General features: G+C 45.3%; 4 protein-coding genes across 4 annotated transcripts; 3 read left to right on the top strand and 1 right to left on the bottom strand.

Moving 5' to 3' along the window:
• Positions 1–26987: 26987 nt before the first annotated feature.
• Positions 26988–28247, bottom strand: LOC138356554 (extracellular matrix organizing protein FRAS1-like). Its single transcript, XM_069312750.1, has one exon. It carries the CDS (start codon positions 28245–28247, stop codon positions 26988–26990), a length of 1260 nt encoding a protein of 419 aa, XP_069168851.1.
• Positions 28248–30019: 1772 nt separating this feature from the next.
• LOC138356553 (zinc finger protein 853-like) lies at positions 30020–31159 on the top strand. Its single transcript, XM_069312749.1, has 3 exons — positions 30020–30187; positions 30232–30666; positions 30932–31159. The coding sequence occupies exons 1-3, from the start codon at positions 30020–30022 to the stop codon at positions 31157–31159; spliced, it is 831 nt and encodes a 276-aa protein (XP_069168850.1).
• A 1506-nt stretch (positions 31160–32665) lies between these two features.
• LOC123774200 (uro-adherence factor A-like) lies at positions 32666–35564 on the top strand. The gene is made up of 6 exons (XM_069312748.1): positions 32666–32764; positions 33142–33285; positions 33395–33712; positions 34006–34401; positions 34703–34924; positions 35052–35564. Exons 1-6 carry the CDS (start codon positions 32666–32668, stop codon positions 35562–35564), a joined length of 1692 nt encoding a protein of 563 aa, XP_069168849.1.
• A 411-nt stretch (positions 35565–35975) lies between these two features.
• Positions 35976–36996, top strand: LOC138356552 (protein FAM83H-like). Its single transcript, XM_069312747.1, has 2 exons — positions 35976–36539; positions 36748–36996. Exons 1-2 carry the CDS (start codon positions 35976–35978, stop codon positions 36994–36996), a joined length of 813 nt encoding a protein of 270 aa, XP_069168848.1.
• The last annotated feature ends 34910 nt before the right edge of the window (positions 36997–71906 follow it).

The following is a 71906-nucleotide window of genomic DNA, read 5'->3' as shown; positions in this document are numbered from 1 at the left end:
GCTGGTGTTGTTGTCGTTGTTGGACATTTCTTCCATAGTAGTTTTATATAGTTGTAACGACGTAATTGTGGAGGGAAGAGCAGGCTCAATCTCTTGAAGGAGATTATTGTCACAACTCTCCCCCGAAGCCTGCGGTTCTGGAAGAAGTACGTTGTTATGTGGTGGAGTAATGGATGGAGTCGCTTCTACTTCATAAACTCTGGAGAGGGCATCGGCTATGGTGTTGTCAGAACCCTTGATATAGCGGATCTCCAGGTTGAAATCTTGTAAATACAGAGCCCATCGTAGAAGACGCTGGTTGGTGAATTGGGCTTGATGTAGGAAGCGGAGAGGGTTGTGGTCTGAGAAGATGGTGGTAGACCTGGCGCCTTGTAGGTACGGAGCGAAGTGTTGGAGGTTCAGGACGATGGATAGTAGCTCCTTTTCAATAGTGCTGTAGTTCCTCTGGTGTGGTTTCAGTTTGTAGCTGTAGTAGCTGACAGGTAGAACCTCCTCGCCTCGTTGTTGCATCAGGACACCACCAATGCCGGTACCACTGGCGTCGACATGAAGGACGAAAGGCTTGGTGATATCTGGAGAGGCGAGAATGGGGTTAGAACAGAGGAGGAATTTGAGTTGTTCGAAAGCAACGGTTTGCTGCATGGTCCAATTATACCGTTGCTTGGGACTGGTTAATAGAATTAGAGGTGTGGCGACTGTACTGAAATTCCTCACAAACCTACGGTAGTAGGAGGCAAGACCAAGGAAGCGCAGGAGCTGCTTCCTGGTGGTAGGCTGTGGATACTGTTGGATGGCTTGAGTGTGTGAGTCTAACGGAGCTATGCTGCCACTCCCAATAACATGACCCAGATAACGCACTTTACCTTTCGCGAAAGTGGACTTGCCCAGGTTGATGGTGAGGCCGGCTGTCAGGAGCTTGGAGAACAGACGTCGCAGCTGGAGCAGATGTTCACTCCAGGTGTTGGAGGCTACGACGATATCGTCCAGGTAGGCGTATGTGTTATCCAAGCCCTGGATGACACGGTTGACAGCTCTCTGAAAGGTGGCCGGGGCATTACATAGTCCGAAAGGAAGGCGTTCATATCTGAAAAGTCCAAAAGGAGTGATGAAGGCAGATATCTCTTTAGCTCGCTCCGTTAGACACACTTGATAGTACCCCTTAAGCAAGTCCACTTGGGACAAGTACTGGGCACTACCAATGGCATCAAGGATGTCATCTATCCTTGGCAAGGGGTAAGCATCCTTGACAGTTACATTGTTCAGTTTACGATAGTCGGTACATAACCGCACCTTACCTTGGGGTTTGGGCACCAAGATACAAGGTGAGGCCCAGGGGGACTCACAAGGTGTAGCCAGTCCATGATCCAAGAGGTACTGCACCTCAGCACGCATGACTTCCTTCTTGCTCGGGCTGATTCGGTAGAAGGGTTGACGAATCGGCCGGGTGTCGGGGAGCAGTTGGATGTCGTGCTGGGTAACATTACACTCTTGGGGGTCATCTCGGAACAACTCTTGATGTTCTCTGAAGATCTTGACGAGAGGTGCACTATGATTATCCTGAAAGTATTTGGGAAGATCATTAAGGATTTCGGAATTAGAAAGCGCTGACTCCTTGTCAGTGCTTTCGGGAGGAGAAGCTGGGAAGGTCTCACTGTGGATGTAGGGTTCTGTGAAGGTGGAATAGTTAATTAGGACAGTGGGAGGAGTACCATTATATTGCTTCAGGAGGTTGACGTGGCACAGCTGGGTCTTCCGCCGCCTATCTGGAGTCTCTATTACGTAGTTGTTATTATTCCTGCACTCTTTGACGCAGTAGGGTCCTGAAAACCTGTTTTGTAAAGGTGAACCTGGGATAGGGAAGTATGCAAGGACGAAGTCTCCCGGCTTGAATTTTCTTACTTTGCTGGTCTGGTCGTAATGAGTCTTCATTCTCTCCTGGGCTTTCAATAGATTATCATGGGCAAAACGGTGGACTCTCTCTAGAATGTGTTGAAGGTTTTGAAGAAACTGGGGCACATTCATGCCCCAGTGAGATGCTCACTGAAGGTGGCATCTCGGAGAGAGTCTTTGAAAGCCTTAAGGGGAGTACGGCACTTACGGCCGTAGAGCATCTCATAAGGAGATACTCCTAGGGACTCATTGGGGAGACTTCTGTAAATACACATTATAAGGTCAATCTGCTTATCCCAATCCTTAGAGGTTTCACTACAAAACTTTTTCAAGAGTGCTTTGATTGTCTGATGACTACGTTCAAGAGAACCCTGTGAAGCAGGATGATAGGGGCTGGACAATACCTGTTTGATGTTGAACTCCTCCAGTGTCCTTTTGAAGAGATCACTGGTGAAGTTGGTACCACAGTCGCTCTGAATCTCCCTGGGAAATCCATATTGAGTGAAGATCTTCAATAGATGTTTTATAACCGTAGCAGCCGTGATGTTCTTCACTGGAACTGCTATGGGAAATCTGGTGGTAGGACACAGGATGGTTAGGATGTAGGCGTTACCCGAACTGGTCCGAGGTAAAGGACCAACACAGTCTATTATGAGTCTGTGGAAAGGTTCCGCAGGCACCTGTATGGGAATCAGTGGCGCTCTGGGAATGGAGATGTTCGGTTTGCCTGCCATCTGACATGTATGACACTGTTTTACGTACTGTTTGACGTTATTTACCATACCTGGCCAGTAGTAGTCTTGACGAATTCCATGGTAAGTCTTGTTGAAGCCGTAGTGGGAGAGCGCTCCGTGGGCCAGGTGTAGAATAGTGGGCCGCAGGCTGGTGGGAATCACAAGTTGTTCGATGTTGGCCCAATCGTCCTCCTCCTTCAGTTTACTGGGTCTATATCTGCGGTAGAGCAAGTCGTTCTCTAGGAAGAACCCAGGAATACTGTCGGGTTGAGTCTCAGCCTGGAAAAACAATGGTGTTAAAGTAAGATCTTCCCTCTGTAACTTACGGAACTCCAACTTGGTCAGATGCGGGGGGAGTTTCTGAGGGTCTTGAGGGACAGCGGTAGCAGTAGAGTCAGCTGGCTGTGGACGTGCGGCTTGTGCACGGGTGGTCACGAGAACCGGAGGAGAAACTTCATCACTCTCTTGAACCTCTGCTGGAACATACTCTAGAATAGGGTTACTTGGCACAGAGTTACACACCTGGGGTTTGTCCATGACGATCAGGTTGGTCGGTTGCAGGTCTTCTGCCAAGTCGTTGCCTAGGAGAAGTTGCACTCCAGGCATGGGAAAAGGCTTTTCCCTGACGGCGACTTGGACTTCCCCGTTCACGTAGGGACAATCCAGGTGGACTCTGGCGAGAGGGTATGGAGTGGTAGCAGTGAGGTCAGTGATGAAGACAGTTTCTCCAGTGTAGGTGATGTTGGGCACAGCCGACTTCAAGATGATCGATTGAAGAGTCGCTGTGTCCCTCAAGATCTTCAATTTGAAACGTCCCTCCGTATTTGAACCGTTGACAGAGACAGTTCCAGTATACAGGTGGTTACTGAAAAGAGAAAGATCATTAACATTAACACCAACATTCATCACAGGCTTACCGGACTTAGGAGGAGTTGGTTTGGGTTTTTGTTGGTCAGTGGTTCCCTTGTACTGAGACTTACCACACTTGTCTATGGTATGTCCATAGAGTCTACAATACTTGCAGTACAGTTGTGAACCAGCTTGATCGGGGCTCACTTTCTCGTAACTGTACCACGACTTCTTACTGGAGGATGGTTCGGGTGTCAGCCGGTGGATGAGGCTGTAAGTGTCAGCCGACTTAGCACACTTCAGGTAGTCGGTTTCTTCTTTATCTGCTAAGTAGAGGCGGACAGGAGGCGGCACACGTCTCAAGAATTCTTCAACAAGCATCAGGTTGACGAGTTCTGCAAAAGTAGAGACATGTGCTGCTTCCAGCCATTTCATGAAATATCTCCGTTTTGTGTTAGCAAACTCGAGGAAGGTAGTGGTACTTGCCTTCAGGTGGTCACGGAATTTCCTTCTATAACTTTCTGTGGAAAGTAGGTAGGCGTCCAACACTGCTTGTTTCAGAGTCTGGTAGTCATTCTCAGACGCTAGAGTACTGAGTGTGACTGCCGCTCTACCTGTAAGATGGACTCTGAGAAGTGTGGCCCATTGGTCGACAGGCCAACTGAGTTGATTAGCAAGGGTTTCAAAGGTGGTGAAGAACACATCAACTTCTGCTTCTACAAAGGATGGCATTAACTTACTTGCATGTGATATATTAAAACTGACGGGAAGATTGGCAGTAGCTTGTTGGCGTTGAGCGAGGTGTGAAGTTTCCAACGTGTATTCTCGTTGACGACACTCTAGAGCCAGAGTCGCTTGTTGCTTGTCATGTTCACGTTGCATCTCCAACTCGCGTTGTTTGGTTTCAAGCTGTACTCGTTCCCGCTCACGGAGTAGTGCAACCTCACGTTCTTGTTCTTCCCTCCTCAAGGCAGCTTCACGTTCTTTGAGGGCGATTTCTCGTTCTTGTTCTTCTCTCCTCAAAGTAGTTTCACGTTCTCTGAGGGTGATTTCTCGTTCTTGTTCTTCCCTTCGTATGGCAGCTGCTCGTTCTTGTTGTTCGAGGGCTTTCCTTTGTTGTTCGCGGGCTTCCCTTTGCTGCTCACGTTCAATCTTGGCCAGCTCTAGTTTAAGTTTCATCGTTGCCAAGTCAGTTTTATCTGCAATATAGTAAGTTTCATGAGTTTCAGAGTCTATCTTACCTTGCTCTAAATAGTAATCCAGCAACAGGTTGTGTAGGTCATTTTTGTTGGCTTGGTAGGGAACTTCTAGTTGATACTCATGTGCAAGAGTTTGTAATTCAGTCTTCTTGGCACGACTTAAAGTCCCTATTTCACCTGCTGGATTTGCACGGAAAGCTTGGAGACGAAACATGGTGAAATTAGCAAATAAAGGTACAACGAATATTCAATAGTGAATGTCAGAAACAGGACAACGTGGCAACTGGTACCTATCCTGTGGGATCTTTAACAATTAAAGTTAAGTAAAAGATGTTAAATGATTAAATTAAATCAAGGGCGCAGGAAATCTTGTACCCGGTACTCATGTAAGAGGATAAGGGCAAGAAAATCCTACTAACAAATGAAACAGAGTTTCGAAAACAAATGAAACAGTTAATTGCCTCAAAAGTAAAATTGGTAGTCCAAGGATGTAGGCATACCTTGCCGAGTCTCTATAGGACATAAAGCAAGTTTTTCCTACTGAATTTAATATGATACTTACAGAATTAGCGAACTTTTGTGCTCTGAAAAGTAAGCTAATTCCCTACCGTTGTATGTATCATCATCTCTGACTGACGTGTAGGGGTGCGAGGTGTCAACTGGTGACGAGAACTGCTGCTGAGGTCCCAATTCAGCAACTAAAGTTCGAGCTAGAGGAACTATGGCCCTCTTTGTCCTCCTACAGTCAGATTGCAGAAGATTGGGTACTCTTGACCCGGGGCAGACCACAGTACCAGGGTACCAATATGATGATCTGTCAAAAATGAGAAATATCCAAGGGACAAAGATGGTAAACACGAGTAATAACACGGAGGGAGAGATGACCAATTAAGAGTATGACTGAGGCCTACAGTCACCACGTAATCCAAAGTTGTCTCACCTTCACCATATGTTACTCTCGTAATGCACAATACACCGCACCTTATAAAAAATGAAATTGAATATGAAAAATAGTAAAAACTACGTTAACAAAGTTAAATACGCTTACCATAAATTACCACTTGGCACCAGTACCTGAGTGAAGCTCCTAGGACAGGCCCCCATATAATATGTGACGGTAACGCGTTGGTGTTCGGCTGTTCAAAGCTAGGGGTATGGCCTCGTCACATAGTATTAAAAAAAAATAGAAAATCTGGAACTTCGTCTGTGGTAAGGTAAGGAGAAGACACACAAAACACAAGTAAATTTTAACAATGAAATTTTAATTACGTTAAATAAACAAAACATGAATAAAATGGACAAACAAATTCGTATAATAAAATCAATCAATCAAAATAATAAGAATAATTAAATGACACAATGAAAAGTTACGTTAAGACAAGTGAGCAAAATAACAAGAAGTGCAATAGACAAGTAAATGAAAGGTGCTGGAATATTGGCTTTAAGCTATCACCTCGCTCAGTACACGTACGCCAAAGCTTACGTCTAGCAGGGAGAAGTGTTAACTGTGAGAAAGCACGGAATATTCTGAGGACTGAGGTCGTGGCGGCCCCAGACATCAAGTAGTATGGGGGGGTGGAGTGCAGTTGCAGCCCGACCGGCGACCAATCAGAGGAGCCGGCAGCAAGACAGGTAGTTTGGCGGTTTGAGTCTGAGCAGGTGTTCTTGGCTGCATACGTTTTGCTTTCTGGCAAACCTTGCTGGTGTTGTTGTCGTTGTTGGACATTTCTTCCATAGTAGTTTTATATAGTTGTAACGACGTAATTGTGGAGGGAAGAGCAGGCTCAATCTCTTGAAGGAGATTATTGTCACAATATATATATATATATATATATATATATATATATATATATATATACTGGGTATATAGTATATACTGGGCCCAGTATATATATATATATATATATATATATATATATATATATATATATATATATATATATACTGGGCTTACCTAGCCTAATCATCAAGGGGCAAAGGTGATCTACCTCAAACACTCCTGTCCTGGGCATTGCTATACCAAAGAAAGCCGAGTTAATATAAATGGGGTTAAGTCAGAATGGGAAAATGTTGTAAGTGGAGTGCCTCAAGGCTCTGTTCTGGGCCCTCAGTTGTTTAAAGTAATATAAATTATTTAGATTCAGGTTTGAGTAGCAACATTTACAAATTTGCCGATGATAAAAAATCGGTAGGGAAATAAACAAGGAAGAAGACTCACTATCACTTCTAATCGATCTAACTAGTGGTTTGAAATGGTCAAAAGATTGGCAGATGCAATTTAATGCTGATAACTGTAAAGTTTTGAGGCTAGGTAATGATGATAGAGTTATAAGATACGAGCTAGATGATGATGAGATCTCTTGAGGTTATCTTGAGATGATTTCGGGGCTTAAGTGTCCCCGCGGCCCGGTCCTCGACCAGGCCTCCACCCCCAGGAAGCAGCCTGTGACAGCTGACTAACACCCAATTACCTATTTTACTGTTAGTAACAGGGGAATAGGCTGAAAGAAACTCTGCCCATTGTTTCTCGCCGGCGTCCGGGATCAAACCCGGGACCACAGGATCACAAGTCCAGTGTGCTGTCCGCTCAGCCGACGAGATTGCGAAAAGGATCTGGGAGTTATGATTTGTAAGAATTATTTATTTAAAAAATCAATAGAGTCAGGCAGAGTGCCAGAGTCATGGAAGGTTGCAAATGTGGTACCAATTTTAAATAAAAAAGATAGATCACTTGCGTAAAACTATCGGCCAATTAGCCTAACATCTATTGTGGGAAACCTACTTGAATCGATAATTGCAAATACAATTCGTCTTCATCTTGGAAAAACATAAATTAATAAATGAGTCGCAACATGGTTTTACAAATGACCGTTTATGTTTAACAATTTTGCTATTTTTTATTTCCAGCATAGATGAGGCAGTTGATAGTGGTAAGGATTGTGATGTTGTGTACCTTGACTTTAGCAAAGCTTTTGATTCAGTGCCACATGAAAGACTGATTAAGAGGATAGAGGCTCATGGCATTGGAGGTGCTATGTTAAATAGGATTAGGGCAAGGCTGTACCAAAGGAAACAGATTTAGTATAAATGGGGTTAAGTCAAATTGGGAAAATGTTGTAAGTGGAGTGCTTTAAGGCTCTGTACTGGGACCTTTGTTGTTTATAATATATACAAATGATTTAGATGCAGGTTTGAGTAGCAACATTTGCAGAATTGCTGATGATACAAAAATCGGTATGGAAATAAACACAGAAGAAGACTCGCTATCACTTCAAGTTGATCTAAATAGGGTTTTGAAATTATCAAAAGATTGGCAGATGCAGTTTAATGCTGATAAATGGTAAGTTTTGAGGCTAGGTAATGATGGTAGAGTTACAAGATACGAGCTAGATGGTGTTGAGATTGCCAAGTCGGAATGCGAAAGGGATCTGGGAGTTATGATTTGCAAGAAATTAAAACCAAAAGAATTTAAAGATAAAACTAATAATATTAGTTACTAACTAATACTAATACATTCGTTACTAACGCTTCGATTAATAAATCCTAGTGACCTACTTGCCTTGTTACGAACATTCATGCATTGATCCTTTGATTTTAAGAACATAAGAACAAAGGTAACTGCAGGAGGCCTTTTGGCCCATACGAGGCAGCTCCTATTTATACCCACCCAATCCCACTCATATACATGCCCCACCCACGTTTAAAACAATCAAGAGGCCCCACCTCCACCACGTTACGCGGTAATTGGTTCCACAAATCAACAACAATATTACCGAACCAGTATTTACCCAAGTCTTTCCTAAATCTAAACTTAAAGAATTTATACCTATTGTTTCGTGTTCTGTCTTGTGTTGATACTTTTAATAGCCTATTAATATCCCCCTTTTTTATGTACATTCATCCACCTGCAAACCTCTATCATATCACCACTAACTCTTCGCCTTTCCAGTGAATGCAGTTTCAGCTTTGTTAATCTTTCTTCATATGAATGATTTCTAATTTGGGGAATTAACTTTGTCATCCTACGCTGGACACGTTCAAGTGAATTTATATCCATTCTATAGTAGAGCGACAAAAACAGAACTTCATAATCTAAATGGGGCCTAACCAGAACAAGATATAGCTAAAGAACAACACCTGGTGTCATATTACTAACACTTCGATTAGTAAATCCCAGTGTCCTGTTTGCCTTATTACGAACATTCATGCTTTGATTCTTTGGTTTTAAGTTCTTTCTAATCATAACTCCCAGATCCCTTTCGCATTCCGACTTGGCAATCTCAACACCATCTAGCTCGTATCTTATAGCTCAATCATTACCTAGCCTCAAAACTTTAAATTTATCAGCATTAAACTGCATCTGCCAATCTTTTCACCATTTCAAAACCCCATTTAAATCAACCTTGAAGTGATGGTGAGTCTTCTTCCGTGTTAATTTCCCGCCGATTTTTGTATCATCGGCAAATTTGCAAAGTTGCTACTCAAACCTGAATCTAAATAATTTTTATATATTATAAATAACAGAGGTCGCAGGACAGAGCCTTCAGGCACTCTACTTACAACATTTTCCCACCCTGACTTAACCCTATTTATACTAACTCTCTATTTCCTTTGGTATAGCTATGCCCTAATCCAACTTAATATAGCACCCCCAGTACCATGAGCCTCAATCTTTTTAATCAGTCTTTCATGTGGTACTGTATCAAAAGCTTTGTTAAAGTCAACATACACAACATCACAATCCTTACCACTATCAACTGCCTCAACAATGCTAGAATAAAAAGATAGCAAATTTGTTAAACATGAACGGCCATTTATAAAACCATATTGAGACACATTCATTAATCCATATTTTTCAAGATGAAGACGAATTGTATTTGCAATTATCGATTCAAGTAACTTTCCTACAGTAGACGTTTGGGTAGTTGGCCGATAGAGTGACGCAAGTGATCTATCACCTTTCTTAAAAATTGTTACCACATTAGCAACCTTCCATGACTCTGGCACTCTGCCTGACTATATTGATTTATTAAATATGGTAGACAGTGGCTCGGAAAGCTCCTCTTTGCATTCTTTAAGCACCCTGGCAAACACTTCATTCGACCCTGGGGATTTCTTTGGTTTGAGTTTTACCATTTGTTTAGTTACATCCTCCCTGTTAACTGCTAAACTAGTCAACTTATTCTCATCCCCACCCACATAGACTTGTTTGGCTGAAGGCATATTGTTAAGTTCCTCTTTAGTCAATACAGATATGTAACATTTATTAAAAATTCTACTCATCTCTTAGTCATTATCCGTTATTTGACCTGTCTCAGTTTTTAATGGACCTCTCCATTCCCTAATCGTTTTTCGATATAACTGAAAAACCCTTTAGGTTTTATCTTTGCTTGCCCTGATATGCGAACTTCATAGTTTCTTTTAGCTTTCCTTATCTCTTTTTTAACATTTTTAACCAGTTGTACGAATTCCTGTTCAAAACTGACTTCCCCATTCTTAATCCTTTCATAGCAAGCTCTCTTTTTACCTATAAGGTTCTTCAGATCCTTTGTTATCTACTTTGGGTCATTAGTATTCGATCTATTCAATTTGTATGGTATACAACGTTCCTGTGCTTTGTTTAGAATATTTGTAAATAAGTTATATTTTGAATCCATATCGAAATCCCTTTTAACGTCACCTATCGCTGGGTTAACGTCTCACTCCAAGACCGGCCTACCCCCCATGCCCAAGACTTTCCAATCTATTTGACCCAAAAAATTTCTTAGGCTATTGAAATCATCTTATCGAAAATCTGGCACTTTAACAGAATTTTCTCCTTCGGATCTATTCCATCCTATGCTAAACCTGATTTCTTTGTGATCACTGTTCCCCAGCTCACTCCTTATTTCGATGTCAAAATATTTTAGATTTAGTTTCCCTGTTAGTTAACACTAAATCTATAATATTTTTTTTTCAGCGTTGGTTCCTTAATGTGTTGCGTAAGAAGGCAATCGTCATTTAATTCTAGAAAATCTTCTGCTTCATTATTCCGTGTTCTTTCCTTTTACAGTTTAGACGTCGTAAAAAATGAAACAGATTAAATGAGGAAGTTGTCGCAATTATTTGATACTCGGTTATAAATGTAAATATGATTAGAAATTCGAATGAAGAGAGTCTCTGCGTTTAACTAATGATGGTCGGAAAAAGAGCTTAAGAGAAGATGCTCGGCCCTGCAAGCTCAACTAGGTGAGTACAACTAAGTGAGTAGACATATACACGCACAGCACTTGCGTGTGTTGTATGTTGTGACTAGTGAGTGTAGAGCGGAAGTGGTAGAGGAGGGGTGGGGGTAGTGTTGAACAAATGTGGTATACCTTCCATTGCACACCGTGGGAAAGTAATTGCATGTCCGAGGTAATTTATCCATATAGCATTTTCAAATACTAACACGCACACTCACATACATGTATACAGAACTACTACGCAGTGATGTGGTAGAAGCAGACTCCATACTCAGTTTCAAATGCAGATATAATTCAGTTCAATAGACTAAGGAATGTTTACACCAGTTGATTGGCGGTTGAGAGCAGGGAACAAAGAGCCGAAGCTCAGCTCCTGTAAGCACAATTAGGTGAACACACACACACACATACAGATACAACACTTGGACACACATATACACACACACATGGACACATATAGATACAACACTTGGACACACATATATTCACACACACACACACACATTGTGTGTAGGATATGATGGATTATGTCACCCAGAAGTGTCAGGAGGCTGCAGACAGGTTTATCCCAGTCCAAAAAGTGAAAAATGAAAAGCAACAGAAGAATCCGTGGTTCAACCAGGAATGTGCAGCAGCGAAGCAATTGAGTAAAAGAACATGGCGAAACTACAGGAACAACAGAAAACCAGAGAGCAGAGAGAGATACCACAGGGTCAGAAATGAGTATCTCAGAGTGAGGAGAAAAGCAGAGAGACAGTATGAAAATGACATCGCGAATAAAGCTAAGATCCAACCAAAACTGCTCCACAGCCACATAAGGAGGAAAACCGCAGTGAAGGAACAAGTGATGAAACTGAGGAAATGGGAGAACATATACACATGAACGTCAAAGAGGTATGTGAAGAACTCAACAAGAGATTCCAGGAGGTCTTCACAATAGAACAAGGAGAGGTCCCTGCACTAAATGAGGAGGCAAACCAAGTAACCTTGGAGGAATTTTACCTCACCAGTGATGAGATCAAAAGGAATCTGTTGAAGCTGAATGTTTCAAAGGCTGTTGCGCCTGACAGACTCTCACCATGGATTCTAAAAGAGGGTGCAGAAGCACTAAGTGTGCCACTCTCTATGGTGTATAACAGGTGACTGGAAACAGGAGACCTTCTGGAAAGCTGGAAGACAGCTAATATAGTCCCAATTTACAAAAAAGGGTGACAGGCAAGAGGCATTGAACTACAGGCCAGTTTCCCTGACTTGTATACCATGCAAGGTGATGGAGAAGATCGTGAGGTAATGGCTCGTAGAGCATCTGGAGGGAAACAGCTTTGTCATACATCACCAGCATAGGTTCAGAGATGGTAAATTGTGCCTCACAGGCCTAATAGAATTCTATGACCAAGCAACACAAATTAGGATGGATAGAGAAGGGTGGGCAGACTGCATTTTCTTGGACTCCAAGAAAGCCTTTGACACAGTACCTCACAAAAGGCTGTTACAAAAGCTGAAGCAACAGGCAGGAGTAAAAGGTAAGGTGCTCCAGTGGATAAGGGAGTATCTAAGCAATAGGAAACAGCGAGTAACGGTGAAGAGGGAGGCATCAGGGTGGGAAGATGTCACCAGCGAGGTTCCACAAAGCTCTGTATTAGGACCCATCCTGTTTCTAGTATATGTAAACGACCTTCCAGAAGGTATAGACTCATTAATCTCAATGTTTGCTGATGATGCAAAAATTATGAGAAGAATCAAAACAGATGAAGATTGACAGAGAGTACAGGTCGACCTGTACAAACGGGAGGAATGGTCTAAAAAATGGCTGCTAAAGTTCAACTCAGGAAAGTGTAAAGTAATTAAATTAGGCGAAGGGAGCAGAAGGCTGAACACAAGGTACCATCTGAGAGGTGAAATCCTGCAAGAGTCAAATAGAGAGAGAGATCTGTGGTCGATATCACACCGAACCTTTCCCCTGAGGCCCATCAAAAGGATATCATCAGCGGCATATGCTAGATGGGGGAGCCGGTCGGCCGAGCGAACAGCACACTGGACTTGTGATCCTGTGGTCCCGGGTTCGATCCCGGGGGCCGACGAGAAACAATGGGCAGAGTTTCTTTCACCCTATGCCCCTGTTACCTAGCAGTAAAATAGGTGCCTGGGTGTTAGTCAGTTGTCACGGGCTGCTTCCTGGGGGTGGAGGCCTGGTCGAGGACCGGGCCGCGGGGACACTAAAGCCCCGAAATCATCTCAAGATAACCTCAAGATAGACTGGCCAATATAAGAACTGCCTTTAGAAACTTGTGTAAGGAATCGTTGAGGACCCTGTATACCACTTATGTAAGACCAATCCTGGAGTATGCAACTCCAGCCTGGAGTCCATACCTAGTTAAACATAAGACAAAGTTAGAGAAGATACAGAGGTATGCAACCCTGGAAAACAGAAGAGTAAGGGGGAAACATGATAACCACCTACAAAATTCTCAGGGGATTTGACAGGGTGGACAAAGACAAACTCTTAAGCACAGGTGGAACACGAGCAAGGGGACACAGGTGGAAACTTAGTACCCACATGAGCCACAGAGACGTTAGAAAGAATTTTTTCAGTGTCAGGGTAGTTATCAAATGGAATGCATTAAGTAGTGTTGTGGTGGAGGCTGACTCCATACACAGTTTCAAATGTAGATATGATTGAGCCCAATAGGCTCAGGAATCTGTACACCAGTTGATTGACGGTTGATAGGCGGGACCAAAGAGCCAGAGCTCAACCCCTGCAAACACAACGAGGTGAGTACAACTAGGTGAGTATACACACACACACACACACACACACACACACACACACACACACACACACACACACACACACACACACACACACACACACACACACACACACGATTCCTGTAGCTGGACAAGCTGCAGGAATGATCGAACAAATGGTTGTTAGAGTTTAACCCAAGCAAATGTAATGTAATGAAAATAGGTGTAGGAAGCAGGAGACCAGGTACAAGGTATCGTTTGGAAGATAAAATACTTCAAGAGTCAGAGAGAGAGAAAGACCTGGGGGTTGATATCACACCAGACCTGTCCCCTGAAGCTCATATCAAGAGGATAACATCAGCGGCAAATGCCAGGTTGGCTAACATAAGAACGGCCTTTAGAAACTTGAGTGAGAAAACTTTCAGAATATTATATGCCACATATGTCAAACCAATCCTGGAGTATGCGGCTCCAGCATAGAGTCCATATCTTGTCAAGCATAAGACTAAACTGGAAAAGGTACAAAGGTTTGCCCCCAGACTAGTACCCGAACTGAGGGGTATGAGCTACGACGAGAGACTACGGGAATTAAACCTCACGTCACTGGGAGACAGAAGAGTTAGAGGGGACATAATCACTACAAACAAGATTCTCAGAGGAATTGATAGGGTAGATAAAGACAGACTTTTTAACACAAGGGGCACACGCTCTCGGGGACACAGGTGAAAATTGAGTGCCCAAATGAGCCATAGAGACATTAGAAAGATTTTTTTCAGTGTCAGAGCAGTAGACAAATGGAATGCATTAGGAAGTGATGTAGTGGAGGCTTACTCCATACACAGCTTCAGGTGTAGATATGATAGAGCCCAGTAGGCTCAGGAACCTGTACATTTGTTGATTGACCGTTGAGAGGCGGGATCAAAGAACCAGAGCTCAACCCCCGCAAGCACAACTAGGTAAGAACTGCAGGGTGGAGCAGGTGTGGAGAAGGGCGGAGAAGGCAAGGAAGAGAAGGGTGGGCAGACTGCAATTTCTTGGACTGTCAGACAGCCTTTGACAAAGTACCTCACAAAAGGCTGTTACAAAAGTTGGAGCTACAGGCAGGAGTAAAAGGTAAGGTGCTCCAGTGGATAAGGGAATATCTAAGCAATAGGAAACAGCGAGTAACTGTGAGGGGAAGACATCAGAGTGGCGAGATGTCACCAGCGGGGTTCCACAGGGCTCTGTACATGGACCATCCTGTTTCTGATATATGTAAACGACCTTCTAGAGGATATAGACTCATTCCTCTCAATGTTTGCTGATGATGCAAAAATTATGAGTAGAATCAAAACAGATGAAGAAAGACAGAGGCTATAGGACGACCTGGACAAACTGGTGGAATGGTCTAGAAAATGGCTACTAAAGTTCAACTCAAGCAAGTGTAAAGCAATGAAATTAGGCGAAGGGAATAGAAGGAGGCCGACTACAATGTACCACCTGGGAGGTGATATCCTGCTAGAGTCAAAAAGAGAGAAAGATCTGGGGATTGATATCACACCGAACCTGTTCCCAGAGGCCCACATCAAAAGGATTTCATCACCGGCATATGCTAGACTGGCCAATATAAGAACTGCCTTTAGAAACTTGTGTAAGGAATCGTTCAGAACCCTGTATACCACTTATGTAAGACCAATCCTTGAGTATGCAACTCCAGCCTGGAGTTCATGCCTAGTTAAACACAAAACAAAATTAGAGAAGATTCAGAGGTAGGCCACCAGACTGGTCCCGGAACTGAGAGGTATGAGCTACGAGGAAAGGCTAAGGGAGCTGAACCCTCACATCCCTGAAAAACAAAGGATTTAGGGGAGACATGATAACCACCTACAAAATTCTCAGGGAGACTTGACAGGGTGGACAGCGACAAACTCTTTAGCATGGGTAGAACAGTAAACAAGGGTACACAGGTGGACACATAGTACCCAGATGAGCCACAGAGACGTTAGAAAGAACTTTTTCAGTGTCTCAGTAGTTAATAAATGGAATGCGTAGTGATGTGGTGGAGGCTGACTCCATACAAGGTTTCAAATGTAGATATGATAGAGCCAAATAGGCTCACTAATCTGTACACTAGTTGATTGACAGTTGAGAGGCGGGACCAATGACCCAGAGTTCAACCCCCGCAAACACAACTAGGTGAGCACACGCACACACACATGTGTGTGTGCGTGACACACGCACGCACACGCACACACAAGTACACGCACACGCATACACAAGTACACGTTTGTCAGGGTAGGAGGGTCTTAACACCTTGTGGCAAAAGCGATAAGGTCACAAACCCTCTTACTCCACCCCCTCCTCTTACCCCCCATCTCACTCTCCCCAGACACTCCCCCCCCCCTCATTCCCACACTCCTCTACCACTAACCCCCACCCCACACACACACCTTTTCTCCCCCCACAAGCCCCCCCCCATCTCCCCTACCCCCCCCCCAGGCCTCTCCTCCCCCCCATGCTCCACCAACCCCCCTCTCTCACCCCCCCCCACTCACTTTCCCCCCCAAACCCTCCCCCTCTCACGCTCCCCCCTACCCTCCCCCTCTTACCCACCCCCCCTCTCCCCCACCACCCCACTCTTCCCCACCACCCCACTCTCCCACACCCCCCCAAGCCCTCCTCCACCAGTCTCCCCGTGCCAGATCCCCCCAGACCCCACAGGACCCCCCAGAGGAGATACAGAAGAGAGTCAGTTTCAGGGTGATGTACTCGAACATAGATTGGATCACAAGCAAGACAAGTGAACTAAGGGAAAGAGCGCAAGAAGTGAACCCAGATGTAATTGGACTCACTGAAACAAAACTCTCTGGAATCATAATGAATGCCGTGTTTCCCCAGGAGTACACTGTAATAAGGAAAGAGAAGGAAGGTAGGGGAGGAGGCGGAGTGGCCCTACTTATGAGGAAGGAATGGAGTTTTAAGGAGATGGCCATCCCGGGCTGTGAGGGTTTCAGAGACTACATAGCAGGCACCATGACAATGGGAGGATCAAGAATAGTAGTAGCAGTAATATACAACCCTCCACCAAATGACAGAAGACCCAGTCAAGAGTATGAAAACAACAACATTACAGTTAACACTAAAATTGAGAGGGCAGCCTCTGCTGCCTGTAGAAATAGATCCCACCTGCTCATCATGGGGGACTTCAACCACGGAAGGATTGACTGGAAGAACAAGGAACCACATGGAGGCGAGGATACGTGGAGAGCCAAACTATTGGAGGTGGTGACAAGAAACTTTTTAACCCAGCATGTCAGAGAACCCACAAGGATGATAGGCAATGGCGAACCAGCGAGACTCGACCTAGTCTTCACTCTGAACGACTCCAACATAAGAGAAATAGGTTTTGATGACCCAGTAGGAATGAGCGACCACAGTGTATTGGTGTTTGAGTACCTGATTGAAGAAGGGTTATTGAACTCGAGGAGGGATACCGAAACCAAAAGGTTAGCATACCGAAAGGGAAACTATGAGGGGATAAGAAAATTCCTAACAGATATAGCATGGGAAACAGAGCTCAGGGGAAAGACGGCCCAAGATATGATGGATTACATCACGCAGAAGTGCAAGGACGCAGCAAACAAGTTTGTCCCAGTCCAAAAGGAAAACAGAGAAATGAAGATGAGAAACCCATGGTTTGATCAGAGATGTAGGCTAGCTAAGCAGCAAAGTAAAAGGGTATGGAGAAACTGTAGGAATACCAGGACACTGGAGAGCAGAGAAAGATACCAGAATGCCAGGAATGAATATGTCAGGATGAGAAGAGAGGCAGAAAGACAATACGAAAATGACATCGCAAGCAAGGCAAAGATTCAGCCTAAATTGTTGCATAGCCACATCAGGAGAAAAACAACAGTGTAGAAACAGGTTATGAAACTAAGGATAGGGGCGGAAGGATTCACTGCAAATGACAAGGAAGTGTGTGAGGAACTGAATAAGAAATTCCAGGTCTTCACCTTAGAGCAAGGAGAAATTCCAGAGATAAGTGAGGGAATAGCTAACCAGGAACCACTGGAAGAGTTTGAGATTACCAGCGGGGAAGTAAGGAAGTGTTTACTAGTTGGATGTGACAAAGGCTATATAGGCACCGGATGGAATCTCCCCTTGGATACTAAAGGAAGGAGCACAAGAACTGTGCCTCCCACTCTCCATAGTGTATAACAAATCACTGGCAACAGGGGAACTGCCAGATATTTGGAAAGCAGCTAACGTAGTCCCGATATACAAGAAAGGGGATAGACAGGAGGCACTGAACTACAGGCCAGTGTCCCTAACCTGCATACTATGCAAGCTGATGGAGAAGATTGTGCGATAAAAACCAATGGAGCATCTGGAGCGAAGGAACTTTGTAACAGAGCATCAACATGGGTTCAGGGATGGCAGGTCCTGCCTCACAGGGTTACTTGAATTCTACGACCAGTCAACAAAAATAAGCAAGAAAGAGAAGGGTGGGCAGACTGCATATTTTTGGATCGTCAGAAAGCCTTTGATACAATGCCACACAAGAGGCTAGTGCGAAAGTTGGAGATGCAGGCTGGAGTGAAAGGTAAGGTACTCCGGTGGATAAAGGAGTACCTAAGCAACAGGAGATAACGAGTCTGTGTGAGGGGTGAGGTCTCAGATTGGCGAGACGTTACAAGTGGAGTCCCGCAGGGGTCAATCCTTGTACCTATACTGTTTCTGGTATATGTAAATGATCTCCCAGAGGGTATAGATTCGTTCCTCTCAATGTTTGCCGACGATGCAAAAATTATGAGGAGGATTGAAACAGAGGATGATAGTAGGAGGCTACAAGATGACCTAGATAGACTGAGTGAATGGTCCAACAAATGGCTGTTGAAATTCAACCCGAGTAAATGCAATGTAATGAAACTAGGCAGTGGAAACAGGAGGCCAGACACAGGATACAGAATAGGAGATGAAGTACTTAATGAAACAGACAGAGAGAAAGATCTAGGAGTTGATGTCACACCAAACCTGTTTCCTGAAGCCCACATAAAAAGAATAACGTCTGCGGCATATGCGAGGCTGGCTAACATCAGAATGGCGTTCAGGAACCTGTGTAAGGAATCATTAAGAATCTTGTACACCACATATGTAAGACCAATCCTGGAGTATGCGGCCACAGCATGGAGCCCGTACCTTGTCAAGCACAAGACGAAGCGGGAAAAAGTCCAAAGTCCAAAGGTATGCTAATAGAATAGTCCCAGAACTAAGAGGCATGAGTTATGAGGAAAGGCTGCGGGAAATGCACCTTACGACACTGGAAGACAGTAAGGGGAAACATGATCATAACCTACTAAATCCTCAGAGAAATCGACCGGGTAAACAAGGATAAACTATTCAACACTGGTGGGACGCGAACAAGGGGACACAGGTGGAAACTGAGTACCCACATGAGCCACAGAGACCTTTGAAGGAACTTTTTCAGTGTCAGAGTAGTTAACGGATGGAATGCATTAGGCAGTGAGGTGGTGGAGGCTGACTCCATACACAGTTTCAAATGTAGATATGATAGAGCCCAGTAGGCTCAGGAATCTGTACACCAGTTGATTGACAGTTGAGAGGCGGGACCAAAGAGCCAAAGCTCAACCCCCGCAAGCACAATTAGGTGAGTACACACACACACACACACACACACACACACACACACACACACACACACACACACACACACACACACACACACACACACACACACACACACACACACACACACACACACACACACACACACACACAAACTTAGGGCCCTTTACAATTTAGGGCCCTTTACACTGCCTACGAAAGGCCAGTCTTAGAGTATGCCGCCTCATCATGGAGTCTCCATCTGAAGAAGCATATAATGAAACTGGAAAAGGTTCAGAGGTTTGCAACGAGACTCGTCCCAGAGCTACGAGGGATGGGGTATGAGGAGCGCCTGAGGGAACTGTGCCTTACGACACTAGAAAGAAGAAGGGAGAGGGGGGACATGATAGGAACGTATAAGATACTCAGAGGAATTGACAGAGTGGACATAGACGAAATGTTCACACGGAATAGTAACAGAACGAGAGGACATGGATGGAAGCTTGAAACTCAGATGAGTCACAGAGATGTAAGGAAGTTTTCTTTTAGCGTGAGAGTAGTGGGGAAATGGAATGCACTTCAGGAACAGGTTGTGGAAGCAAATACTATTCATAATTTTAAAACCAGGTATGATAGGGAAATGGGACAGGAGTCATTGCTGTAAACAACCGATGCTCGAAAGGCGGGATCCAAGAGTCAATGCTCGATCCTGCAAGCACATATAGGTGAGTACATATAGGTGAGTACACACGCAGAAGATGGAGAAGATTGTGCGAAGAAAGCTAGTGGAGCACCTGGAGCGAAAGAACTTTGTAACACAGCACCAACATGGAATCAGGGATGGCAGGTCCTGCCTCACAGGGTTACTTGAATTCTACGACCAGGCAACAAAAATAAGGCAAGAAAGAGAAGGGTGGGCAGACTGCATATTTTTGGATTCTCAGAAAGCCTTTGATACAGTTCCACACAAGAGGCTAGTGAAAAAGCTGGAGATGCAGGCTGGAGTGAAAGGGAAGGTACTCCGTTGGATACAGGAGTACCTAAGCAACAGGAGACTACGAGTCAGTGTGAGGGGTGAGGTCTCAGATTGGCGAGACGTTACGAGTGGAGTCCCACAGGGGTCAGTCCTTGGACCTATACTGTTTCTGATATATGTAAATGATCTCCCAGAGGGTATAGAATCGTTTCTCTCAATGTTTGCCGATGATGCAAAAATTATGAGGAGGATTGAAACTGAGGACGATAGTAGGAGGCTACAAGATGACCTAGACAGACTGAATGAATGGTCCAACAAATAGCTGTTGAAGTTCAACCCGAGTAAATGGAAAGTAATGAAACTAGGCAGTGGAAACAGAAGGCCAGACACAGGATACATAATAGGAGATGAAGTACTTAATGAAACGGACAGAGAGAAAGATCTAGGAGTTGATATCACACCAAACCTGTCTCCTGAAGCCCACATAAAGAGAATAACGTCTGCGGCATATGCGAGGCTGGCTAACATCAGAACAGCGTTCAGGAACCTGTTTAAGGAATCATTCAGAATCTTGTACACCACATATGTAAGACCAATCCTGGAGTATGCAGCCCTAGCATGGAGCCCGTACCTTGTCAAGCATAAGACGAAGCTGGAAAAAGTCCAAAGGTATGCCACTAGACTAGTCCCAGAACTAAGAGGCATGAGTTATGAGTAAAGGCTGAGGGAAATGCACCTTACGACACTGGAAGACAGAAGAGTAAGGGGAGACATGATCACAACCTACAAAATCCTCAGAGGAATCGACCGGGTAAACAGGGATAAACTATTCAGCACTGGTGGGACGCGAACAAGGGGACACAGGTGGAAACTGAGTACCCACATGAGCCACAGAGACGTTAGAAGGAACTTTTTCAGTTTCAGAATAATTAACGGATGGAATGCATTAGGCAGTGGAGGAGGCTGACTCCATACACAGTTTCAAATGTAGATATGATAGAGCCCAGTAGGCTCAGGAATCTGTACACCAGTTGATTGACAGTTGAGAGGCGGGACCAAAGAGCCAAAGCTCAACCCCCGCAAGCACAATTAGGTGAGTACAATTAGGTGAGTACACACACACACACACACACACACACATATGCACACACACACGCGCACGCACGCGCGCACACACACACACACACACACACACACACACACACACACACACACACACACACACACACACACACACACACACACACACACACACACCGATTACAGGCGCGGGCCTTTACACTGCCTACGTAAGGCCAGTCTTAGAGTATGCCTCCTCATCATGGAGTCCCCATCTGAAGTAGCATATAATGAAACTGGAAAAGGTTCAGAGGTTTGCAACGAGACTCGTCCCAGAGCTACGAGGGATGGGGTATGAGGAGCGCCTGAGGGAACTGTGCCTTACGACACTAGAAAGAAGAAGGGAGAGGGGGGACATGATAGGAACGTATACGATACTCAGAGGGATTGACAGAGTGGACATAGACGAAATGTTCACACGGAATAGTAACAGAACGAGGGGACATGGATGGAAGCTTGAAACTCAGATGAGTCACAGAGATGTTAGGAAGTTTTCTTTTAGCGTGAGAGTAGTGGGAAAATGGAATGCACTTCAGGAACAGGTTGTGGAAGCAAATACTATTCATAATTTTAAAACCAGGTATGATAGGGAAATGGGACAGGAGTCATTGCTGTAAACAACCGATGCTCGATAGGCGGGATCCAAGAGTCAATGCTCGATCCTGCAGGCACAACTAGGTGAGTACACACACACACACACACACACACACACACACACACACACATTATCCCCACCCCCCATTCTCACTTCCTATGTAGCATACCAGATGTTCCCCCCCCCCCCTACCACCAAACCCCTTCTTCACAGTGGGCCCCCCCCCTTCATCTCTCCTCACCCTCTTCCACCACCTGACTACCTTACCTGAAGTGACCATCTCCGCTCCCTCCCACCCCCAGTTTCCCACGCATCCCCCCCCCCACCAACAAACACATACATACACAGATGCATACACATACACACACACACATTACGATTACACCAGTTGATTGACAGTTAGGAGGCGGGACCAAAGAGCCAGAGCTCAACCCCTGCAAGAACAAATAGGTGAGTACACACACACCTTGTATGTGTGTTGGGGGGGGGCCTGATAGCCTGGTGGATAGCGCGCAGGGTTCGTAATTCTGTGGTGCGGGTTCGATTCCCGCACCAGGCAGAAACAAATAGGCAAAGTTTCTTTCACCCTGAATGCCTCTGTTACTTAGCAGTAAATAGGTTCCTTGGAGTTAGTTAGCTGTCACAGGATGCTTCCTGGGGTGTGTGTGTGTGGTGTTGAGAAAATAAAAGTAGTTGGTAAACAGTTGATTGACAGTTGAGAGGCGGGCCGAAAGAGCAAACTTGAAACTAGGTGGAATACACACACACACCTACATGTCAAATGTTCACCATAGATAGAGTGACATAAAATCTCCCTCTTCTCTCTCTCTCTTTCTCTCTCATTCTCTCTCTCTCATATGGAAAACATGGCAGAGAGACAAACGCAGGAGGACTACCACGCTAGGAACCAGCTCAGAGGAAGGGGAGGGAAAGGAAGCTTGGTTTAGGGATACAATTGAACACATGTGGAGTGAATTGAGGGAAGTACTGAAGGTTATGAAGGAGACAGTATCCAACCTGCAGGATGAGCTGAAGGCAGGAAAGGATGAAATAAAAAGCCTCAAAGAAAATTCAACCCAGCACCAGATGCAAACCATCTCGCAGGGAGATGGTAATGTTCCTGTTAAGGGGAATCTTACAATACAACCCGCATTTGCAAAATTGTTTAAAAAGAACCTTGAAGCTAGGTCGGTTCCTTAATATATTGATGGCGATTTGATAAAATGCCATGCACAATATTACCAACCGAGTGCCGGCGGGGGAGGGGGGTCAAATAGTTTCGGCTATCACCTCCTTTGGTCCGGTCGTGTGGTTAAGGCATCCTGTATGCCAGCAGAGTGACCCTGGCAGTATGGGTTCAAGTCACTTCTGGGGTGTGAGTTTTCAGTTGCATATATGCCTGGAGACCGTTCAGGCTTGTTCGCATTTGTGGTCCTCACGTGTGCCCCAAAGAATGAGGTGATTTGATAAAATACCATGCCCAAGATTACCAACAGAGTGCTGGCGGGGGGATGGGAATTAGCCTCGGCTACCATCCTCATTTGTCCGGTCGCGTTGGTCAAGAGGTTAAGGGATCCTGTACGCCAGCAGAGTGCCCAGAAGTGACTCGAACCCATGTATATCCGGTCGTGATGGTCAAGCGGATTAAGGCGTCCTGTAGTTACCAGTTGCGTTGCTCCTGGGAGTATGGGTTCGAGTCACTTCTGGGGTGTGAGTTTTTAGTCGCATATAGTCCTGGGGACCATTCAGGCTTATTCCCATATATATTATATATACTATATTTATTATAATATATATATATATATATATATATATATATATATATATATATATATATTATGTATATATATATATATATATTATATATATATATATATTATATATATATTATATATATATATATATTATATATATATTATATATATATGTGTGTGTGTGTATAAACTATTTTCGAATAAGTCTCCTCCTATGTAGTTCTTAGGTATAAGCAACTTTTCCGCAGGTATAGACCATTTCCTTTTAGTAGTGGAAAAAGGCCTCAGGGCCATATTAGCTGCCATATTGGAACAGTCTGAGAGCACCAGAATCGCCTACTCAAGGTAGTATATCATCCCAAGGAGTGAGAGACAAGTCATGCCACGAGAATACCTGTGCAGTGATCGCCTCCTCTGTAGCTACCATTGTTTACTAATAGTTACCACATTCAATGCCCAAATTCATTAAAAATAATGAGTTTTCTGTATTAACAGGAATTAAACAAAAAACGTGGTCGCGAAGGTTGCAATTCTGCGTCTAACCAATGGCATGGTATATCTGTGGCAGCTGGCCAGTATCAACATAGTCAATATTCTCCTACCAATAAGGAGGTTTTACTGCGACACGTATTCAATAATGATGTGGTCAAAACACTGAAACGTGTCTGAACAGTGGAGCAGTGAGACACACAGTTGGTGTCTGAGCAGCGAGGAAGTGAGATAGTTGGAGAGTGAGCAGCGAGACAGTTGGAGAGTGAGCAGCGATACAGTAAGACACAGTAGGTGGGTGAGCAGCGAGGTAGTGAGACACAGTTGGTGAGTGAGCAGCGAGACAGTGAGACACAGTTGGTGAGTGAGCAGTGAGACATAGTTGTTGAGTGAGCAGCGAGACAGTGAGACACAGTTGGTGTCTAAGAAGTGAGGCAGACACAGATGGTGTCTGAGAAGCGAGGCAGTGAGACACAGTTGGTGAGTGAGCAGCGAGGCATTGAGACACAGATGGTGTCTGAGAAGCGAGGCAGTGAGACACAGTTGGTGAGTGAACAGCGAGGTAGTGAGACACAGTTGGTGAGTGAGCAGCGAGACAGTGAGACCCATTTGGTGAGAGAGCAGCGAGGCAGTGAGACACAGTTGGTGTCTGAGCAGCGAGGTAGTGAAACGCAGTTGGTGAGTGAGCAGCGAGGCAGTGAGACACAGTTGGTGTCTGAGCAGCGATGCAGTGAGACACAGTTGGTGAGTGAGCAGAGCGGCAGTGAGACACAGTTGGTGAGTGAGCAGTGAGGCAGTGAGAAACAGTTGGTGAGTGAGCAGCGAGGCAGTGAGACACAATTGGTAATTGTGCAGCGAGTATTATCGCGGTTGGGTGTTTTCGTCTTTGATCCTTCTTTATGGACAACCCAACCCAAAACTCGGTAGAGTGCTTATACTTTACCAGGAGATCACCCTGGGCGCTTCTGGCTCTTGGAGAGGGGCTCAACGTCACACGTTTTGGGGATGTAACTCCAATACTTAGCCTCGTTGTCAAGTGCACACACCCACTCGAGCCGCTGTGACTCCCCACACTCTCTCCTTATGTGATATGATCTTCTCAATCCCTTTTGACTTATTAGTTTTCCGTTCTACCCTGTCCACAGCGGTGATTCTTGGTTCTTTCTCTCTCTCTCCTTCCTACTTCCTGGGAAGCCTCACTAGGACAAGGGCAAACACCAGGAAATTTGAATATATTTTTTACTAGACAAAGCACATACACAATACATACACACATAATAATAATGAATCCTACACTCTATACTATTTCAGTCAGGTTGCACTCCAACACCATCAGAACTCTATCATCTGCTTGTGAAGTGGTATCCTCTCTTCTGATTCATCAACTAATACTACCAACCTCTTCAAGTAGGTCAAGTCTTATAACACAATGTTGCACTATCAGCAAGAAAATATATATATATATATCTATGAACACATACAAGGAAAACTAGCATATGGCTGCAATAACATAAATATTAGTATAAATGTTCCTTGATATACAACAATGATCAATCGATCACCCTATTAGTCCTAGAACACATATGTATATCTCTGCAGGTAATCCAGCCAACAACTGTAACTCTATACTTCAGTATAAGTACTCCTTAGCACAAAAATGGCAAACAATCACTCACCTTTCACTGTGTCTTGCACGCTAATGACAACCAAACACTGTACCAACTCCCTACAAGTAATCAACTAGAACTTCCCGTCCACATCTGGAAGTTCACTACCCTGATATCTTCAGGTTCTTCCGGGTTTAATTAACTACCAGGATCCTCCGCAGCTCTTCCAGGCTGCTACACCATGAAGTTTTCCTTGAGCAACAATGGTGCTTCACCACTGACATTAAAGAAGCACGTGACAATCCTCTTCACTGCTTCTCCTCACAGCTTGAGGTTCTACTCTTCATTGTGGGGCTACTCTTTCTCAGAGTACACTACTCCTTCAACAGCCTTAGAGTCTCTTCAACTACTCCTTCTCTGCTGGCTTCGAAGTTCTCAGCAACTTCTTCCCCTGACAAACCACAGATTGTCTAGTCGAGGGCGCTCTCCCTCTGGCGGAGTCAGATCAAGGCGCTCCTACGGCCCACGATAATGTCTCTGGGTGGCTTAACAAACTCTTCTTGCCGTCCAGGACTTGAGACCTAACGTTCCCAGCTCGATTCCACATCTGAAATGTCTGCACACTTCCTTTCTCTTGAAGGTATATCCAACAGGGGATCCTCTCCAAAAGGAGCTGAAATGGAGTGCAGCTTCCCCTCACGATGACTGATACTCAAGTGAGGTCAGAACCCTCCCAAAGCGAGCCACACGTCTCCATGAAATTATCCACATCTCATAACCAGTCACTAATCTATTTTCTTATTCACTGCCAATATTCTTAAACTCTCTGTAAAATTTTCACAATTATTTTTACATATGAATCTTCATGTCTGTGTATCTGCGACCTCCTTGTCAGGTCAGGCTTGATAGAATAATTCTCAAAGGGGAGACTCGTTTTTCGGCTACCAGGGATCATAACACGAGGCAGTGGGACACAGTTGGTGTCTGAGAAGCGAGGCAGTGAGACACAGTTGGTGAGTGAGCAGCGAGGCAGTGAGATACAGCTGGTGGGTGAGCAGCGAGTCAGTGAGACACAGTTGGTGTCTGAACAGCGAAGCAGTGGGACACAGTTGGTGTCTAAGCTGCGAGGTAGCTACACAGTTGATGAGTGAGCAGCGAGGCAGTGAGACAAAGTTTGTGAATAAGCAGCGAGGCAGTTAGACACTGTGTGGTTGAGCAGCGAGGCAGCAAGACACAGCTGATGATTGAGCAGCGAGGCAGTGAGACACAGTTGGTGTCTGAGCAGAGAAGTAGTGCGACACAATTGGTGACTGAGCAGCGAGGCAGTGAGACGCAGTTGGTGTCTGAACACCGAAGCAGTGACACATAGTTGGTGGGTGAGCAGCGAGGCAGTGAGACGCAGTTGGAGGGAGAGCAGCGAGACAGTGAGACACAGTGTTTGAGAGAGCAGCGAGACAGTGAGACACAGTTGGTGTCTTAGCAGCGAGACCGTGAGACACAGTTGGTGTCTGAGCAGAGCGGCAGTGAGACACAGTTGGTGAGTGAGCAGTGAGGCAGTGAGACACAGTTGGTGTCTGAGTTGCGAGGCAGTGAGACACAGTTGGTTTCTGAGCTGAGAGGCAGTGAGACACAGTTGGTGTCTTTGCAGCGAGGCAGTGAGACACAGTTGGTGGGTGAGCAGCAAGGCAGTGAGACACTGTTGGAGGGTGAGCAGCGAGACAGTGAGACACAGTTGGTGTCTGGGCAGTGAGACAGTGAGACACTGTTGGTGTCTGAGAAGCGAGACTGTGAGACACAGTTGGTGAGTGAGCAACAAGACAGTGAGACACAGTTGTTGAGTGAGCAGCGAGACAGTGAGACACAGTTGGTGGATAAGCAGCGAAGTAGTGAGACACAGTTGTTGTCTGAGCAGCGAGACAGTGAGACACAGTTGGTGGGTGAGCAGCAAGACAGTTAGACACAGATGTTGAGTGAGCAGCGAGACAGTGAGACACAGTTGGTGGGTGAGCAGCGAAGCAGTGAGACACAGTTGGTATCTGAACAGCAAGAAAGTGAGACACAGTTGGTGAGTGAGCAGCGAGAAAGTGAGACACAATTGATGAGTGAGCACCGAGACAGTGAGGCACAGATGGTGGGTGAGCAGCGAGACAATGAGACACATTTCGTGTCTGAGCAGCGAAGGAGTGAGACACAGTTGGTGAGTGAGCAGCGAGGCAGTGAGACACAGCTGGTGGGTGAGCAGCGAGGCAGTAAGATACAGTTGGTGTCTGAGCTGCGAGGCAGTGAGACACAGTAGGTGGGTGAGCAGCGAGGCAGTGAGACACAGTTGGTGAGTGAGCAGCGAAGCAGTGAGACACAGTTGGTGGGTGAGCAGCGAGGCAGTGAGACACAGTTGGTGGGAGAGAAGCGAGACAGTGACACAGTTTTTGAGTGAGCAGCGAGACAGTGAGACACATTTGGTGTCTGAGCAGCGAGACAGTGAGACACAGTTGGTGAGTGAAAAGAAAAGTAGTGAGACACAGTTGGTGGCTGAGCAGCGAGGCAGTGAGACACAGTTGGTGAGTGAGCAGCGAGACAGTGAGGCACAGATGGTGGGTGAGCAGCGAGACAATGAGACACATTTGGTGTCTGAGCAGAGAAGGAGTGAGACACAGTTGGCGAGTGAGCAGAGCGGCAGTGAAACACAGTTAGTGAGTGAGAAGCGAGGCAGTGAGACACAGTTGGTGAGTGAGTAGCGAGGCAGTGAGACACAGCTGGTGGTGAGCAGCGAGGCAATGAAATACAGCTGGTGGGTGAGCAGCTAGGCAGTGAGAAACAGTTGGTGTCTGAGCTGCGAGGTAATGAGACACAGTTGGTGTCTGAGCTGCGAGGCAGTGAGACACAGTTGGTGTCTAAGCAGCGAAGCAGTTTTCTCATTCTCATTCACCTCAAGCGTTCAAGTTCCCTGGCACACTATCTTTGAGCGACGCATGTCGCTTCCGACCCGGTCCTCTAGCCATCCCTTGTGTTGTGCCATCCAGTCCACTGAGGGGTGGAAAATGGCGGCCTGCTTGCTTGCTGCATGTCTGTGGGACAATCGGATCCGCAGCAGACGTTGGGTGATTGAAAGGGCGACAGGCCTCTGTTGCAGAAATAGGACGAAAAGCGTCTTTCCTTCAAAACATGATGAGGTGTGCTAAGGGCTCGTTTGTCACACAGTTGACACAGTTGGTGTCTGAGCAGCGAGATAGTGAGACACAGTTGGTGTCTGAGCTTCGAGGCAGTGAGACACAGTTGGTGTCTGAGCTGCGAGGCAGTGAGACACAGTTGGTGTCTGAGCTGCGAGGCAGTGAGACACAGTTGGTGTCTGAGAAGAGCGGCAGTGAGACACAGTTGGTGAGTGAGCATCGAGGCAGTGAGACACAGTTGGTGAGTGAGTAGGAAGGTAGTGAGACACAGTTTGTGAGTGAGAAGCAAGGCAGTGAGACACAGTTGGTGGCTGAGCAGCGAGGCAGTGAGACACAGCTGGTAGGTGAGCAGTGAGGCAGTGAGACACAGTTGGTGAGTGAGCAGCGAGGTAGTGAGACACAGTTGGTGTCTGAGCAGCGAGGTAGTGAGACACAGATGGTGTCTGTGCAGCGAGGTAGTGAGACACAGTTGGTGTCTAAGCAGTGAGGCAGTGAGACACAGATGGTGTCTGAGGTGCGAGGTAGTGAGACACAGTTGGTGAGTGAGCAGTGAAGCAGTGAGACACAGTTGGTGAGTGAGCAGCAAGGCAATGAGACAAAGTTGGTAGGTGAGCAGCAAGGCAGTGAGACACAGCTGGTGGGTGAGCAGCGAGGCAGTGAGACACAGATGGTGTCTGAGCTGCGAGGCAGTGAGACACAGTTTGTGTCTGAGCTGCGAGGCAGTGAGACACAGTTGGTGTCTGAGCAGAGAAGCAGTGAGACACAGATGGTGGGTGAGCAGCGAGGCAGTGAGACACAGTTGGAGGGTGAGCAGCGAGACAGCGAGACACAGTTGGTGGGTGAGCAGCGAATCAGTGAGACACAGTTGGTGGGTGAGCAGCGAGGCAGTGAGACACAGCTGGTGGGTAAGCAGCGAGGCAGTGAGACACAGTTGGTGTCTGAGCAGTGAAGCAGTGAGACACAGTTGGTGTCTGAGCTGCGAGGTAGTTTCACTGTGGGTGAGTGAGCAGCGAGGCAGTGAGACACAGTTGAGGAATGAACAGCGAGGTAGTGAGACACAGATGGTGTCTGAGCTGCGAGGTAGTGAGACACAACTGGTGTCTGAGCAGCAAGGCAGTGAGACACAGATGGTGTCTGTGCAGCGAGGCAGTGAGACACAGTTTGTGGTTGAGCAGCGAGGCAGTAAGACACAGTTTGTGGTTGAGCAGCGAGGCAGTAAGACACAGCTGGTGATGAACAGCGAGGCAGTGAGACACAGTTGGTGTCTTTGCAGCGAGGCAGTGAGACACAGTTGGTGGGTGAGCAGCAAGGCAGTGAGACACAGTTGGAGGGTGAGCAGCGAGACAGTGAGACACAGTTGGTGTCTGGGCAGCGAGACAGTGAGACACTGTTGGTGTCTGAGAAGCGAGACTGTGAGACACAGTTGGTGAGTGAGCAGCGAAGCAGTGAGACACCGTTGGTGGATGAGCAGCGAAGTAGTGAGACACAGTTGTTGTCTGAGCAGCGAGACAGTGAGACACAGTTGGTGGGTGAGCAGCGAAGCAGTGAGACACAGTTGGTGAGTGAGCAGCGAGAAAGTGAGACACAATTGATGAGTGAGCAGCGAGACAGTGAGGCACAGATGGTGGATGAGCAGCGAGACAATGAGACACATTTCGTGTCAGAGCAGCGAAGGAGTGAGACACAGTTGATGAGTGAGAGCGAGGCAGTGAGACACAGTTGGTGAGTGAGCAGCGAGACAGTGAGACACAGCTGGTGGGTGAGCAGCGAGGCAGTAAGACACAGTTGGTGTCTGAGCTGCGAGGCAGTGAGACACAGTAGGTGTCTGAGCTGCGAGGAAGTGAGACATTGTTGGTGAGTGAGCAGCGAAGTTGGTGGGTGAGAAGCACCACAGTTGGTGGGTGAGAAGCGAGACAGTGACACAGTTTTTGAGTGAGCAGCGAGACAGTGAGACACATTTGATGTCTGAGCAGCGAGACAGTGAGACACAGTTGGTATCTGAGAAGAGCGGCAGTGAGAACCAGTTGGTGAGTGAGCATCGAGGCAGTGAGACACAGTTGGTGAGTGAGAAGAAAAGTAGTGAGACACAGTTTGTGAGTGAGCAGCAAGACAGTAAGACACAGTTGGTGTCTAAGCAGCGAAGCAGTTTTCTCATTCTCATTCACCTCAAGCGTTCAAGTTCCCTGGCACACTATCTTTGAGCGACGCATGTCGCTTCCGACCCGGTCCTCTAGCCATCCCTTGTGTTGTGCCATCCAGTCCACGGAGGGGTGGAAAATGGCGGCCACCTTGCTTGCTGCATGTCTGTAGGACAATCGGATCCGCAGCAGACGTTGGGTGATTCAAAGGGCGGCAGGCCTCTGTTGCAGAAATAGGACGAAAAGCGTCTTTCCTTCAAAACATGATGAGGTGTGCTAAGGGCTCGTTTGTCACACAGTTGACACAGTTGGTGTCTGAGCAGCGAGATAGTGAGACACAGTTGGTGTCTGAGCTTCGAGGCAGTGAGACACAGTTGGTGTCTGACCTGCGAGGCAGTGAGACGCAGTTGGTGTCTGAGCAGCGAAGTAGTGAGACACAGTTGGTGGGTGAGCAGCGAGGCAGTGAGACACAGTTGGTGGGAGAGAAGCGAGACAGTGACACAGTTTTTGAGTGAGCAGCGAGACAGTGAGACACATTTGGTGTCTGAGCAGCGAGACAGTGAGACACAGTTGGTGTCTGAGAAGAGCGGCAGTGAGACACAGTTGGTGAGTGAGCATCGAGGCAGTGAGACACAGTTGGTGAGTGAGAAGAAAGGTAGTGAGACACAGTTTTTGAGTGAGCAGCAAGGCAGTGAGACACAGTTGGTGGCTGAGCAGCGAGGCAGTGAGACACAGTTGGTGTCTTTGCAGCGAGGCAGTGAGACACAGTTGGTGATGAGCAGCGAGGCAGTGAGACACAGTTGGTGTCTTTGCAGCGAGGCAGTGAGACACAGTTGGTGGGTGAGCAGCAAGGCAGTGAGACACAGATGGAGGGTGAGCAGCGAGACAGTGAGACACAGTTGGTGTCTGGGCAGCGAGACAGTGAGACACTGTTGGTGTCTGAGAAGCGAGACTGTGAGACACAGTTGGTGAGTGAGCAGCGAAGCAGTGAGACACCGTTGGTGGATGAGCAGCGAAGTAGTGAGACACAGTTGTTGTCTGAGCAGCGAGACAGTGAGACACAGTTGGTGGGTGAGCGGGAAGACAGTTAGACACAGTTGTTGAGTGAGCAGCGAGACAGTGAGACACAGTTGGTGGGTGAGCAGCGAAGCAGTGAGACACAGTTGGTGAGTGAGCAGCGAGAAAGTGAGACACAATTGATGAGTGAGCAGCGAGACAGTGAGGCACAGATGGTGGATGAGCAGCGAGACAATGAGACACATTTCGTGTCAGAGCAGCGAAGGAGTGAGACACAGTTGATGAGTGAGAGCGAGGCAGTGAGACACAGTTGGTGAGTGAGCAGCGAGGCAGTGAGACACAGCTGGTGGGTGAGCAGCGAGGCAGTAAGACACAGTTGGTGTCTGAGCTGCGAGGCAGTGAGACACAGTAGGTGTCTGAGCTGCGAGGAAGTGAGACATTGTTGGTGAGTGAGCAGCGAAGTTGGTGGGTGAGAAGCACCACAGTTGGTGGGTGAGAAGCGAGACAGTGACACAGTTTTTGAGTGAGCAGCGAGACAGTGAGAAACATTTGATGTCTGAGCAGCGAGACAGTGAGACACAGTTGGTATCTGAGAAGAGCGGCAGTGAGAACCAGTTGGTGAGTGAGCATCGAGGCAGTGAGACACAGTTGGTGAGTGAGAAGAAAAGTAGTGAGACACAGTTTGTGAGTGAGCAGCAAGACAGTGAGACACAGTTGGTGTCTAAGCAGCGAAGCAGTTTTCTCATTCTCATTCACCTCAAGCGTTCAAGTTCCCTGGCACACTATCTTTGAGCGACGCATGTCGCTTCCGACCCGGTCCTCTAGCCATCCCTTGTGTTGTGCCATCCAGTCCACGGAGGGGTGGAAAATGGCGGCCACCTTGCTTGCTGCATGTCTGTGGGACAATCGGATCCGCAGCAGACGTTGGGTGATTCAAAGGGCGGCAGGCCTCTGTTGCAGAAATAGGACGAAAAGCGTCTTTCCTTCAAAACATGATGAGGTGTGCTAAGTGCTCGTTTGTCACACAGTTGACACAGTTGGTGTCTGAGCAGCGAGATAGTGAGACACAGTTGGTGTCTGAGCTTCGAGGCAGTGAGACACAGTTGGTGTCTGACCTGCGAGGCAGTGAGACGCAGTTGGTGTCTGAGCAGCGAAGTAGTGAGACACAGTTGGTGGGTGAGCAGCGAGGCAGTGAGACACAGTTGGTGGGAGAGAAGCGAGACAGTGACACAGTTTTTGAGTGAGCAGCGAGACAGTGAGACACATTTGTTGTCTGAGCAGCGAGACAGTGAGACACAGTTGGTGTCTGAGAAGAGCGGCAGTGAGACACAGTTGGTGAGTGAGCATCGAGGCAGTGAGACACAGTTGGTGAGTGAGAAGAAAGGTAGTGAGACACAGTTTGTGAGTGAGCAGCAAGGCAGTGAGACACAGTTGGTGGCTGAGCAGCGAGGCAGTGAGACACAGCTGGTAGGTGAGAAGGGAGGCAGTGAGACACAGTTGGTGAGTGAGCAGCGAGACAGTGAGGCACAGATGGTGGGTGAGCAGCGAGACAATGAGACACATTTGGTGTCTGAGCTGCGAAGGAGTGAGACACAGTTGGTGAGTGAGCAGAGCGGCAGTGAAACATAGTTAGTGAGAAGCGAGGCAGTGAGACACAGTTGGTGAGTGAGCAGCGTGGCAGTGAGACACAGCTGGTGGGTGAGCAGCGAGGCAGTGAAACACAGCTGGTGGGTGAGCAGCTAGGTAGTGAGAAACAGTTGGTGTCTGAGCTGCGAGGCAGTGAGACACAGTTGGTGTTTAAGCAGCGAAGCAGTGAGACACAGTTGGTGTCTGAGGTGCGAGGTAGTGAGACACAGTTGGGGAGTGAGCAGCGAGGCAATGAGACACAGTAGGCGAGTGAGCAGCAAGGCAGTGAGACACAGTTGGTAGGTGAGCAGCGAGGCAGTGAGACACAGCTGGTGGGTGAGCAGCGAGGCAGTGAGACACAGTTGGTGTCTGAGCAGCGAGATAGTGAGACACATTTGGTGTCTGAGCTTCGAGGCAGTGAGACACAGTTGGTGTCTGAGCTGCGAGGTAGTGAGACACAGTTGGTGTCTGAGCTGCGAGGCAGTGAGACACAGTTGGTGTCTGAGGAGAGCGGCAGTGAGACACAGTTAGTGAGTGAGCATCGAGGCAGTGAGGCACAGTTGTTGAGTGAGAAGAAAGGCAGTGAGACACAGTTTGTGAGTGAGCAGAAAGGCAGTGAGACACAGTTGGTGGCTGAGCTGCGAGGCAGTAAGAAACAGTTGGTGAGTGAGTAGAAAGTTGTGAGACACAGTTTGTGAGTGAGCAGCAAGGCAGTGAGACACAGTTGGTGGCTGAGCAGCAAGGCAGTGAGACACAGCTGGTGGGTGAGCAGGGAGGCAGTGAGACACAGTTGGTGAGTGAGCATCGAGACAGTGAGGCACAGATGGTTGGTGAGCATCGAGACAATGAGACACATTTGGTGTCTGAGCTGCGAAGGAGTGAGAAACAGTTGGTGAGTGAGCAGAGCGGCAGTGAAACACAGTTAGTGAGAAGCGAGGCAGTGAGACACAGTTGGTGTCTGAGGTGCGAGGTAGTGAGACACAGTTGGTGAGTGAGCAGCGAGGCAATGAGACACAGATGGTGAATGAGCAGCAAGGCAGTGAGACACAGTTGGTAGGTGAGCAGCGAGGAAGTGAGACACAGCTAGTGGGTGAGCAGCGAGGCAGTGAGACACAGTTGGTGTCTGAGCAGCGAGATAGTGAGACACATTTGGTGTCTGAGCTTCGAGGCAGTGAGACACAGTTGGTGAGTGAGTAGGAAGGTAGTGAGACAGTTTGTGAGTGAGAAGCAAGGCAGTGAGACACAGTTGGTGGCTGAGCAGCGAGGCAGTGAGACACAGCTGGTAGGTGAGCAGTGAGGCAGTGAGACACAGTTGGTGAGTGAGCAGCGAGGTAGTGAGACACAGTTGGTGTCTGAGCTGCGAGGCAGTGAGACACAGTTGGTGTCTGAGCAGCGAGGTAGTGAGACACAGTTGGTGTCTGTGCAGCGAGGCAGTGAGACACAGTTGGTGTCTGGGCAGCGAGACAGTGAGACACAGTTGGTGTCTGAGAAGCGAGACTGTGAGACACAGTTAGTGAGTGAGCAACAAGACAGTGAGACACAGTTGTTGAGTGAGCAGCGAGACAGTGAGACACAGTTGGTGGATGAGCAGCGAAGTAGTGTTACACAGTTGTTGTCTGAGCAGCGAGACAGTGAGACACAGTTGGTGGGTGAGCAGCAAGACAGTGAGACACAATTGGTGGATGAGCAGCGAGGCAGTAAGACACAGTTTGTGGTTGAGCAGCAAGGCAGTGAGACACAGCTGGTGAGTGAGCAGCGAGGTAGTGAGACACAGTTGGTGTTTGAGCTGCGAGGCAGTGAGACACAGTTGGTGTCTGAGCAGTGAGGCAGTGAGACACAGTTGGTGTCTGAACAGAGAGGCAGTGAGACACAGATGGTGTCTGAGCAGCGAGACAGTGAGACACAGTTGGTGGGTGAGCAGCAAGACAGTGAGACACAATTGGTGGATGAGCAGCGAGGCAGTGAGACACATCTGGTGGGTGAGCAGCGAGGCAGTGAGACACAGATGGTGTCTAAGGTGCGAGGTAGTGAGACACAGTTGGTGTCTGAACAGAGAGGCAGTGAGACACAGATGGTGTCTGAGGTGCGAGGTAGTGAGACACAGTTGGTGAGTGAGCAGTGAAGCAGTGAGACACAGTTGGTGAGTGAGCAGCAAGGCAGTGAGACAAAGTTGGTAGGTGAGCAGCAAGGCAGTGAGACACATCTGGTGGGTGAGCAGCGAGGCAGTGAGACACAGATGGTGTCTGAGCTGCGAGGCAGTGAGACACAGTTTGTGTCTGAGCTGCGAGGCAGTGAGACACAGTTGGTGTCTGAGCAGCGAATCAGTGAGACACAGTTGGTGGGTGAGCAGCGAGACAATGAGACATTGTTGGTGTTTGATCAGCGAGGCAGTGAGACACATTTGGTAGTTGAGCAGCGAGACAGTGAGACACATATGGTGGGTGAGAAGCGAGGCAGTGAGACACAGTTGGTGAGTGAGCAGAGAGGCAGTGAGGTACAGTTGGTGGGTGAGCAGCGAGGCAATGAGACACAGTTGGTGAGTGAGCAGCGAGGCAGTGAGACACAGTTGGTGTCTGAGAAGGGAGGCAGTGACACACAGTTGGTGAGTGAACAACGAGGCAGTGAGACACAGTTGGTGACTGAGCAGCGAGACAGTGAGATACAGTTGGTGAGTGAGGAGCGAGGTAGTGAGACACAGTTGGTGTCTGATCAGCGTGGTAATGAGACACAGATGGTGAGTGAGCAGAACGGCAGTGAAACACAGTTGGTGAGTGAGCAGCGACACAGTGAGACACGGTTGGTGAGTGAGCAGCAAGGCAGTGAGACGCAGTTGGTGTCTGAGCAGCGAAGCAGTGAAACATAGTTGGTGAGTGAGCACCGAAGCAGTGAGACACAGTTGGTGGGTGAGCAGCGAGGCAGTGAGACACAGTTGGTGAGTGAGCAGCGAGGCAGTGAGACACAGTTGGCGAGTGAACAGCGAGGCAATAAGACAATTTGTGGTTGAACAGCGAGGCAGTGAGATACAGTTGGTAGGTGAGCAGCGAGACAGTGAGACACAGCTGGAGGGTGAGCAGCGAGGCAGTGAGACACAGTTGGTATCTGAGCAGCGAGGTAGTGTGACACAGGTGGTGTCTGAGCTGCGAGGCAGTGAGACACAGTTGGTGTCTGAACTGCGAGGCAGTGAGACACAGTTGATGTCTGAGCAGCGAGGCAGTGAGACGCAGTTGGTGTCTGAGCAGCGAAACAGTGAGACATAGTTGGTGAGTGAGCAGCGAAGCAGTGAGACACAGTTGGTGGGTGAGCAGCGAGGCAGTGAGACACAGTTGGTGGGAGAGCAGCGAGGAAGTGAGACTCAGTTGGTGTCTGAGCAGCGAGACAGTGAGACGCAGTTGGTGTCTGAGCTAAGCGGCAGTGAGACACAGTTGGTGTCTGAGCAGCGAAGCAATGAGACACAGTTGGTGTCTGTGCAGCGAAGCAGTGAGACACAGTTGGTGGGTGAGCAGCGAGGCAGTGAGACACAGTTGGATGGTGAGCAGCGAGACACAGTTGTTGAGTGAGCAGTGAGACAGTGAGACACAGTTGGTGTCTGGTTAGCGAGACAGTGAGACACAGTTGGTGTCTGAGCAGCGAGACTGTGAGACACAGTTGGTGAGTGAGCAACAAGACAGTGAGACACAGTTGTTGAGTGAACAGCGAGGCAGTGAGACACAGTTGGTGAGTGAGCAGCGAGACAGTGAGATACAGTTGGTGAGTGAGGAGCGAAGCAGTGAGACACAGTTGGTGTCTGAGGTTCGAGGTAGTGAGACACAGATGGTGAGTGAGCAGCAGGGCAGTGAGACACAGTTAGTAGGTTAGCAGCGAGGCAGTGAGACACAGCTGGTGGGTGAGCAGCGAGGCAGTGAGACACAGTTGGTGTCTGAGCAGCGAGGCAGTGAGACGCAGTTGGTGTCTGAGCAGCGAAGCAGTGAGACATAGTTGGTGAGTGAGCAGCGAAGCAATGAGATACAGTTGTTGGGTGAGCAGCGAGACAGTGAGACACAGTGAGACTCCTCCTCCCTCCCCCCTTTACTTCCGTCCCGAACCCCACTTTTTCCCCATCCCCCTCTCACCCTCCCTCAAACCTCCTCTTCTCACCCCCCCCCCTCAACCCTCCCCATCTCACCCCTCCCCCCAACCCTCCTCCTCTAACGCACCCCACAACCTTACCCCTCTCACCCCCCCTTTACCCTCCCCCCTCCCCCCCCCAGCCCTGTAGCCCTTCCTCCTCCACCAGTCTCCCTATACCAGATCCTCCCAGCTCCCGCTCACCCCAGACCCCACAGGTCCCCTCCAGAGGGAAAGCAGAAGAGAGTCAGTTTCAGGGTAATGTACTCGAACATAGATGGGATCACAAGCAAGGCAAGTGAACTAAGTTAAAGAGCACAAGAAGTGAACCCAGATGTAATCAGACTCACTGAAAAAAAAACTCTCTGGAATCATAACGAATGCCGTGTTTCCCCAGGAGTACACAGTAATATGGAAAGAGAGGGAAGTTAAGGGATGAGGTGGTGTTGCCCTACTCATGAGAAAGGAATGGAGTTTTAAGGAGATGGCTATCCTGGGCTGTGAGGGATTTAGAGACTACATAGCAGGCACCATGACAATGGGATGACCAAGAATAGTAGTAGCAGTAATATATAACCCTCCACCAAATGACAGAAGACCCAGTCAAGAGTACGAAAACAACAACATTGCAGTTAACACTATAATTGAGAGGGCAGCCTCTGCTGCCTGTACAAATAGATCCCACCTGCTCATCATGGGGGACTTCAATCACGGAAGAATTGACTGGGAGAACAAGGAATCGCATGGAGGCGAGAATTCGTGGAGAGCCAAACTACTGGAGGTGGTGACTAGAAACTTTTTAACCCAGAATGTCAGAGAACCCACAAGAATGAGAGGAAATGACGAACCAGCGAGACTCGACCTGGTCTTCACCCCTGAACGACACTGACATAAGAGAAATCGGTTTTGAGGCCCCAGTGGGAATGAGCGACCACAGTGTATTGGTGTTTGAGTACCTGATTAAAGAAGGGTTATTGAACTCGAGGAGGGATACTGAAACCAAAAGGTTAGCATACAGAAAGGGAAACTATGAGGAGATAAGAAAATTCCTAACAGATATAGCATGTGAAACAGAGCTCAGGGAAAAGATGGCCCAAAATATGGACTATATCACTGTTACGGACCCGAGCCCAGCGTCCGAGCACGAAGCAGTGACGACCGCGCCATCTGTGGGTCAGCTCCCGAAACCCCCTCCAAATGGACGACGCCACCTAGTGAGGACGAGATATACTGGCCACAAGGGCTAGTTTCCCGTCCTGATCAGCTCATAACACAGCCGCCGCTGACCTCTGGTGAGATGGAGCTTAGACAGCAATGCCATCTATGGAATAGATGGGTGGGCGTTTGTGTCTAAGCCTGTAAGTGACGTGCCCTATGGTGTCCCTATTACTGATGACGTGTCTGATTACAGAGTCGACCTGGGACTGCTGTAATGAACGTTGGATCAGTCTACCCAAGGCAGCCGTCTTGTCTCCAAAGATTTGCTGCAGCAGCTGTGAGTCTCCCCCCCCCCAACCTCCCGGATGAACACTGTGGTGTTAGCCAGCCTGTGAAGTGGCAGTTGAGGGATTGTCATACCCAGGACTGACTGGTGGAGACGCTTAACCACTGGGGTGTTGTGGAAAGGAGAGTGACCTGTGGGATCACACGAGGCTCCTGACTAGGGCTCGCGACCTTAGTATCGATCGTGGAGTGGCCTAACCAGCGTTGCTGATTGGAACCTGCCAGCTGCAGGCTGGATTTGTGGTTGACGGCCTCCACGACGGTGCCCCCAGTGGAACTGTGATTTGGCTGGCCTGTGGCCAGGGTAGACTCAAGAGAATCGAAGGACTCATCGTAAGGCCACAAGAGGACTAAGAGCTTAGCCTTGTTGAGCACCGTGAACGTCCAGAGTCTTCAGAGGAAGACTACGTTGTATACAATAGTGTTTAACCTCCCCCCCCCCTGTGTAACCTTTTATATATTATTTATGGTGATGGTAATAATTATATTATTAAGTTTTTGCCATTATTTCCCTTCCCCTTTAATTTACTTGCGTTACGGATCACATCCCTTGAAAGCCACTACTAGCTAGGGGCCGGATACCCTACCTCTAACAACATCAGAGAAAGAACCCGATTGCGACCCGAGAGGGCCGTAACAATCACGCAAAAATGCAAGGACGCAGCAAACAAGTTTGTCCCAGCCCATAAGGAAAACAGTGAAATGAAGATGAGAAACCCATGGTTTAATCAGAGATGTAGGCTCGCTAAGCAGCAAAGTAAAAGGGCATGGAGAAACTGTCTTGGTGTCTGAGCAGCGAAGCAGTGAGATACAGTTGTTGGGTGAGCAGCGAGACAGTGAGACACAGTGAGACTCCTCCTCCCTCCCCCCTTTACTTCCGTCCCGAACCCCACTTTTTCCCCATCCCCCTCTCACCCTCCCTCAAACCTCTTCTTCTCACCCCCCCCCTCAACCCTCCCCATCTCACCCCTCCCCCCATCCCTCCTCCTCTAACGCACCCCACAACCTTACCCCTCTCACCCCCCCTTACCCTCCCCCTCCCTCCCAACCCTGTAGCCCTTCCTCCTCCACCAGTCTCCCTATACCAGATCCTCCCAGCTCCCGCTCACCCCAGACCCCACAGGTCCCCTCCAGAGCAAAAGCAGAAGAGAGTCAGTTTCAGGGTAATGTACTCGAACATAGATGGGATCACAAGCAAGGCAAGTGAACTAAGTTAAAGAGCACAAGAAGTGAACCCAGATGTAATCAGACTCACTGAAACAAAACTCTCTGGAATCATAACGAATGCCGTGTTTCCCCAGGAGTACACAGTAATATGGAAAGAGAGGGAAGTTAAGGGATGAGGTGGTGTTGCCCTACTCATGAGAAAGGAATGGAGTTTTAAGGAGATGGCTATCCTGGGCTGTGAGGGTTTTAGAGACTACATAGCAGGCACCATGACAATGGAATGACCAAGAATAGTAGTAGCAGTAATATATAACCCTCCACCAAATGACAGAAGACCCAGTCAAGAGTACGAAAACAACAACATTGCAGTTAACACTATAATTGAGAGGGCAGCCTCTGCTGCCTGTACAAATAGATCCCACCTGCTCATCATGGGGGACTTCAATCACGGAAGAATTGACTGGGAGAACAAGGAATCGCATGGAGGCGAGAATACGTGGAGAGCCAAACTACTGGAGGTGGTGACTAGAAACTTTTAAACCCAGCATGTCAGAGAACCCACAAGGATGAGAGGAAATGACGAACCAGCGAGACTCGACCTGGTCTTCACCCCTGAACGACACTGACATAAGAGAAATCGGTTTTGAGGCCCCAGTGAGAATGAGCGACCACAGTGTATTGGTGTTTGAGTACCTGATTAAAGAAGGGTTATTGAACTCGAGGAGGGATACTGAAACCAAAAGGTTAGCATACAGAAAGGGAAACTATGAGGAGATAAGAAAATTCCTAACAGATATAGCATGAGAAACAGAGCTCAGGGAAAAGATGGCCCAAGATATGATGGACTATATCACGCAAAAGTGCAAGGACGCAGCAAACAAGTTTGTCCCAGCCTATAAGGAAAACAGTGAAATGAAGATGAGAAACCCATGGTTTAATCAGAGATGTAGGCTCGCTAAGCAGCAAAGTAAAAGGGCATGGAGAAACTATAGGAATAACAGGACACTGGAGAGCAGAGAAAGATACCAGAATGCCAGGAATGAATATGTCAGGAAGAGAAGAGAGGCAGATAGACAATACGAAAATGACATCGCAAGCAAGGCAAAGACTCCTAAATTGCTGCATAGTAACATCAGGAGAAAGGTCTCATGTACTGTATGACATCAGGTCATACAGTCTCTGTGGTGTAGTGGTAAGACACTCGCCTGGCGTTCCGCGAGCGCTATGTCATTGGTTCGTATCCTGGCCGGGGAGGATTTACTGGGTGCAAATCCTTAACTGTAGCCTCTGTTTAACGCAACAGTAAAATGTGTACTTGAATGAGAAAACGATTGTTCGCGGCTGGGATCGTATTCCAGGGACCCGCCCGAAACGCTACGCGTACTAGTGGCTGTAAAAGACTCTTATATATGTCTAAAAAAAAAAAAAAAAAAAAAAAAAAAAAAAAAAAAAAAAATTGAAAGGAACAGGTTATGAAATTAAGGATAGGGGCAGAAGGATTCACTACAAACTACAAGGAAGTGTGTGAGGAACTGAATAAGAAATTCCATGAGGTCTTCACCTTAGAACAAGGAGAAATCCCAGAGATACGAGAGGGAATAGCTAACCAGGAACCATTGGAAGAGTTTGAGATTACCAGCGGGGAAGTAAGGAAGTGTTTACTAGAGTTGGATGTGACAAAGGCTATAGGCCCAGATGGAATCTCCCCTTGGACACTAAAGGAAGGAGCAGAAGAACTGTGCCCACCACTCTCCATAGTGTATAACAAATCACTGGCAACAGGGGAACTGCCAGAAATTTGGAAAGCAGCTAACGTAGTCCCGATATACAAGCAAGGGGATAGACAGGTTGCACTGAATTACAGGCCAGTGTCCCTAACCTGCATACCATGCAAACTGATGGAGAAGATTGTGCGAAGAAAGCTAGTGGAGCACCTGGAGCGAAAGAACTTTGTAACTCAGCATCAACATGAGTTCAGGGATGGCAGGTCCTGCCTCACAGGGTTACTTTAATTTCTACGACCAGGCAACAAAAATAAGGCAAGAAAGAGAAGGGTGAGCAGACTGCATATTTTTGGATTCTCAGAAAGCCTTTGATACAGTGCCACACAAGAGGCTAATGAAAAAGCTGGAGATGCAGGCTGTAGTGAAAGGGAAGGTACTCCATTGGATAAAGGAGTACCTAAGCAACAGGAGACAACGACTTAGTGTGAGGGGTGAGGTCTCAGATTGGCGAGACGTTACGAGTGGAGTCCCGCTGGGGTCAGTCCTTGGACCTATACTGTTTCTGATATATGTAAATGATCTCCCATAGGGTATAGAATCGTTCCTCTCAATGATCTCCCATAGGGTATAGAATCGTTCCTCTCAATGTTTGCCGATGATGCAGAAATTGTGAGGAGGATTGAAACTGAGGACGATAGTAGGAGGCTACAAGATGACTGAAGCGGAAGAGCCTCGACAAGGATCCCTAGTCATCGCTGTCTTATGGGAGACGTACTGGGTGGAGTTGAGTAAGCTGTTGAATTTGTAACCGAGCAGTGTTGAAGTTGGAGATAGCTATTGGTTCACCCCTGAGCCTTATCCTTCCCTCGTTTTAATTGAGAAAGCCATACATCCGACAGTGCTTATTTGGATCTTGTCTGGGTTAGTGGTGATCCTCCATTTTCTTTCCCAGTTAGCTGTCCTTGCTAGTTCTACGTTCGCGTTGAGAGTGACAGTCGCATGCTTGGCTGCTTGGGTTAGATGTTATTACGTGTGCTACGTCGTCCGCATTTAGACGATAATGGTGTCCCAGTACTCTAGTTATGGCAGGTCATTTACAAAGATGTTGAAGAGGACCGAGCTCAGGCATGGCCCTTGGGGGACTCTAGCTTTTGGGGTGAAAGTTGCTGCCGATTTCACCTTAAAGCTGGGAGTAACTTGTCTGTTCTTTAGGAAACTTCTGATCAGACTGAGGAGGGTCCAGTTTTGGACTTGTAAGTCTGCTAATTTGTGCACCAGACCATCATGCCATAGGCTGTCGAAGGCCTTGTGTACGTCTCTTGTCGCAATGAGGGCTACCTGTTTTTGCTGGCGAATTGAGCTTACAGCATCTTAGATGATGTTTATTGCGTGCTGGGTTGACCTTTGTGCTCGAAAGCCAAACTGTTTTTCTGTGAAGAGGTTGTTGTACTCCATGTAGTAGTTGAGACGTTTGGACATGATTTTTTCAAAGTACTTGCCTATTGTCGACAAAGTACTTGCCTATAGGGAGCCGGTCGGTCGAGCGGACAGCACACTGGACTTGTGATCCTGTGGTCCCGGGTTCGATCCCGGGCGCCGGTGAGAAACAATGGGCAGAGTTTCTTTCACCCTTAGCCCCTGTTACCTAGCAGTAAAATAGGTACCTGGGTGGTAGTCAGCTGTTACGGGCTGCTTCCTGGGGGTGGAGGCCAGGTCGAGGACCGGGCCGCGGGGACACTAAAAAGCCCCGAAATCATCTCAAGATAACCTCAAGATTGTGTCTAAGAGAGAGATTGGACGGTAGTTGCCACGCTGATAGGAGTCTTTCTTGAGACTGGGAATGAATATAATTTTGGCCGACTTGAAAGCTACGGGAATGTGGCCAGATGCCAGCATGGCATTGAATAAGTTGAATAGGGATTGCAGAAGATTGCCTGGAAGGAATTGATCTGCTAAAGATGAGAGGAGTAATTAAAAGCATCCGAGATTAGGCCCCAGGACCTTTGGGGAACAAAACAAAGCAAATTTTTACATTTGATTGTGTCGTATCTGGTTTGAAATAGACTTGTCCGTCCTCTTGAGAACCAAGGCACGTATTTACTTATTATTATGATACTAAATATCTTTAACATAATAAATGTTTTACATAACAACATGTTATGCATTCTTGGCCACATTAAATGTGTTCCTAACTTATTATTAATACACATTTAATCTATTCGTTAAAAGTGAACTTTGAAGCAAATGTAAAGATCAATACACCTAAAATATATATTTTTAATCCTTTAATCCTTAATCTTTCAGTAACCTTTATTTGAAGCTAAACTGAACAACGTCAACATTAATGTGCTGTGTCTTGCTTATATTAAATGGATATTTTTACATTATCTTTAATTATTTTATTATATGTAATTTGCAAAGTCATAGTGGTGGAAGAGGATGGGGAGACCATATTGACCTAGATACAGCAACCCGTTCTCGCACTTGCTTATAGTCAATATTGGCTTATTTAATAAGTGCATATGTGACATACTAATTGATTGTGAATATTTTAGTTCACCTTGAAAAGCTTCATAGAAAACACCGACCTCACCTAACCTTCTTAGTATGTTAAGATAAGCATCTTATTGCTTCTTATTTACAATTATTACTTAACCTATCAACGGTATAGGTTAAGTAATAATTGTAATTAAGAAACAATAAATTGCTTATCTTAACATACTAAGAAGGGTAGGTGAGGTCGGTGTTTTCTATGAAGCTTAGCAAGATAAACTAAAATATTCACAGTCAATTAGTATGTCACATATGCACTTATTAAATAAGCCAATATTAACCGAAAGCAAGTGCGAGAATGGGTTTGATACAGAGCATGGCCCTCCTGTGAGTAGTGGTGGAAGAGGACGGAGAGACCATATTAAGCTAGATACACAGCATGGCCCTCCTGTGAGTAGTGGTGGAAGAGGACGGAGAGACCATATTAAGCTAGATACAGAGCATGACCCTTCTGTGAGTAGTGGTGGAAGAGGACGAGGAGACCATAATAAGCTAGATACACAGCATGGCCCTCCTGTGAGTAGTGGTGGAAGAGGACGGAGAGACCATATTAAGCTAGATACAGAAGTTTTTAACATATTATTCAGTTTGCCAAAGCTATTATCTTCACCCCAATAAGACTTAACACAAAGATTATTATTTTCAGGCAACATTCCTCATCACGCTGTCTTACTTGTGATAATGGCAGTTATTGTGAGGATGAACTACCTGTTATTGACGAAGATGGCGCTAATGATCATCATCAGTGTCATGTCCATGGATGAAAGGATGTATCGTATGGTGAGTATAATTAATGGTGATAATAGTGATGGTTGTGAAGATGATCTGGACAATGACAGGTTATATTTGAGAGTATTGAGAGTGATTAAGGGTATGACGATTATATTGACAGTGAAAGATTTAATGGTTATAATGCTGACATTGATGGATGGTATGGTGATAATATTTATTGATCAGTAACATGGTGATAATATTGACAGTGAGGGCTAATGTTGTGAGAAAAGAGGCATTAAAGGATTCAATGGTAATAATATTGACAGTGAAAGATTATATGGTAACAATATTAACGATGATGGATTGTATGTTGATAATAATGATAGTGATTACCTGAACGGTAAACCATTTGACAGTGATGGATGTTACCTTACCTTTTCTTGCGGTTACCTTGAGATGAATTCGGGGCTCAACGTCCCCCGTGGCCCGGTCCCCGACTAGGCCTCCTGGTTGTTGGCCTAGTCAACCAGGCTTTTGAACACGGGTGTTAACAGCCTGACAGATGAATCACAGACTGGTTGATCAGGTATTCTTTATATACCTGATCATATGGTGAACATATTTACAGTAATAGACAGAATGATGATAATATTGAGAGTGATATATGGTATAGTAATGATATTAGGGGCCGGATGCATGCACAGTATTTTTTCAAACATGGAAAATAGTGAAAACTTTTAAACAAATCTCCCATTATTTGGCATCAGCGTCGTGAAAATTTCATCCCAATATGTTAAGAAATGGATTTTTTACGATTTGGTTTTTAAATAAAAGCGTGCGAGACAGGCGGCAACTGGTACTGATAATAACAATAACACCTATTTACTGGCACTCAGGGATAAAGAGATGCTTTCTTCACCTGTCCAACACACAAAGAAACAAGTAGTAGTAAGGAAGGTCTACAAAGTGTATTTGCCGCTGGTGCCACCTGGAGGGCCAGATTTAAAACATAATAATGAGGTTTTATGTTATTATGCTGTATTCTATTATATATCATATAAATACATTGCCCAATGGCAATATTTCTTATGTCCCTCTGAACGAAAAGCTGACAACTATTTTTTTCTCTCCTTTGTTTCTATGCGGATTTTGTTGTGACTTCTTCATCTTGGAGAAAGCATGTCCGGCACTAAGCATGTGAAGTTAGAACGAAATTGGTCAACATGTTAATCAGCCACAGGTGGCAGAAATTGTGACTTTTTTTGGCCGATTTATTTACAGAGTTCTAACTCTATTCTCTTTGTCTATTTAGCTTGTATTGTTGAATGAGGACCAGATGAGACCCTTATCACTTATATATGGGCAATAAATTTACTGCAATATTTATGTTTCATTATAAGAACATACGAATGCAGGTAACTGCAGAAGGCCTATTGACTCATACGAGGCAACTCCTATATATATCCACCCAATCTCATTCATACATACATACATACATATATATATATATATATATATATATATATATATAATATATATGTGTGTGTGTGTGGAAAAAGTAGCTGATGCCATGCTCAGCGCCGCAACATCAGACAAGGAGAAAGCCCGCCTCAGAGCAGTGCGTGCCCCCCCATGCAGGAGACTTCCTCCTTACAGTACCCATGTCAGCAATGGGCACGCGCCTAGATCCAGAATCCCTTCGTGTACCAGTGGCCCTCCGCCTTGGTGCCCCAATTCACACTGAATACAAGTGTATTTGCAAAAGGGTGGAAGCAGACCAAAACGGACTGCATGGGTTGCATTGCGGAAGCACAAAGGGCTGGCATGCAAGACACAACGAGGTCAATGACATCATCAAGAGAAGCCTCGTCTCAGCTAGGTGCCCAGCGGAGAGAGAACCTCGCATCCTAGGGGTCCAAAACCCGGATTTCCCCGCACTTCGCCCTGATGGCATCACCATATACTCATGGAAGGAGGGTAGACAGTTGGTGTGGGACTACAAATGTGTATCCACCATGGCTGACACCTATGTACACTTCGGAGCTGATAAAGCAGGTGGGGCGGCCAACCACAGGGAAACAGCAAAATCACTCAAGTACAGGCGACTGGAAGGTCAATACCTCTTTGTACCCATAGCGTCTGAGATGCATGGCCCCTGAGGCAAGAGTGCCTTGGGATTTCTTAAGGAATTGGCATCCAATCTCATTGACGTCACCAGAGACCCAAGGGCTTCCAGTTTTTTGTTTCAGCGTCACAGTCTGGCGATCCAGAGGGGAAATGCTTGGTGCGTCCTCGTTTCCTGTCCAGAAGCGGAGGAGCTTCAAGAGATCCATAACCTTTAGGCATTTGTCTTGTATGTTTTGTAACCTTTAAATACACAATAAAGGAAAAAAAATTATATATATATGTATATATATATATTATATATAATTATATATATATAATATATATATATATTAGTATATTTTACTAGCAGTCTTTCCTGTAGACATATATTATTAAATATGACCGAAAAAGTAAGATTAATAATTCTAACACGAATTTTCTCAATCTTTCGTACATTTCTTTTCACTGTTGGAGGTAATTCAAAAATCAATTCTCCAAAATTCATTTTTATTTCTAGTCTGACGCGACACGAGCGCGTTTCGTAAAACTTTTTACATTTTCAAAGACTTTAGTTTACAAATACACAACTGAATAGAACTTACACATCTCCGATTTTGTTTATATCTACATTTGAGTGAGGTGGATGGGGTGAGGTGGCATTAATAGGGTATTAATGGTCCATATTTCTTGATGCTTCTATATTGGAGCGGAGTCTTGAGGTGGGTAGAATATAGTTGTGCATTAATTGGCTGTTGATGGCTGGTGTTGACTTCTTAATGTGTAGTGCCTCGCAAACGTCAAGCCGCCTGCTATCGCTGTATCTATCGATGATTTCTGTGTTGTTTACTAGGATTTCTCTGGCGATGGTTTGGTTGTGGGAAGAGATTATATGTTCCTTAATGGAGCCCTGTTGTTTATGCATCGTTAAACGCCTAGAAAGAGATGTTGTTGTCTTGCCTATATACTGGGTTTTTTGGAGCTTACAGTCCCCAAGTGGGCATTTGAAGGCATAGACGACGTTGGTCTCTTTTAAAGCGTTCTGCTTTGTGTCTGGAGAGTTTCTCATGAGTAGGCTGGCCGTTTTTCTGGTTTTATAGTAAATCGTCAGTTGTATCCACTGATTTTTGTCTGTAGGGATAACGTTTCTATTAACAATATCTTTCAGGACCCTTTCCTCTGTTTTATGAGCTGTGGAAAAGAAGTTCCTGTAAAATAGTCTAATAGGGGGTATAGGTGTTGTGTTAGTTGTTTCTTCAGAGGTTGCATGGCGTTTCACTTTCCTTCTTATGATGTCTTCGACGAAACCATTGGAGAAGCCGTTGTTGACTAGGACCTGCCTTACCCTACAGAGTTCTTCGTCGACATGCTTCCATTCTGAGCTGTGGCTTAGAGCACGGTCGACATATGCGTTAACAACACTCCTCTTGTACCTGTCTGGGCAGTCGCTGTTGGCATTTAGGCACATTCCTCTGCTCGTTTCCTTAGTGTAGACTGCAGTGGGGAAACCTCCGCTCTTTTCCATGACTGTTACATCTAGAAAGGGCAGCTTCCCATCCTTTTCCATCTCGTAAGTGAAACGCAGCACGGAACTCTGCTCAAATGCCTCCTTCAGCTCCTGCAGATGTCTGACATCAGGTACCTGTGTAAAAATGTCGTCAACATACCTGCAGTATATGGCCGGTTTCAAGTTCATGTCGACTAAGACTTTTTGCTCGATGGTACCCATATAGAAGTTTGCAAACCGGACACCTAGGGGAGAACCCATGGCGACCCCATCTACTTGCTTATACATGTGCCCATCCGGGCTCAAGAAGGGTGCCTCTTTAGTACAAGCTTGGAGTAGTTTCCTTAGAATATTTTCGGGTATGTCAAGAGGAGTACAGGCTGGATCACAATACACTCTGTCGGCTATCATCCCGATTGTCTCGTCCACAGGTACGTTGGTAAACAGCGATTCTACGTCCAACGAGGCTCTTATCCCTGTGGCCCGTGTGCCCCGCAGTAAGTCAACAAATTCCTTTGGAGACTTCTGGCTGAAGGCGCAAGGAACATAAGGAGTCAGCAGGCCGTTGAGTCGCTTCGCCAGTCTGTACGTGGGTGTGGGTATCTGGCTAATGATTGGCCGAAGTGGGTTTCCAGGCTTGTGTGTCTTGACATTTCCATACGCATATCCAGGTTTATATTCCCCAATGATCTTTGGCAGGTGGAGTCCGGATTTCTTGGCGTTCCCAGTTTCGATCAGTTTGTTGACCTTTGCTTTCAATTCGGCTGTAGTGTCCTTCGTTACCCTTTGGAACTTAGTTTGGTCAGAGAGTATGAGGTTCATTTTCGCCAGATATTCGTCTTCTTTAAGAATGACATATATTGGCGACTTGTCACCTCTCCTGACAACTCTCTCCTTGTTCTCACGAAGGCTTTTAGCTGCCGCTTTGAGCTCGGGGGACAGTATGGTGCTTCTGTAGTTGCCTCGATTCTTTCCTCCTTCTGCAATAAGTTCTGCTTGTAAGGTATCTTTGGTAGTGACCTTCTTTTGTATCTCGAGGTCGAATATGTCGTCCAACAGAATTTCCAACTCTACTTTCCGGGCCATCTCACTCGGTCTGGACATAACGTGACAGTTTATGCCCAGATTTAGGAGAGTGACTTGGTCCTCAGTGAGGTTAATTCCTGCAAGGTTCAGGAAGCCATCTCTTGGTCATGGAATTGCCATAGGTCCTCCATATAATGTTGTAAGTTTCTTGATAATCCTTGTTTCAGTGCTGAGGTGATGTCGAGGTGTTGTTCAATGCGGGTACGGATACTTTCGTCGATGTTGCTATTTCTCCACTCGTTTGTAGCATGAAGTAGTTGCGTTTTGTTGTCTTTGATTTCATTCTCTGCCTTGTATATCTGATCACGAATCAGATCCTGGCGATATTTTATCGTGAAGGCTTGATTCCTTGCTGCTGGGTCGTGCGTTTTAATATTAGTATATTTTGGTAGCAGTCTTTCCTGTAGACATATATTATTAAATATGACCGAAAAAGTAAGATTAATAATTCTAACACGAATTTTCTCAATCTTTCGTACATTTCTTTTAACTGTTGGAGGTAATTCAAAAATCAATTCTCCAAAATTCATTTTTATTTCTAGTCTGACGCGAAACGAGCGCGTTTCGTAAAACTTATTACATTTTCAAAGACTTTAGTTTACAAATACACAACTGAATAGAACTTACACATCTCCGATTTTGTTTATATCTACATTTGAGTGAGGTGGATGGGGTGAGGTGGCATTAATAGGGTATTAATTTCATCAACACAAGACAGAACAAGAGGTGGCATTAATAGGTTATTAATTTCATCAACACAAGACAGAACACGAAACAATGGGTATTGAAATGGAAGTGATTGTAGAAAGCCTATTGGTCCATATTTCTTGATTCTTCTATATTGGAGCGGAGTCTTGAGGTGGTTAGAATATAGTTGTTTATTAATTGGCTGTTGATTGCTGGTGTTGACTTCTTAATGTGTAGTGCCTCGCAAACGTCAAGCCGCCTGCTATCGCTGTATCTATCGATGATTTCTGTGTTGTTTACTAGGATTTCTCTGGCGAAGGAACATAAGGATTCAGCAGGCCGTTGAGTCGCTTCGCCAGTCTGTATGTAGGTGTGGGTATCTGGCTAATGATTGGCCGAAGTGGGTTTCCAGGAAAAGAGCGGAGGTTTCCACACTGCAGTCTACACTAAGGAAACGAGCATAGGAATGTGCCTAAATGCCAATAGCGACTGCCCAGACAGGTACAAGAGGAGTGTTGTTAACGCATATGTCGACCGTGCTCTAAGCCACAGCTCAGAATGGAAGCAAGTCGACGAAAAACTCTGTAGGGTAAGGCAGGTCCTAGTCAACAACGGCTTCTCCAATGGTTTCGTCGAAGACATCATAAGAAGGAAAGTGAAACGCCATGCAACCTCTGAAGAGACAACTAACACAACACCTATACCCCCTATTAGACTATTTTACAGGAACTTCTTTTCCACAGCTCATAAAACAGAGGAAAGGGTCCTGAAAGATATTGTTAACAGAAACGTTATCCCTACAAACAAAATCAGAGGATACAACTGACGATTTACTATAAAACCAGAAAAACGGCCAGCCTACTCATGAGAAACTCTCCAGACACAAAGCAGAATGCTTTAAAAGAGACCAACGTCGTCTATGCCTTCAAATGCCCACTTGGGGACTGTAAGCTCCAAAAAACCCAGTATATAGGCAAGACAACAACATCTCATTCTAGGCGTTTAACGATGCATAAACAACAGGGTTCCATTAAGGAACATATAATCTCTTCCCACAACCAAACCATCGCCAGAGAAATCCTAGTAAACAACACAGAAATCATCGATAGATACAGCGATAGCAGGCGGCTTGACGTTTGCAAGGCACTACACATTAAGAAGTCAACACCAGCAATCAACAGCCAATTAATAAACAACTATATTCTAACCACCTCAAGACTCCGCTCCAATATAGAAGAATCAAGAAATATGGACCAATAGGCTTTCTACAATCACTTCCATTTCAATACCCATTGTTTCGTGTTCTGTCTTGTGTTGATGAAATTAATACCCTATTAATGCCACCTCTTGTTCTGTCTTGTGTTGATGAAATTAATACCCTATTAATGCCACCTCACCCCATCCACTTCACTCAAATGTAGATATAAACAAAATCGGAGATGTGTAAGTTCTATTCAGTTGTGTTTTTGTAAACTAAAGTCTTTGAAAATGTAATAAGTTTTACGAAACGCGCTCGTGTCACGTCAGACTAGAAATAAAAATGAATTTTGGAGAATTGATTTTTGAATTACCTCCAACAGTGAAAAGAAATGTACGAAAGATTGAGAAAATTCGTGTTAGAATTATTAATCTTACTTTTTCTGTCATATTAAATAATATTATATATATATATATATATATATATATATATATATATATATATATATATATATATATATATATATGCAAACAAGCCTGAATGGTCCCCAGGACTATATGCGAATGAAAACTCACACCCCAGAAGTGACTCGAACCCATACTCCCAGAAGCATCGCAACTGGTAACTACAGGGCGCCTTAATCCGCTTGACCATCACGGCCGTCAATATATATATATATATATATATATATATATATATATAACCTAGTGTTAGACAGTTAAGGGGCCCAGTGTCTGTTTTACAGGTATCCCTAACGTATCCCTTTATTTAGTTTTTAGGGGGTTATTTTTTCTTGACTTCATTTCAACACATACTGACCTACTACTTACACATTTTCCACTACGAATGCCCAGCAATCCTAATTAAAACTTATTAAATATGTCATAAATTAGAAGTACTTTATTCATTGCCCAGAACTTTAAATCATTTTTTTCTATGAACAATATTTTCAACTTTGAGACCTAGTAACAAATTCAGTTTCTGACCGATTCTCACTATATTTACATATTATGTGCAAATTTCTTAGGTCTAAGGTTTCCTCTGAATCGTTTTGTCATAAAACAATAACGTTTGCAGTTATAAATATTTTACATATAAATTTGGCACATATTTGGATGGCCACATTCAAAAAATTGTTTACTGTAAACTATACTCTTAAACAATAATCTCAGAGGAACGTGAACGTTATATGCCATTCTGAGACCATCTAAATAAATAAAAATGTAAATGTTCGTTTGTTCAAAATTACGTATCTCTGAAAGTTCTTCACCGATTGCTTTGAAATTTGCACACAACATTGCATTCTAATAGGTGAGTGTTTTTATATACCTACTATATACATTCATCACCTGTGACTGGAAAAAAAACATGCTTTTTTTTTAAAACAACGCCATCTGTTGGAGGTTAGAGCAACACACGCTATAATCTCCAAAAGTTCTTTACTGACTTCTTTGAAATTTTGACACAACGTTCCATTTGAATATGCACATGATTTTGTATAAATATTATATAGATGCCACACCTGTGACAGATAAAAACATTTTTTTTTTTAAACAACACCATGTGATGCATGTAAGGGCCACACATGCTATACTAAATATGTTACGATTCAATTTCAGTGTTTCCAATTACATTGATATATTTAATTTTCATAGATTCGATTTATTTTCATTATCATTTAATTATTTTATGTGACATTGCATTGGAATACAGCAGTTTCGTTTACTAAACCTTTTATTTCATAATCAGTATATTTTTTTATTTTTTTTTTACTTTTTTTCATTCCATTTTTTTAACTGTTCTTCTTATTTTGCAGTGATGGGAACATTATATCATTTGATCTTCCCATTTTTTTGATGGAAGCATCAGATCATTTGGGAACACATTGTAAGTGGGAGTGGGGAATGGTGGGGAGGCTGAGGGGACGGGGGAGTGGAGATGGGTGGGAAGGACAAGGGGACAGGGGAGTGGGGGATGGACGCGAGGACGAAGGGACGGGAGAAGGGGGGAATTGTGGGGGCGATAAGGGGACGGGGTGAGTGGGGGATGGTGGGGAGGACATTGGATTGGGGATGGGGGATGGGGAATGGTGAGGAGGATAAGAGGATGGGGGAGTGGGGAAAGGTTGGGAAGACGAGGAGACCGTGGAGGAGGGAATGGTGAGGGACACAGGGACAGGGAAAGGTTGCTGTGGCTCAGCAATGTGAGCATACATTGCTGAGCCACAGCAACTCGTGGCTGGGTACAGCTAGTAATGAATAAAATAACAATAGGTGACATTATAAGATATTTTTAGCACAATATGAAGTTGTGATTTTTTTGATTTTTTTTTAACTTTTTTATTTTTTTTTTTATTTTTTTTTTTTCATGATACGATGTTGAGATGTTGATTCATTAGAAAAGGTTGGAGCATTTACCAAGAAGATTATGCACACAAACAATTGTGTTTGAGGAAGTTTTGGTGCACGTGCACCAGGCCCCTTGACAGTGAAGAATTGCATGGTGAAAATATTGAGAGTACTCTATTATATTGTATGGCACAAATATTGGCCATGGTAGATTCTATGTTCATAATAGTAAAAGTGGTGGATATTATGGTGTTGATATCGACAGTGAGGGATTGAATTGTGACAACATTTACTGTCATGGATTGCATGGTGATCATATTGACATTGATGGATGTTGCAGTTATAAATTCACAGTGACGGATTGTATGCCCATCAAACACAAAACGTTTTGCAACATTCACAAAAGTTTCCATAAGGGTTGTGGCAATGACAAGTCATGAAAATTGTGCAGAACACATTTGAGCAACATTTAATCCCAAAATGGTAAAAATATTTATATTTACAAGTATTATAATATACTGATTTCTAAAACTATTTTATTCCTAATGAAATACAAATACTTTTTACGTATTTAGGATGTTTTGGGTGGAACAGGAACACTAATTTACGTATTGTAGGGGGAGTGGGAGTGGGGGGTGGGTGGGTGTTTTGGGAGAGAGAGATGGGGTCACTTCAAGTCCTACCCTATCACTGTAGGGTAAGAGGAGGGTGGGGTATGAGTGTTTGGGACATTATCACCTTTCCACTAGGTGTTAAGACTTTCTTACCCTGACTAAGAATGTGTGTGTGTGTGTGTGCATGTGAGTGAGCGTGTGCGTACTTACCTAGTTGTGCTTGCGGGGGTTGAGCTTTGGCTCTCTGGTCCCGCCTCGCAACAGTCAATCAACTTACGTACAGGTTCCTGAGCCTACTGGGCTCTATCATATCTACACTTAAAGCTGTGTATGGAGTCAGCCTCCACCACATCACTTCCTAATGCATTCCATTTGTCTACTACTCTGACACTGAAAAAATTCTTTCTAACGTCTTTATGGCTCATTTGGGCACTCGGTTTCCACCTGTGTCCCCTAATGCGTGTGCCCCTTGTGTTAAAAAGTCTGTCTTTATCTACCCTATCAATTCCTCTGAGAATCTTGAATGTGGTGATCATGTCTCCACTAACTCTTCTGTCTCCCAGTGACGTGAGGTTTAATTCCCGTAGTCTCTCCTCGAAGCTCATACCTCTCAGCTCGGGTACTAGTCTGGTGGCAAACCTTTGAACCTTTTCCATTTAATCTTATGCTTGACTAGATATGGACTCCATGCAGGAGCCGCATACTCCAGGATTGGTCTGATATATGTGGTATATAATGCTCTGAAAGATTCCTTGCATAAGTTTCTAAAGGCCGTTCTTATGTTAGCCAACCTGGCATATGCCGCTGATGTTATCCTCTTGATATGAGCTTCAGGGGACAGGTCTGGCATGATATCAACTCCCAGGTCTTTCTCTCTCTCTGACTCTTGAAGTGTATTTCATCTCCCAAATGATACCTTGTATCTGGTCTCCTGCTCCCTACACCTATCTTTATTACATAACATTTGCTTGGGTTAAACTCCAACAACCATTTGTTCGACCCTTCCAGCAGCTTATCCAGGTCTTCTTGAAGCTTCAAGCTGTCCTCCTCTGTCTTTATCCATCTCATAATTTTGACTTTTTCAGCAAACATTGAGAGGAATGAGTCTATATCATCTGGGAGATCATTTACTTATATCAGAAACAGAATAGGTCGGAGTACAGAGCCCTGTGGGACTCCACTGGTGACTTCACGCCAATCTGAGACCTCACCCCTCACTGTAACTCTCTGCTTCTTATTGCTTAGGTACTCCCTTATCCACTGGAGCGCCCTACCAATTACTCCTGCCTGTTTCTCAACTTATGCATCTGCCTTTAATACTGCGTGCGGTACTGCGGGTACTGCCTGTGTGTGCGTGTGCGTGTGTGTGCATGTGCTCGTGCGTGTGAGCGTGTGAGTGATATTCTATGCAGTCCTGTGCATTTGTGTGTGTGTGATGAGGGTTCTAGGGAGGGGTGAGAGGGGGAGTGGATAGAGGGAGGGAGGAAGGGAGATACTGTGTGTGTGTGTGTGTGTGTGTGTGTGTGTGTGTGTGTGTGTGTGTGTGTGTGTGTGTGTGTGTGTGTGTGTGTGTGTGTGTGTATTCACCTAGTTGTGTTGGCGGGGGTTGAGCTTTTGCTCTTTCGGCCCGCCTCTCAACTGTCAATAAACTGTTTACTAACTACTTTTTTTCCCCCACACCACACACACACACAAGGAAGCAGCCCGTGACCGCTGACTAGCTCCCAGGTACCTATTTACTGCTAGGTAACAGGGGCATTTAGGGTGCAAGAAACTTTGTCCATTTGTTTCTGCCTCGTGTGGGAATCGAACCCGAGCCACAGAATTACGAGTCCTGCGCGCTATCCACCAGGCTATGGGGCCCCTGTGTGTGTTTATGTGTGTGTGGGGGGACAGTGTGAATCGTGGGAAATTGGTGGGGATGGGTGGCCGGTCACCCGTTCCTGTGTAGCATCTAGGTTTCCTGACCCTGTACCCGGAATGAGCCACCCGGAGTTGTATATCTGAGATATTTAGACCTACTTTAAATTAATTTATTTAAGTCATTCTGTACACCTTATTGGTGACGTAGAGAGGGGGTACCTACCATCAGCTCACCCCGAGCAAGCACGTCTAGGTGAGTTTAAGGAGATGTTCTTATGATGGGGCTGGTCGCCTGTTCTCACCTCTGCTCTGGTATCAATGTTGTCTCAACGTGTTCCTGGTTGTCTCCACATGTTCCAGGTATACTATTCGTTCCTATCTACCTCACTGATCATCAGTCAATATGTGCAACATATTACATGTTCCTAAATGGTGCACACACTCTGGGGGATCAATCACTATGAATGCTATAATTGTCATGAAAGAAAGCTTACTCTCATTATATTGATATTTAATTAACTGATTTAAATTAATCGAAGGACCACCTTTTTTTTACTGAAAAGAGAAACAGATAAATGAACAATAGAAAAGGACTGAAATACCAGTGCCTGTGGATAATGTAACTATTAAGAGTTATTCCATGAATATTATTGGACTGTAAATTAAATTACTATTCAAGAAGTAAACTTTCTCTCCATCACAAATGGGGGGTTAATACCAGAAGTAAAGTACTAAGAGTATACTTCATCGAGGCTGGTTCTTCCTCGAATAAAATTAGTAACTCTTACTAAGATAAAAATAAAATAGACATTTGATAATTTGGTTAGTAGCAAGAATATATTGCATAATGGTTAAACAAGAAAATTATTTTCATCTGAAGTACATGAGGTTATCAAATTATACTTGATTTCCTAAATCACGTATATGAAATATATTCTCATATTATTATTTTTCAACCGTTCATTAGTAAATAGGAACTAAATTAAAACAAGTTCAGCTACTTAGCTGTGACAGTGAACGGAGATGCGGTATCGAGATGGCGTCATCTGGAACAGGTGATCCACTAGCGTAGCATGGGAAAATGTTGTGATCACGGCAGCTCCGAAACACGCTGAAAACCCAATGGAATGTAAAATTTGTCTACAGAAATTAGATTGTGTCATTACTATTCAATGGAAGGGAAAATCAAATTCCTTGCGAACGTACTTTGTGTTTGGGGAGGTATTACGCCGTAACGATGGACAAGCGTACAGTAAAAATTATAGTGAGATGCTATAACAATACTAGAACACTTAACCTGCTGGTTGTCCATGAATGCAATCCTTAGATCGCTAAAGGAGTAGTTGCACACTCCAAGGCCGATTAATAGCAAGGGCCTGTCATAGAATTGTTGGAAACTTCACTTCTCCCTGGACGCCACGTTGTCTCGCGTCCGACTCTCTTGCCAGTAGCATCGCTCGTGTTGTACTGCTGGTGTCTCTACTCCTCCGTCTCCCTCAATCCCTCTCTGACGCATTCGCAAAATATTTTAGTAAAGACGGAAAATTCTTTTCCCTGTAATTACTCTACCTTAATGAGAATTAGGTCACAATTGTAGGGAATTAAATATTGTTTATATTCTTGCTGGATGATGATAATTATGAACAGTGTTCTTATTAAACGAGAAATGGAGAGAATTTCTATTTCCTCCATGACGTTTGGATATAACAGATAAACTTGTTATATAGTGATATTTTAGTTGATATCTCATGGTTTTGAATCACTAGTTGCTATACTATCAGATAATAATTTAATTCTTATAAAGAGTACTGATAAAAGTTGAGAATATCATTCAATTCTCTAACATGTTGACAATAACTATGTCCTGCTGGATATTATCTGACGCAATACTACCTCTCGATCTTGTGAGAATTTTAGTAAATGACATGCAGATAGGAAAATATTAATTTATATTAGTACTACAATTAGTAGGGTTAATAGATACTATGCTTAGTATACAATAGTGACACATTATGATACAATTGAGATGTATCAGTGTTTGAACTTTCCAACAATAATCCACTCCACAACACAATACTCGGCAAGGCAAATAGGTCCTGGCTAAACTGTCCCATGGCTCTCATTGATCTTGCCACTTGAGCTTGTTTTTGTTTTCTTAACTGATCTACTGCTGTAGGATCTCACTATGCACTTGCTCACTGCGTTTGTATACACTCTTATGACAAAAAAACTATTTTCTTTTCTCCGTAACACTGCAATGTCTGAGATAATTGATGTTATTCACAGACCCTACTGACACACGCGTGCCTATCACGACGTCAGACTCCAGTCTCCAGTGTGTGTGTGTGTGTGTATTCACCTAGTTGTGTTTGCGGGGGTTGAGCTTTGCTCTTTCGGCCCGCCTCTCAACTGTCAATCAATTGTTTTTGCTAACTATTTTTTTTCTCCACACCACACCCCCCCCCCAGCCCCAGGAAGCAGCCCGTGACAGCTGACTAACTCCCAGGTACCTATTTACTGCTAGGTAACAGGGGGCATTCAGGGTGAAAGAAACTTTGCCCATTTGTTACTGCGTGGTGCGGGAATCGAACCCGTGCCTCAAAATGAGTCCTGCACGCTATCCACCGTGAGTCCTGCACGCTATCCACCAGGCTACTAGGCCCCAAAGTGTGTGTGTGTGTGTATTTGTATGTGTTTGGTATGTTTGTGTGCATATTTGATGTGTTTATGTGTGTGTTTAGAATGAGTGTGTATTTGGAATCTTTTTGTGTGTTTGTCAGTGATTGTGTGTTTGTGTTTGGTGTATTTTGTTTGTTTGGTGTTTGTGTGTATGTCTGTGTGTTTGGTGTGGTTTGTCTGTGTTTGGTATGTTTGGGTCTGTTTGGTATGTTTGTGAAAAGGTTGATTTTGGTTTGGAATTTTTGTGGGACTTTTAATTTCCATTCCTGTCGTGATATTCTAGTATTATAGTATTAATAGTACTAAGTATAGTAAGCAGCTCATTCCTCACTCTAGAGACCATAGAACATTTGACTAGGCACGAGCAAATGCCGAGACCTCAAATGTTTGAAATCCCCTTCACTTAGGCCGTTGACCTTCGCAAACTGTTAGTGCGACTCTAACGAGTAGGTCATGGGCTCTCACAATGTATTCTTTTGTTGTGTGGTGCTATGAACTCAGTCCAATTTTCAAAAGCAGTCTCAATATGAATATCAATAGTAATTTCAGGCAACATGACAGAACATAAGTACATCAATAAAGTGTGAGGGGGTGTACGAAAATACAGTGTTAAACATAACAAAACGGTTTATTCAACAAAGTACTAACTACCACAACAACGAAAGAAATATCAATGACGTTACTCGAAATCCTTCCTGTGACACCTTAACTGACAACTAGACTCCAGCCACGAGTGCTGTAAAAATTAACTAACTAACTTGAACCTACTGAGTGATCACAGAGGAATCAATCAAGCATAACATACTAAGTTTATAATCACTAATGCCACAACAACAAGGTAGGATAGGAGACACGCCTCTAGTAACCTCCTCCAGTTCCTTTACGCTTCTTGGAGCCCTCCTTAGAGCTTCTTGGAGCATTGGAGTTGCAATGCAAATCAAATTAGTAGCCTATCAATGACATTACAATGACTAATGGGGTCACTGGCTACTCCAGCAACCCTCCTTAATTAAATTCTTTTGTTAACACTCCGTCCCTCAGACGATCAACAATCAATGACTAATTTATTATGTTAATATCAAAGTAACACTTACGTTAACTTAATCTTGTCTCCCACACACAAATTAAACTGCACAACTGTCAATAGTAACTCGGAATTACACAAACACTCTATCCGTCGATCATTCAGTGAGTAATTCCCATTAATCCCTGTACGCCAGACAACTGATTAATCCCAGTACGAGTTACGTAATCGGTTATTATCGCCCCTCGATAGTTTACTACAATTTTATGTCCAAAGTGCTAAGAGAACGGCAATCACCCTTGACTACCCTCGAGCAATTAATTACTATCCCAAACATCAATAATTAATTAATACACAAATATGTCACCTTTCACACTGGCTCAGCAATATAACCTCAATGACATGAATTCCCTCTGGGGCCTTCCAAACCCCAAGAAACCCAGGTGACTAGTGTACGGACCGATAACTAATCCCACGGACCGATAACTAATCACCACGTCTACGTTACTTTACAATGACGTTACTCTCCCAAGAGTCAGTCAAATTACCTGTCCACTGACAGATATTGATAACCGACATCACGTTAAAGAGACAATCGAGCCTGCTTGTGAGTCGATCAACCTTGATCAGAGTTAATTACCTTGACTTCCTTGAACCCTTATTACCTGACAGATAACTGACAGATAATTTGCAACAGACAGTACTTAAAATGTAAGATTTCCTCGTAGGTAAGATTACCCTCTCGCAATTCCTGCAATACTTGTCTCTTTTCCCTGAAGTAACTGCTTGGTTAGGCTCCCTGACCGACCAAAAGAGCTGTTGGTTGGAAATTAATTAACCCAAACGTATCTTACATTACTTAAATTGTCTTATAACAATTTATCAATAAGCAATGGGTTTTCCCTTGATTACGTTACATTAATTGCCTTTCAATCAACGTTCACTGAATACTGGACTTCGATGACAACCAAATACACAAGAAAATAAAACACCAAGTACTCATCCCAATGACAAGTTCACCTACGACAATAAATCACAACACAATTACAGGTGATTTAACACAATTACAATCCGGTTGCAAATTACAATTACTGCAGAACACCAGTAAATAACACTCTCGGTGCTCTAAACCCACTAGAACATGGCCCATACAATTTACTGAACTACAATAACACACACGGTGATTGATCAACGCTATTAACAATCACAGCCCAACAGTTTACAACCCCTTTGCAATAAAAAACACACATGGTGCTCTAATTTCATTATATCCGAAAACTGACCAACACTTTACTACCCGGTTGTAATGTCAAACACACGCTGCTCTAATTACCACTTAGAACACAGCCCAACTCTTTACTGCAACCACAGTAATGACACACTAGGTTTCGTGACATGACTCTACAATTATATATATCGTACATGCTGACCACCTGTAGCCGTCAGCTATCAAACGCTAATGGGAAACACTAAGGTGATAAAACACTCCTGATACCTTGGCAAGTGATTAGCGATCCCACAGATCGATAATTACTCCCGTGAATTACATTACTCGACAGAGCTGTCAGCTGTTACTCCCCACAGCAACGAGACTCGCACTTCACCACAATTTCACCAAAATTACGTTAACAGGTCAGCCACATATACATATGTATCACAGCCCTGGGAAACACAATACATGTATAAAACACACATTGGTATTACTCCACAATAATCAAATGCCAGGAAATCCCTGGTGTTACTACACTATCATTGTACCGTGCGATGATGACTGGAACTGGATTCCTCTCCTGCAAAAGACTACACGGACATGGGACATAACAATCACAATTCCTCCTAGAAAATGAACAACACAAATCCCACCATAATGTAGTATAAAACACACTAGAACGGCCCAACCGTCCAATGCTTAATAACTCTGAATGTGTTCCCATGTGTACCCACACACACACACACATGTACGTCTGCCCTCAACAAACCAAGTCCTCCCTTCACTGACAAGGACGTAAATAAGGGTGAAAATCTCACGCGTCCCGTGCTTCCCATCACCTATAAAGTGCTAATGGGGAAAATGCGGGCAGAACACCTGACCTCGAATTCAGGCTTAGAGATAATAATCGCCAAATACACACAGAGGTACTTACTCAATTATACAGCCGGCTCTCACATTCACTCGTACCATATATACACATTATTGTAATAGATGGCCACTCCCTCACTAGGCCGCGGCGCACGAGGCTCAAGTGTGAGTAGACCAGCGTGGAGTCCCTCGCCGCTAGGTTCACTTCGTACCCTTCCTCACTTTGCCGGCTTCGTACCTGGCTCAGGGCGAAGCTTGGCGTTCATATAAGATGGCGTCAAACACTATGAGCGTCACTATCTACCAACATTCCCACGAATTTCTATGGGAAAACTGCCCTGAACATTGGAAAGATATTCCCAGATCATTCCACTGCTACAAGACACTAGCAGGAGATCAGATAGTCTGATTGATAATTGAGATGGGGACTTACGAGTCTGTTGCACTTGCTAGTATGAACTTTTACCCACTTCTCACGATCTGTTCAATACACTCCCTTGCTATCACACGCAAATACGATGAGTTCCTGGATTCTGCTACGTTCCCATAGGCTCACGTCAGTGTTGCTGGATACTGAAGATGTACTAGGAGCCACTACAGACAGTAGTTTCACTGGGTTGGCCGACCCAGAGAAACCACGTCTTACAAGACTAGAGGCTACGCAGAATGACGTCCTGATGCCGGGCACCAAGGAGTGCCGGCTTATACCGGTCCTCCTCAAATGAGCCAATCAGAGAGAGGCATCCTACGGCCTACCTCCTGGGCCATCCACAGGCCAGTTTCCTTGGCGCATAAGGCATGGTATCCAAGATTGCCGCTTGCATTACTATAGTGACGGAGAGAGATGCGGTTTGTACCTCGCGCCTTCCCGCTCACTCCTCTGGCTTCTCTGTCTGCTGCCTCCGTCACTCTTTCACAGTTAAAAGCTGCTACTCGCTCTAACTGTTTCCACAAATGTGCTTCAACGGCCATTGTAACCTATTTGAAATGCTGATGACCTAGGCTTTCCAGAGAGCCTATACATGGGAAGTTTCGGGTACGGATTGCCAAGTCTATTCTGGGTGCACGGCTATTCACGTGCTCCAGTGCACGGCGAGCGTCACGTGCACATACACTAGTGGAAGGTTAAGATGGTGTCAACCGATCCCCTCACAATGTTTGAGTTTGATGTGTGTGTTTGTTGTGTTTTGTCTGAGTTGGTATGTTTTTGTGTGATATGTTTGTTGTTTTTGTGTGATATGTTTGTAGGTGTGGTGAGTGTTTGGGGTTTGTGTGTTTAGTACTTATGTGTTTGATATGTGTGTGTTTGTTTGATGTGTTTGTGTGTGTATTCAACTAGTTGTATTCAATTAGTTGTTTTTGCGGGGAACAACCTGCTCTTTTGGCCCGCCTCTCAACTGTCAATCAATCAAACTGTAACTAATTACTATTTTTTTCCCACACATACACCCCAAGGAAGCAGCTCCGTAACAGCTGTTTAAGTTCCAGGTACCTATTTACTACTAGGTAACAGGGCCACCAGGGTGAGAGAAACTTCGTTTTGAGAAATTTGTTTCTGTCTGGTACGATAATCGAACCCGTGCCACAGAATTACGAGTCCTGCACGCTGTCCGCTCAGCTACCAGATCCCTATGTGTGTGTGTGTGTGTGTGTGTGTGTGTGTGTGTGTGTGTGTGTGTGTGTGTGTGTGTGTGTGTGTACTCACCTATTTGTACTTGCGGGGGTTGAGCTTTGGTCCCGCCTCTCAACCGTCAATCAACTGATATACAGCTTCCTGAGCCTACTGGGCTCTGTCATATCTACATTTGAAACTATATATGGAGTCAGCCTCCACCACATCACTGCCTAATGCATTCCATCCATTGACACTGAAAAAGTTCTTTCTAACGTCCCTGTGGCTCATGTGGGTACTCAGTTTCCCCTTGTGTCCCCTTGTTTGCGTACCATCAGTGTTGAATAGTTTATCCTTGTCTACCCGGTCGATTCCTCTGAGGATTTTGTAGGTTGTGATCATATCTTCCCTTGCTCTTCTGTCTTCCAGTGTTGTAAGGTGCATTTCCTGCAGCTTTTCCTCGTAACTCACGCCTCTTATTTCTGGGACGAGTCTAGTGGCATACCATTGAACTTTTTCCAGCTTCATTTTGTGCTTGACAAGGTACGAGCTCCATGCTGGGGCCGCATACTCTAGGATTGGTCTTACTTATGTGGTATGCAAGATTCTGAATGATTCCTTACACAGGTTCCTGAAGGCTGTTCTGATGTTAGCCAGCCTCGCATATGCCACAGATGTTATTCCTTTTATGTGGGCTTCAGGAAACAGGTTTGGTGTGATATCAACTCCTAGATCTTTCTCTCTGTCCGTTTCATTAAGTACTTCATCTCCTATTCTGTATCCTGTGTCTGGCCTCCTGTTTCCACCGCCTAGTTTCGTTACTTTGCATTTACTCGGGTTGAGCTTAAACAGCCATTTGTTGGACCATTCACTCAGTCTTTCTAGGTCATCTTGTTGCCTCCTACTATCGTCCTCTGTTTCAATCCTCCTCATAATTTTTGCATCATCAGCAAACATTGAGAGAAACGAGTCTATACCCTCTGGGAGATCATTTACATATATCAGAAACAGTATAGGTCTAAGAACTGACCCCTGGTGGACTCCGCTTGCAACTTCTCCCCAATCTGAGACCTCACCCCTCACATTGACTCGTTGTCTCCTGTTACTTAGGTACTCCTTTATCCAACGGAGTACCTTCTTTTTTACTCCAGCCTGTATCTCCAGCTTTTTCACTAGCCTATTGTGTGGTACTGTATCAAAGGCTTTCTGGAAATCCAAAAATATGCAGTCTGCCCACATTTCTCTTTCTTGCCTGGTTGTAGAATTCAAGTAACCCTGTGAGGCAGGACTTGCCGTCCCTGAACCCATGTTGATGCTGTGTTACAAAGTTCTTTCGCTCCAGATGTTTCACTAGCTTTCTTCGCAAAATCTTCTCCATCAGTTGCATGGTATGCAGGTTAGGGACACTGGCCTGTAGTTCAGTGCCTCCTGTCTATCCCCTTTCTTGTATGTCAGGACTACGTTAGCTGCTTTCCAAATTTCTGGCAGTTCCCCTGTTGCCAGTGATTTGTCATACACTATGGAGACTGGTAGGCACAGTTCTTCTGCTCCTTCCTTTAGTATCCAAGAGAAGATTCCATCTGGGCCTATAGCCTTTGTTACATCCAACTCTAGTAAACACTTCCTTACTTCCCCGGTAGTAATCTCAAACTCTTCCAGTGGTTCCTTGTTAACTATTCCCTCTCATATCTCTGGAATTTCTCCTTGCTCTAGGGTGAAGACCTCCTGGATTTTTTTATTCAGTTCCTCACACACTTCCTTGTCGTTTGTAGTGAATCCTTCTGCCCCTATCCTTAATTTCATAACCTGTTCCTTTACTGTTGTTTTTCTCCTGATGTGGCTATGCAGCAATTTAGGCTGAGTCTTTGCCTTGCTTGCGATGTCTTTTTCGTATTGTCTTTCTGCCTCTCTTCTCAACCTGACATGACATATTCATTCCTGGCATTCCGGTATCTTTCTCTGCTCTCAAGCGTCCTGTTATTCCTATAGTTTCTCCATGCCCTTTTACTTTGCTGCTTAGCTAGCCTACATCTGTGATTGAACCATGGGTTTCTCATCTTCATTTCACTGTTTTCCTTTTGGACTGGGACAAACTTGTTTGCTGCTTCCTTGCACTTCTGCGTGATGTAATCCATCATATCTTGGGCCGTCTTTCCCCTGAGCTCTGTTTCCCATGCTATATCTGTTAGGAATTTTCTTATCTCCTCATAGTTTCCCTTTTGGAATGCCAGCCTTTTGTTTCAGTACCCCTCCTCGAGATCAATAAGCCTTCTTCAGTAAGGTACTCAAACACCAGTACACTGTGGTCGCTCATTCCTATAGGGCTCTCAAAATTGATTTCTCTATGTCGGAGTCGTTCAGAGTGAAGACTAGTTCGAGTCTCGCTGGTTCGTCATTTCCTCTCATTCTTGTGGGTTCTCTGACATGCTGGGTTAAAAAGTTTCTAATCACCACCTCCAATAGTTTGGCTCTCCACGTATCCTCGCCGCCATGCGGTTCCTTGTTCTCCCAGTCAGTCCTTCCGTGATTGAAGTTCCCCATGATGAGCAGGTGGGATCTATTTCTACAGGCAGCAGAGGCTGCCCTCTCAATTATAGTGTTAACTGCCATTTTGTTTTTGTCATACTATTGCCTTGGTCTTTTGTCATTTGGTGGAGGGTTGTATGTCACTGCTACTACTACTTTTGGTCCACCCATTGCCATGGTGCCTTTTATGTAGTCTCTAAATCCCTCACAGCCTGGGATGACCATCTCGTTGAAACTCCATCTCCTTCTCATAAGTATTGCCACTCCACCTCCTCCCCATCCTTCCCTCTCTTTCCTTATTACAGTGTAGTTCTGGGGAAACACTGCATTTGTTATGATATAAGAGTTTTGTTTCTGTGAGTCCGATTACATCTGGGTTCTCTTCTTGTGTTCTTTCCCGTATCTCACTTGCCTTGTTTGTGATCCCATCTATGTTTGAGTACATCACCCTGAAGCTGACTCTCTTCTGTCCTTTCTTAGATCCTATTGCTTCCCCTGAAGCAGGGAAACAGGGAGGGACTGGGATGGGAGGGCCTATGAAGGGAGACCTGGGGGATCTGGGGTGTGCGGGGGGCTGGGAGGACATGGTACGGGGAGGGGTGGTGTAGGAAGGAGGGCTTGGAGAGAAGAAAGGGCTTGGGTCGGAGACTTGGGGGGGGGGTGAGAGCGGGAGGCATGGGGGAGAGGGTGAGAGGGGGAGGTTTTGGAGTGTGTAGGAGAAGGGGAGGGTTGGGGCGGTATGGGAGGAGGGAGGGCTTCGGGGAACGGGGAATGGGGGCTTGGGGGGTATAAAAGGAAGGAGGCTTGGGGGGGGGGAAGGTTGGGGGATAGGGAGTGCCGAGGGGGTTGAGGAAAAAGAGAGGACTGAGGAGAATGGGGGAGACGGGAGGGCTCAGGACGGTGGAGGATACTGAAGGGGTTTAAGGGGGGTGGGGGAGAATGGAGGGCTTGGGTATGTGTGTGTGTGTGTGTGTGTACTCACCTAATTGTAATCACCTAATTGTACTTGCAGGGGGTTGAGCTTTGGCTCTTTGGGCCCGCCTTTCAACTGTCAGTCAACTGGTGTACAGATTCCTGAGCCTACTGGGCTCTATCATATCTACATTTAAAAATGTGTATGGAGTCAGCCTCCACCACATCTCTGCCTAATGCCTTCCACCTATTAACTACTCTGACACTGAAAAAGTTCTTTCTAACGTCCCTGTGGCTCATTTGGGTACTCAGTTTCCACCTGTGTCCCCTTGTTCGCGTACCGCCAGTGTTGAATAGCTTATCCTTGACTACCCTGTCAGTTCCCCCTGAAGATTTTGTAGGTAGTGATCTTGTCTCTCCTCACTCTTCTGTCTTCCAGTGTCGTAAGGTGCATTTCCCGCAGTCTTTCCTCTTAACTCATGCCTCTTAGTTCTGGGACCAGTCTAGTGACATACCTCTGAACATTTTCCAGCTTCGTCTTGTGCTTGACAAGGTGCGGGCTCCATGCTGGGGCCGCACACTCCAGGATTGGTCTTACGTATGTGGTGTACAAGATTCTAAACGATTCCTTACACAGGTTCCTAAAAGCTGTTCTAATGTTAGCCAGCCTTGCATATGCCGCAGACGTAATTCTTTTTATGTGGGTTTCAGGAGACAGGTTTGGTGTAATATCAATTCCTAGATCTTTCTTTCCGTTTCATTGAGTTCTTCATCTCCTATTCTTTATCTTGTGTCTGGCCTTCTGTTTCAAATGTATGTGTGTGTGTGTGTGTGTGTGTGTACTCACCTAGTTGTACTCACCTAGTTGTGCTTGCGGGGGTTGAGCTCTTTCTCTTTGGTCCCGCCTCTCAACCGTCAATCAACAGGTGTACAGATTCCTGAGTCTATTGGGCTCTATCACATCTACACTTGAAACTGTGTATGGAGTCAGCCTCCACCACATCACTTCCTAATGCATTCCATTTGTCAACCACTCTGACACTAAAAATGTTCTTTCTAATATATCTGTGGCTCATTTGGGCACTCAGTTTTCACCTGTGTCCCCTTGTGCGTGTGCCCCTTGTGTTAAATAGCCTGTCTTTATCTACCCTGTCAATTCCCTTGAGAATCTTAAATGTGGTGATCATGCCCCCCTAACTCTTCTGTCTTCCAGCGAAGTGAGGTTTAATTCCCGTAGTCTCTCCTCGTAGCTCATACCTCTCAGCTCGGGTACTAGTCTGATGGAAAATCTTTGAACCTTTTCCAGTTTAGTCTTATCCTTGACTAGATAAGGACTCCATGTTAGGGCTGCATACTCCAGGATTGGCCTGACATATGTGGTATACAAAGTTCTGAATGATTCTTTACCCAAATTTCTGCATGCCGTTCGTATGTTTGCCAACCAGGCATATGCCGCTGATGTTATCCTCTTGATATGTGCTGCAGGAGACAGGTCTGGCGTGATATCAACTCCCAAGTCTTTTTTTTTCTCTGACTCCTGAAGAATTTCCTCTTCCAGATGATACCTTGTATTTGGCCTCCTGCTCCCTACACCTATCTTCATTATATTACATTTCGTTGGGTTACACTCTAACAACCACTTGTTCGACCATTCCTTCAGTTTGTCTAGGTCTTCTTGAGGCCTCAAACAGTCCTCTTCTGTCTTAATCGTTCTCATAATTTTGGCATCGTCCGCAAACATTGAGAGAAATGAATCTATACCCTTTGGGAGATCATTTACATATATCAGAAACAAGATAGGACCGACTACAGTGCCCTGTGGGACTTCACTGGTGACTTCATGCCAATCTGAGGTCTCACCCCTCAACGTAACTCTCTGCTTCCTACTGCTTAGGTACTCCCTAATCCACTGGAGCACCTTACCAGCTACACCTGCCTGTCTCTCCAGCTTAAATACCAGCCTCTTATGCGGTACTGTGTCAAAGGCTTTCTGACAATCCAAGAAAATGCAGTCCGCCCAGCCCTCTCTTTCTTGCTTAATCTGTGTTACCTGGTCATAGAATTCTCTTAAGCCAGTCAGGCAAGATTTACCCTCCCTGAACCCATGTTGTTGATTTGTCACGAAGTCCCTTCTCTCCAGATGTGCTACCAGGTTTTTTCTCACGATCTTCTCTATCACCTTGCATGGTATACAAGTCAAGGATACTGGCCTGTAGTTCAGTGCCTCTTGCCTCTCGCCCTTTTTGTATATTGGGACCACATACGCCGTCTTCCATATTTCTAGTAGATCTCCCGTCTCCAGTGACCTACTATACACTATGGAGAGTGACAAGCAAAGTGCCTCTGCACACTCTTTCAGTACCCATGGTGAGATCCCGTCTGGACCAACAGCCTTTCTAACATCCAGGTCCAGCAGGTGTCTCTTGACCTCCTCTCTCGTAATTTCAAACTCTTCGAAGGCCACCTGGTTCACTTCCCTTTCTCCTAGCACAGTGACCTCACCTTGTTCTGTTGTGAAGACCTCTTGGAACCTCTTGTTGAGTTCATCACACACCTCTTTGTCATTCTCTGTATACCTGTCCTCACGTGTTCTAAGTTTCACTACCTGTTCTTTCACTGTTGTTTTCCTCCTGATGTGACTGTGCAGTAGCTTTCGTTCGGTCTTGGCTTTGTTTGCTATATCATTTTCATAACTTTTCTCTGCTTCTCTTCTCACCTGACATACTCATTCCTGGTTCTCTGGTATCTCTCTCTGCTTTCTGGTGTTCTGTTATTCCGGAAGTTCCTCCACGCCCTTTTGTTCAGTTTCTTCGCTTCCATACATGCCCTATTATACCATGGATTCTTCTGTTGCTTCTCGGATTTTTCCTTTTGGGCCGGGATGTATCTGCTTACTGCCTCCTGACACTTTTGGGTGACATAGTCCATCATATCTTGTACAGACTTAGCTCTGAGGTCTGTGTCCCAAGGTATTTCACTTAGGAAGCTTCTCATCTCCTCATAATTTCCCTTTCGGTAAGCCAGCCTTTTGTTTCCTAGATCTTTTTTTGGGGCGGATAATTCCTAGCTCTTCCAGGTACTCAAAGTTCAATACACTGTGATCACTCATTCCCAAGGGCGCTTCCATCTTGACTTCCCTTATATCCCACTCATTTAGGGTAAATATCAGATCAAGCATTGCTGGTTCATCCTCTCCTTCTTGTTGGATCCTTGATGTGCTAGCTTAGAAAGTTTCTTGTTGCCACGTCCAGCAGCTTAGCTCTCCATGTTTCTGGTCCTCCATGCGGGTCTCTGTTCTCCCAATCTATCTTCCCATGGTTGAAGTCTCCCATGATTAGTAGTCCAGATCCATTCCTGCTAGCAACAGAAGCTGCTCTCTCTATTATGTTAATGGTGGCCATATTGTTTCTATTATATTCCTGTCTGGGTCTTCTGTCGTTTGGTGGCGGATTATATATGACTACGACTATAATTTTTTGCCCTCCAGTTGTTATTGTTGTTATTGTTCCTATTATGTAATCACTGAAACCTTCACATCCATGAACAACCAACTCCTCAAAATCTCAGCCTTTTCTTACCAGCAGAGCTACACCACCCCCACCTCTTCCTTCTCTCTCTTTCCTCATAACATAATAGTCCTGTGGGAACACTGCATTTGTTATTGTTTTCGTCAGCTTTGTTTCTGTGAGAGCTATTATGTCTGGGTTTTCCTCTAGTACCCATTCTCCAAGTTCATTTGCTTTATTTTTAATACCGTCTATGTTAGTGTACATTGCCTTGAGGCTCACTTTCTTCTGTCCCTTCTCAAATCTCAATGTGAGTGTGTGTGTGTGTGTGTGTGTGTGTGTACTCACCTATATGTACTCACCTATATGTGCTTGCAGGATCGAGCATTGACTCTTGGATCCCGCCTTTCTAGCTATCGGTTGTTTACAGCAATGACTCCTGTCCCATTTCCCTATCATACCTAGTTTTAAAAGTATGAATAGTATTTGCTTCCACAACCTGTTCCCCAAGTGCATTCCATTTTTCTACTACTCTCACGCTAAAAGAAAACTTCCTAACATCTCTGTGACTCATCTGAGTTTCCAGTTTCCACCCATGTCCCCTCGTTCTGTTATTAATACGTGTGAACATTTCATCTATTTCCACTTTGTCAATTC

This window comes from Procambarus clarkii, chromosome 73 (assembly GCF_040958095.1).
Source record: "Procambarus clarkii isolate CNS0578487 chromosome 73, FALCON_Pclarkii_2.0, whole genome shotgun sequence".
NCBI classification, from domain to species: domain Eukaryota; kingdom Metazoa; phylum Arthropoda; class Malacostraca; order Decapoda; family Cambaridae; genus Procambarus; species Procambarus clarkii.
This window is presented reverse-complemented; position numbering and strand designations above follow the sequence as displayed.

Coding starts and splice junctions, on each gene's coding strand:
- LOC123774200 (XM_069312748.1), top strand. CDS start 32,666: ATGTCTGAGCAGCGAGACAGTGAGACACAGTTGGTATCTGAGAAGAGC. Junction 33,286..33,394: donor GAAGTAGTGAGACACAGTTG/GTGGGTGAGCAG, acceptor TTGTCTGAGCAG/CGAGACAGTGAGACACAGTT. Junction 34,402..34,702: donor GAGGCAGTAAGAAACAGTTG/GTGAGTGAGTAG, acceptor TTGGTGTCTGAG/GTGCGAGGTAGTGAGACACA.
- LOC138356553 (XM_069312749.1), top strand. CDS start 30,020: ATGGTGTCTGAGCTGCGAGGTAGTGAGACACAACTGGTGTCTGAGCAG. Junction 30,188..30,231: donor GAGGCAGTAAGACACAGCTG/GTGATGAACAGC, acceptor GTGTCTTTGCAG/CGAGGCAGTGAGACACAGTT. Junction 30,667..30,931: donor TGATGAGTGAGAGCGAGGCA/GTGAGACACAGT, acceptor ATGTCTGAGCAG/CGAGACAGTGAGACACAGTT.
- LOC138356552 (XM_069312747.1), top strand. CDS start 35,976: ATGGTGTCTGAGCTGCGAGGCAGTGAGACACAGTTTGTGTCTGAGCTG. Junction 36,540..36,747: donor GACACAGTGAGACACGGTTG/GTGAGTGAGCAG, acceptor GTGGTTGAACAG/CGAGGCAGTGAGATACAGTT.
- LOC138356554 (XM_069312750.1), bottom strand. CDS start 28,247: ATGTGTCTCACTGTCTCGCTGCTCACTCAAAAACTGTGTCACTGTCTC.